Source organism: Wyeomyia smithii, chromosome 1 (genome assembly GCF_029784165.1).
Source record: "Wyeomyia smithii strain HCP4-BCI-WySm-NY-G18 chromosome 1, ASM2978416v1, whole genome shotgun sequence".
NCBI classification, from domain to species: Eukaryota; Metazoa; Arthropoda; class Insecta; order Diptera; family Culicidae; genus Wyeomyia; species Wyeomyia smithii.
Genome location: NC_073694.1, coordinates 120,450,721 through 120,522,809, shown reverse-complemented (window position 1 = coordinate 120,522,809; position 72,089 = coordinate 120,450,721).

Genomic DNA, 72,089 nt, shown 5'->3' with positions numbered 1-72,089 from the left:
TTTTAACGTTCTCCTCTTGCATAGTATATCCCCTTTTAACATGAACAAGGATTGCTCAGTTTTGAATCAAATGGAAAAAAATTGATTGCTCGAAACATACGGCGCTATCAGCGTCGCGGGAAGCGTATTGAAAGTTCTTGTGAATACATGTTCGACATCGAATTGGGTAAAATCTAATCAAAATTCAAATAGGACCAGAATCTTCGAAGCTCAATTTTATTTCGAACCGGACCGGAACGGAGCTGCCCGGGTTGTACTACTCGATTTTTGATATGATTCTAATCACGAGCAGCACATTATATTTACAAGTGACATATTTTAAAGAAAATCTCTATCAGATATTTTTACAAACTGCGGAAACTAGGTCAATATCTACTGAAATTTCGTTAATAATATAAATAATCAGAGCTCTGTTATTTAAAACATTCTCCACATTAAGTGTTTCGCTGGAAATAAATAGTTTTTTTTTAATCTATGTTCGACCTTTTGACTACTGGATTTTGTTGACGAAAGACGCCACCTTGAAGAGCTATTTATGAAAGATTTCCCAGATTTTCTCTATATCAAAAATAAACAATAACTACAAAAAAAGAAGGAAAACTATTCTGGAGCTTTTAAATCAAAATGTTTTGAAAGATATCATAAAAATAAATTTTTCAAATCCGCAACCGTGGCATTCTACCCTAAAAATTTTAAAACGTAACGATTTTCATTCATATTTATAAATAAATCAATCGAGTGATATGCATTTTAACGCGAAATGAATGATGAAACATGTGCATTTTTGACTTGAATGGAACTTCGCATTTGCTTGCGACAAGGGTTGCAAATTTTCACTGTCAGTGATGGATTCTCAGTTGACTTTGAGAGCTACGAATATCAGTATCAACATGAACGAGCTGAAAGTGATAATTTCGGCTCCAATCAGTTGACAGTGGTAATGCTGACTGATAACATTTCTGTGATTTCGCACAAGCTATGTTACTCTAGCGATGTTTATGTGGTGTAGGATGAAGGTGCCTATTTGCTTCATTGAATTCAAGCAATGGATTGGCTCAGATCAAATAATTTTGATATTAATAAAGATATATCATTTATATCACTGACATGATTTTTGACTGATAATTGAAACGGGTGACACTCAATATCAGTTTGAAGAGAGTGAGTGAGTGCTATTGTATCATTTACATTTTTCTGTGTCGAAATTTCGCAACACTGCTTGTGCGACTAGAAGACACATGACTTTCTCGTAGATATTCGGATCATTTTGACATAAGCAATATAATTAAAATAAAACCTAAATTAATCCACCTAGCGGTCAGACCCAGCCTTTCTCATTCAATTATTTGTAAAAACAGATTTATCCAATCCAATAAATGTATATTCACTCTTAAAAAATATTGATGTTGTAATCTATACATATAAAAATGCAATCCGGTCTGTTTGTCTGTCTGATTCATATAGGATCGCAAATTACCGAACCGATCGGCGTGAAAATTTGTATGTAGGGGTTTTTGGTGCCGATTAAGGTTTTTATGATAAGAGCGGGGGCCTAGTGTGGTTGGTAACGTCTCCACCAACTACGCTCGACGCCTGGGTTCGAATCCCACCGCCGACATAGGTGTCGATGGTTGTGAGGTGGCGTGATCCACTCACAACCAACCCAACTGGTCTAGATTCAATCCTAGCCGACACCGGGAGATTTTCTGAGGCGAAAAAATCTCTGGGATCACGCCTTCCATCGCATGAGGAAGTAAAGCCGTTGGCGCCCGGTCCGTTAATAGACGGGTCGTGAGTTAGGGTCCTGGGTGTGGAGTCGCCTCCCTGGGCGTCGGTGATTGGCCACAACAGTGGCGGAACTAGACCGACGGAAAATAAGCGAGAATAAAAAAAAAGGTTTTTATGATAGTTTGAGACCCCTCCCTGTTCTGGAAGGGAGGGGTCCCATACAAATGAAACATAAATTTCTGCACAACTCAGGAACAAACCAAGCAAATGAAACCGAATTTGGCATGTAGATGTTTTAAGGGGAAAAAATATGTCCATAATGTTTCGACACCCCTCCTTCTTTTGGAAGGGAGGGATGCCATACAAATGAAACACAAATTTCTGCACATCTCGAGAGCTAACCAACTAAATGGAACCAAATTTGGCAGGTGAACGTTTTAGTGGTAAAAAATACGTCCATAATCGACCTCAGGCAACATTTTGGATTGTAAGATGGCAACTTCCGGTTTCTGGAAATCAGCCTGAAATGGACGATTCCCATTAAATATGAGTATCTCCAGAACCAGAAAGATGCACAGAAGCTAAAAATTGGTCACAGACACAATCTTGAATTTTAAGATGGTGACTCCCGGTGTCTGGCAAACAGCCGGAAATGACCAAATACCATTCAATATGATTGTTTTTGGAACCAGAATTACGCCCAGATGACAGAAATTGATTTCACAGGCAATTATAAAGTTAAAATGACGACTTTCGGTTTCTGAAAAATAGCCCAAAGTGACCAGATATCACCCAATATGAGTATCTCCGGAGCCAGAATGTTGCAAGAACACCACTATAATTGTAGGATGGCAACTTCTGGTTTCTGGAAAACAGCCAAAAATGGCCGATTTCCGTCTGACATGAGTATCTCCGGATCTAGAATGATACACAGTAGCTGAAATCGACCACACATCCCATTTTGGATTCTAGGTTGGCGACTTCCAGTTCCTGGGAAACAGCCGAAAATGATCGAATTACACCCAATATGGGTGTTTCTTCCACCAGAATGACGCTCAGAGGCTAGAAATTATCTTAAATACCATTTTGAAATCCAAGATGGCGACTTCCGGTTTGTGAAAAACAGCCTAAAATAACCAAATACCATCCAATATGAGTATCTCTGGAACTAGAATGATGCAATGAGCTAACAATTGATCTCAGGCACCATTTTGAATTGCTAAATGGCAACTTTTAGGAAACAGTCGAAAATGACCGAAAAATACTCAATATGAATATTTCCGTAATCGAAATGATGCATAGAAACCGAACATGGACTCTGGACACCATTTTGAATTTAAAAACGACCACTTTTAGTTTCTGAAAAACAACCAAAATAACTAAATACCACCCAATATGGGTATTTCCGGTGTCAGCTTGATGCCAGAAAATCTGCTGAAAATGACTGAATACCACCCAATATAAATATATTCAGAATTAAGGCGATGTACAGAAGCCAAAAGTCGAGGATATTGTCATTTCGATAAACCCAATCATTCCAAACGATTTGTTATTTGAATTTGATCATATCCTACGGCCGATTCGTCGTGCATTTGCAGACTTTTAACACATCGCAAGGAATCAATGAATTTGGAACGTTCAAATAGTACGATATCACATTAAAATTATGTTGAGGCCACATTTATCGATCAAAGCAGGTATAGTTTTAAATAGTCTTTGAATTTCTTTTCTTTCTATGACTTTTGAGCCACATATCAAATTGTTACGAGGTTGGTTATTTGTAAGTTCGAGAGATGACTCGTTCGTATGACACTAGCTATGTTCAAACAAGTCATGTAACCTTTGAGATAATAGACTTTAGTTGTTTTATTAACAATTTATTACATAACGGTTGCTTAAGTTCGATTATAATCAAATAAAATGGGAACGTATAGGGCAGCCAAACTTTGAAACCACGTGTTCAATCATAATTCATCAGTTAATCCTTAGCCTGCTCATCTGATAATAATATTGATAATATTGATCAAATCGGTTGTGTAGTTTTTGAGATAATGAAGTTTCGTGATTTTTACATTTTGATACATAACCTCTAAACTAATAATCCGTTTACAATAAAATTCAATAGGGTTTTATGGGACAACAAGACCTTTCATTTGCAATTAATTTCATGAAAATCGGTCCATCCATCTCTGAGAAAAGTGAGTGAGAATAAAAATCTGCACATACACATACACACACACACACACACACACACACACACACACACAGAAAATGCTCAGCTCACCGAGCTGAGTCGAGTGGTGATATATGCCATTCGGCCCTTTGGAGCACTTATATACTTTCGGTTTTGCAAGTGATTGCTATACCTTTCTAGGAGAAAGGCAAAAATATGTAAATTTATTTTTAAATTGATGGCATTTAAAAACTGGTAAGATCGAGCACAAATTATTTTTCAATATTTCTGGTAGAACAATTTGTTTTACATATTCTCAAATTTTCAAGACGATTTCGTAAGTATGTGTTGTACGCTGGTGTAAAAATTGAGCACTTATTTATCGAATTCCTGACAAACGGTTATGATTTGTTTTAAAATAAAGTTAAATTTGCTTTTTACGCAGTTTTTTGTGGTTTTTCACGCAAATTTCGGAATTTCCACAGTTTATTATGCGGATTCCTAGGAAAAGTCACGTTTTACTTTTATTGTTTTGAATAATATTTTTTCAAATTTTTTATTCAGAGTTGTAGCATGGTCACTGTTATACGAATTTAAATCATTCAATTTCACTTAGTTACACTGTTCAATACTGCATGATAGAATTGAAAATCAGACGCTTGTATACAAATACTCCACTATATTGAATTCAGCAGTTTCAAATTCCCTTTTCTTAGTATTATCCGTCTCACTAAATACCGAAGCGGGTGGGGAAGCAAATCTGCGATTGGAAGAACGGAAGAAAGAAGGAGATAAAATCATTCACGCTTAAGCCTTAAATGATCGTGTTGAAGTGGTTCATTACTTCCGATCGCGGAAACCGAATACCGCGCAACTTATCTGAGGGTTTTCGGAACTACTACTCGTCCATTTCAATTCTGATCGTGAACGAGGCAGCAGTGTGATTAGTTTATTTCGCGTGCGTTTTATAGTAAGTCTTTTGTTAAATGTGAGTGTCCTTTTTAGTTAAGTTTTTCCGTTTCGTTAGGGTTTAGCTAGTGCGGTTAAGTTAGAAGTGCGGTCTATGGACGCTTTTTCGTGCGTTATTGTTACAAAAAGAAGGTACGAGGTTTTAAATGTGTGTACGACAGAAAATGCTGAAAACCCAAATCAGCCGTTGTCGGCTTCTTTTTTGGGCTTTCTTTTCGCCCTTTACTAGCCGCTGCACCAGCGCGACGCTGCCACCCTCACGCTGCTGACCCACGACGAAATTGGAAGTTGCTGCTCTGGTTAAACGTCGGCCTTGAGATCAGCCGGCAAACGACGCCGTCGATACCGTCCGATCGACGCCATCCCGTCCCATTGATCGACGCCATCGCTTATCATCGAGTGACGCCATCGCAGCTCATCGATCGACGCCAACGACGCCAAGCAGAACAGCAGTGGACGCAACAAGTCATTGACGGTAGGGCTATTAATAGCACCGACGGGACTTCTTTATCTACCGTGAGTAAAAATAGCTCTATGAGCCGGGCCCGATAAAGACACACAAAAAACCCTTCTTGATAGAAAGCTTTCGCCGTCCAGCCGTCTGTTGGACGAGTTCTTTTGACCGCACTGTAGGAGTAACGTAGGGAAGCACACAGAAGCGAGGAAATAAAAATGTGATATTTGACTGTACACGCCACTAACCCGTTAGACTTAAGTAAATCCCGCTTCATGCAATAAATGTAAATCGTTGTAAATACTATATACTATGCTCGATTTTATGCTTCCCAAACAGGTAAATCTTGTCTAGGAGAATTCTCACATTCGCGTACGTGTAATTTTTTGTCGTTGTTCGTTCTTATTTTACTCCGGGTGGCTCTCGGGAAACAGCCCCCACTATTGCCGCTGAATCGAACAGAAAGATTTGGCTTTGGTGTTCCGCCTGTGATGATAACGCTTATTTTTCGGACACTCGTGTTTTCCGTGTTTCGATAAGACGGTTGTTTTTGGCTAAGCGGAGTAGTGGTTTCATCGTACGCGCGGCGGAGTAATTCTTCATTCAACAATTGCTACCGTTTCTTTATGTCATTTCGGGACAATTCTTCCACAACCTGCCCTGAGGTTTAGGTTTCGTGCTGGGCAAAATTCAACACGACGAGTAGCCCTCTCTGGAGGTGGCGCTTAAGCTACTCGTTTATACGTCCTGGAAAGTATTTAGTAGACGGAACACATCGCGGCCTGTGGGCTAGCTACAGAGTGTCAGTTGAATTTATTTTACGGACTATGAGAAAATTTCTCATACATTCCATTGGCCATAGCTCGAAAATTTCGTTTTTCGAAAAAAAATGTTTTGTGATAACAGATCTCAGCGTTTCACGTTTTTTGCATAATAAAATAATTTCGACAATTTTATATGCATTTTTTCATTTCATCAATTTTTGAGGCTCTTCTTTCCAAAGTTTGCTTGAGATCAAATTTTGCATGAGGACTTATTTCGAGAAGACAAACCTTCTACGCCTCAAGTCTTATCCCATACTTTTCATTTGCACCCTGATACAAAGTGCATTGCGAGATCAATAGTAGGTTGACAGAGAAAAAAAGCAGAAGGAAACAGGAAAGCGCGAGAAGGCGAAGATTGACAACGATTTGGAGATAAAAAAAGGCGGAAATCGTGCAGCAGATCAGGGGCCATCTACATACACGTTGACAGTTTTTTAACGATTTTACCCCCACCCCCCACTCCCCCCGTGGACAACTGCCCATATAAATTCTAAAAATTTTGTATAGACCGTGGGCATCACACAGACCCCCTCCCATAGCTGACCACGTGGTATGTGGATGACCCCTCACTATGAAGGTACTTGCTAATGTCGACGAACAGCTAGAAACGTAGTAGAAATGTTTTTCATATTTTTGTAACACTATTTTTGCAAGGCACGAATAAACATGTAAATAAAAAAATGATTTTTTCTCATTTGTTTTAATAACAGAACACCGGGAAATTTTATTAAATATCATCGGGAAAACCGGGAAAAAACTGGGAAATCGAAAATTTATTTTGAGTAGCCACCCTGCATGGAGCATTTCTGCGAAACCGCTTAATTTTTTCTTGGCGCTGTTTGTACGCGGGACATGCAGACAGCTCATGCGGACTCTGCTCACAATAAAGGCACTTTTCAGCACCCTTATCACAAGCGTCATCCGCATGTTGCTCTCCGCATTTGCCACAACGTGCTTTATTGCCACAGTGTGAGGCCGTGTGACCCAACTGTTTGCACTTTAGGCAATTCATTACCCGCGGCACAAACAAGTCCACGGGTTGACGCACCTTGTCCACGAGCACATAGCTCGGCAGAGCAGACCCGGCGAAAGTCAGGCGAAAAGAGTCTGGTTGGGTGTAAGTTTTTACACCCTTGTCGAGCGACGCTGAATGTAATCTCTTACAATCAAGAATCTTAACTGGTTTAAAACTGAAGTCCTTGAAAAGGCCTTTTCCAGCCTTCAACAGGTCCTCGACGGTCAGACTCGATTTACTGACTACGCCGTCAATCTCGACTGCACGAACTGGAGTGTACACGTGGTACTACAGCGTAAAGAGCTCACAAACAGAAATCTCGTTCACTTGTTTGGGGTCTCTGTCACGGCCGAAAACCGTACCAGATCCTTACAGATTTGCATCGTGTTCAATGATATTAATTTGGGCCTGAAATGTATCATGTCTTGCTGGGCTCCTTTTCCGACCCGCGGCACTCTGTAACCGCCCGGATCGCTTTACGTTTCAATAAATACAGGTCATCTGCATCATCAAAATCGAAAATGTTTTTTCTTATATGTACCGTTAGTAATGTTCAGATACTTTTTTTAGGATATTTTTCCTGATTGAGCTTTGCCAGTTATATCGGTGAAATGTTGATTCCAGCTAGGCCTTCGTTGAATAACTCAATTTTCTGCGTTCTGGAGTATTCTTATTGAATGCTTTCTTGAGAATATGATGATACGATTGATGGTATCTCCGCCAATTCGTATACAGATGCAGTTGGTTGCAACTCCGTCGGTAGAATGTTTCTTCCACATCCTGATGTTGATGGTTCCAGGAATGAATTGTGTGGATGCTCTTCAAGATCAAATTCATCTTTCACTTTGATACAATATAATCTACACGAATCACAAATTGATAAAGACGTATTAAAATGAGCTTGACAGTTCAATATTTTTAATTTTGCAATAACGATTTCGTTTAATTTGCGTAAGCTTGATGAGCACCGATGATCAGGAAAGGGTTAACAGCACTTGGGTTTGGTGTATTCCCTTTTCACTTTATTCATCTTCACATAATGCAAACTGTTACTAACACTTCTAGAGAAGTGCAATCGTATTTATATACGAAAACAGATATTATAGGATATTGGTAGCGTACTTTACAAACAGTTATCATTAGTAAACAAGTAGGTAGCGTTGCACGACAAATATATTTTTTTAGAACATTCGGCAAGGGGAAACGTGTAGGTAGGCTAAGGTACAGCAGGGCCAATGTTTCATGGGGGTAGTATGGGTAGTAGTACCCACTCGGAAAATTTCCATGTGGGTACTTACCCACATAGAATTATCGGACAAAACCAAAAAAAAAGTTATACGTCCTATGCTCGAAACTTTAAAATATCGCGCAGAGATTTTTTGATACATATCGTTGAGTGAGAGGCAATAAAACTACAGATTTATGTACTGTTGTAAAGTTTCTCAGGAAAATTTTCTTCAAATCGCTCCCGAGTTCGTTTGTTTTCTTCGATAAGTCATGATGACAATACAAGTTGGTTTTACGCGAGGTATACGTAACTAGTGAAAATATTTGTATGAAAAAAAACGCGCTTATTCTAAAGTCCACGTGAATATATTGAATGGCGACTATTTTCAATTATACCTGCTAAATACTTTTGAAAACAGACTCCCTTTTCGATCTCAAATTCTTATTCTTCATTTCTGTCTTTCTAAATGATGAAATATTTTCGAATGTTGGCTTCTAGATAAACAATAACATAGTTACCGCTTGTTAGCAATTTTCTGATCTTAAGCAGGCATTAGACGAAGCAAATATTTGCTATTTTTAGTGCGGATGTTATTTTGTTCAAATAAAATCATTAGACGAAGCAAATATTTGCTATTTTTAGTGCGGATTTCATTTTGTTCAAATAAAATTCGTACCAAAATTAGCAAATATTTGCTTCGTCTAATGCTTGCTTTAGATTTAATATATTTTGTATATTCTACCGACCTGAATAAACTTTACATTTTTTGATTGTTGATTAGGGTTCCAATGAAAAAACGATTTTCGAATTTCATATACGATAAGCGTTGTCAATCGGACTTCGAGGAGTAGAGCATCAAAGCGGGTAAAGTTTCATTTTTTTGCCGATACAACAACCGCAGGAAACTTTTTTTGATCCCAAATATCTTAAAAATTCATCAAACGTCGAGATGTGTCAATACTCAGGTTTTTTTCATACTTAGATTTTTTGCAATTAAAGAAAATTTTGAGCTGGGGAACTCTCTCATGTGTTCTGGTGTAGATCGAGTCTCTGAGCGCAAAGGTTTCCTTGTCTCCGAAGGCTTATTTTTTATGAGAAAACATCAGATTTTGACGTATCTTGCATTTCTAGGAGATTTGCTATCAAACAAAATTTCGATTTCGAAAACTTCAAGAACTACTCTTGAGCATTCTTTCGTTGGTCGAAACAGTGAGACTTCCACGAATGTAAGTAAAGTTTTACCAGAAGTCCGATTAAGCTTAACTTTTGGATAGAGACTTTTGTTGAGAAGGCAGCTACTCCGTTCAAAAGTGTGCATGTTCAAAGCAGGGTTGCCACATTTATTTCTGTATTTTTGCCTTTCTCCCAGAAAGGTATAGCAATCACTTGCAAAACCGAAAGTATAAAATGGCTCCAAAGGGCCGAATGGCATATATCACTCAACTCAACTCGGCGAGCTGAGCATTTTCTGTATGTACGTGTGTGTGTGTATGTGTGTGTGTGTATGTGTGTGTGTATGTGTGTGTGTATGTGTGTGTATGTGTGTGTGTATGTGTGTGTGTATGTGCAGATTTTTACTCTCACTCACTTTTCTCAGAGATGGCTAGACCGATTTTCATGAAATTAATTGCAAATGAAAGGTCTTGATGTCCCATAAGACCCAATTAAATTTCATTGTGATCGGATTTTTAGTTTAGAGGTTATGTATCAAAATGTAGAAATCATGAAACATCATTCTCTCGAAAACTACAATACCGATTTGAACAAAATTGATTTCAAATGAACGGGCTACTTGAAACACCCTTAACCTTTGAATTCCATAAAGATTGAACTTGTGGTTCAAAAGTTATTTAAAGAAACGTGTTTAAAAGACTGTTTAATCTCACTCATGTTTCTCAGAGATGGCTGGACCGATTTTCATAAAATCAGAGTCAAATGGAAGGTCTAGTTGCCCCATAAGGCTCTATTGATTTGTTTTGCAATCGGACTGTTACTTTTCCTGTTATGTTAAAAAGTTTGAAATCCAGCTATGAAAAGGAACATATTCCAAAGACTACTTGGACTCACTCACTTTTCTCAGAAATGGTTGAACCGATTTCCACAAAATTAGTGTCAAATAATAAGTCTAGCTGCCGCATAGCACCCTATTGAATTTTACTGTAATCGAACTGTAACTTCGTCTGTAATGTACCGAGATGTGAAAACCACGAAACTTCATTATCTCAGAAACTAGATCAGAACAGATGAGCGGGCTAGTTAAGGGTTAACTGATGAATTATGATTGAACACGTGGTTTCAAATTCTGGCTGCCCTATACGTTCCCATTTCATTTGATTATAATCGAACTTAAGCTACCGTTATGAATTAAACTGTCAATAAAACAACGAAAGTCTATTATTTCAAAGATTACGTGACTAATTTAAACATAACTAGTGACATACGAACGAGTCATCTCTCAAACTTACAAATAACAAACTTCATAACAATTTGATATGTGGCTCAAAAGTAATGGAAAGAAAAGAAATTTAAAGACTGTTGAAAGCTATACCTGCTTTGATCAGTATATGTGGCCTCAACATAATTTAAATGTGGTATCGTATAATTTGAACATACCAAATTCATTGATTCCTTGCGATGTGCTTAAAATCTGCAAATGCACGACGAATCGGTCATAGGATATAATCAAAGTCGAATAACAAATCGTTTAAAATGATTGGTTTTATCAAAATGACAACATCCTCGACTTTTGGCTTCTGTACATCGCCCTAATTCTGAATATATTCTTATTGGGTGGTATTCGGTCATTTTCAGTAGATTTTCTGGCATCAATCTAACACCGGAAATACCCATATTGGGAGGTATTTAGTTATTTTGGTTGCTTTCCAGAAACTAAAAGTGGTCGTTTTTAAATTCAAAATGGTATCCAGGGTCAATGTTTGGTTTCTATGCATCATCTCGATTACGGAAATATTCATATTGAGTATTTTTCGGACATTTGCGACTGTTTCCTAGAAGTTGCCATTTAGCAATTCAAAATGGTGCCTGAGGTCAATTGTTAGCTCATTGCATCATTCTAGTTCCAGAGATACTCATATAGGATAGTATTTGTTTATTTTAGGCTGTTTTTCACAAACCGGTAGTCGCCATCTTGGATTTCGAAATGGTATTTAAGATGATTTCTGGCCTCTGAGCGTCATTCTGGTTGACGAAACACCCATATTGGGTGTTATTCGATCATTTCCGCCTGTTTCCCAGGAACCGGAAGTCGTTAACCTAGAATCCGAAATGGTGTCTTTGGTCGATTTCAGCTGCTGTGTATCATTCTATATGCGGAGATACTCATGTTAGACGGGAATCGGCCATCTTTGGCTGTTTTCCAGAAACCAGAAGTTGCCATCCTACAACTGGTAATGGTGTCTGAGGTTAATTTCTAGCTTCTTGCAACATTCTAGCTCCGGAGATTCTCATATTGGGTGGTATTTGGTCACTTTGGGCTGTTTTTTAGAAACCGAAAGTCGTCATTTTGCCTGTGAAATCAATTTCTGTCATCTGGGCGAAATTTTGGTTTCCAAAACATTCATATTAAATGATATTTGGTCATTTCCGGCTATTTGCCAGACACCGGAGGTCACCATCTTAAAATTCAAGATTGTGTCTGTGATCAATTTTTAGCTTCTGTCCATCTTTCTGATTCCGGAGATACTTATATTTAATGGGAATCGTCCATTTCAGGCCGTTTCCCAGAAACCGGAAGTTGCCATCTTACAATTCAAAATGTTGTCTGAAGTCGATTTGCGACTTTTCGGAAATACCCATATTGGGTGGTATTTGGTCGTTTGCCGCTGTTTTTCCGAAACCGGAAGCCGCCATTTTGAATTTCATAATGGCATTTGAAGACAATTGGGTGGAAATCGGCCATTTTTGGCTGTTTTCCAGAAACCGGAAGTTGCCATCTTACAATCCAAAATGTTGCCTGAGGTCGATTATGGAACAAATTTGTTACCCCTGAACACATTCACATGCCAAATTTGGTTCCATTTACTCCGTTAGTTCTCGAGATGTGCAGAAATTTGTGTTTCATTTGTATGACACCCCTTCCTTTCAAAAGAAGAAGGGGTGTCAAAATATCATGGACATATTTTTTACTACTAAAAACATTTACCTTCTTAATTTGGTTCCATTTAGTTGATTAGATCTTGAGATGTGCAGAAATTTGTGTTTCATTTGTATGGAACACCTCCCTTATAGATAAGAGAGGGGCATCCAACTATTATGGACATTTTTATTACCCCTTAAAACATCCACATGCCAAATTCGGTTTCATTTGCTTGGTTTGTTTTTTGATTGTGCAGAAATTTATGTTTCATTTGTATGGGACCCCTCCCTTCCAGAAGAGGGAGGGGTCTCAAACTATCATAGTAACCTTTATCGGCATCAAAAATCCCTACATACAAATTTTCACGTCGATCGGTTCGGTAGTTTTCGAGCCTATATGGATCAGACAAACAGACAGACCGGACTGCATATTTATATGTATAAGATTACAAAATCAATATTTTAGAACCTAAAGAGTGAATATACATTTATTAGATTGAAGCGTTCATGTGAATCTATTTAAACAAATAAAAGTTTGAATGAGAAAGGCTGGGTCTGACCGCTAGGTGGATTAATTTAGGTTTTATCGAAAATATCTGTATATCTGCATCACGGGCCAAAAAATATGTATTTATAACTGCATCAAGAAACTAACAATCATTATATTTTGCTTCAGCTTTATTTTTCATGGTTTCAAACTTATGATTAGGCGATAATCAAATGTGTTAACTGAGCATGGTATTATTCATTTCTACGGGATGCTTATGCATGTTTTTGCTAAATTTATTTTTAAAGCTTTCTTGAATTACTAGCTCCACTTTGGTCTGCAGAGTTGCTTTTGGCATTCAAAATTTAGCTAATTAGCTTAGAGGCCATGCGATTCCTGGCGTTAGATTTGTTGCGATTATATGTTGAGAATATGCGTCTACATAAGCCGATGAATGTGGAATTTTCAAAAAAAACTCACTAACGACCTTAGTAACGGAAACATAAATTAATCATTCGGTCTTGTGGTGTCCAACTACTCGAAACAAGTGAAGTTGTCTGTTTGAATGAATTTTCTGGTCAAAAAGTTTATTTGTAATCGAATTCAAAATTTGAAATTTATTTTGGTTCGGAATAACAAAAAAATCTGTAAAATCTGTATTTTTGGCAATAATCTGTAATCCTGTAATACAGATTCTGTATTGCTTTTTTTGTTCAAAAATCTGTATATGTGGCATCCCTGGTTCAAAGAACGGTACCGCCTGCATCGAAAACGGACATCGTGGAGCACTTTGTGGACACTGAATACGTCCGTTACGGCGTCTAAAGCATCTTGGTACTATTGGACAACAATCAGAGCATCGAAAGAAAGCCCGATTCCGGACGGCCGACGGCCCTGAGCGACAAGAAGCTCTAAAAGATGTTGAAGGGGAAGACCTTGATAAAAGTAGCTACATTGCCGCTTGCACTTGGCCGGAAGGACGGTGCAGCCGGCCAAACAGTGGAAAAGAACTTGGCGAACATTGGCATACATGTCAGGAAACGGCAGTCCCGTTCACTGGTCTCGAGGCTGACGCAGTGACAGCCAGTGATGGAAACGAAACGAATATGATGCAATCGTCGTTTATTCATCACATGTACACTTCACGAAGTGTACAGGCCGTGACTAAACTTGAATCCTCTCAACCCATAATGAAATGATGATATGGTGCATAGGTTTCTGGGAGAAAACAAACACATGACTAGCCTACATCAGCTCTGAGAAGCGATTCGATCGTTGAGTTTGTCTCTCCATAGGCCGGTAGTTAGGAGAAGAAAGGATAGCAACAGGAGAATATCATGTCGCCTGAACAGCAGCAGAGGTGGGTGCGGTGAGAGGTTATGTGAGGGGAAAGGGACTACTTCGGCAGCGGTTGAGTTTAAGCGAGAGTAGGAGGGCATACACTGTAATTTTCTTTCTTTTTCTGACAAAACATCATATTCATGAGTCAAATGAATAAGGATATAACAAGTTCTGATCCCTCTGTGTAACAGAGACGAATAACTTCATATACCGAGTTGTGCACATTGAGAACCACGTCTTGTGGTGTACACTAATGAATAGAAATATATCGTAAAGAGGAAAGTAAAGAGTGTGCATCAGCACCGATACTTTGTTTTTCGCATACTGACGACGATTTCAACGCATCTTAGGCTTGTTTTATGTGTATTCATTGATCGCTAGAGGTGATTTTTTTCCTTCGCTGGTGACAGCAGCTGCATAAGATAATCGAGTTGATTTGAGTTGAGTCGAGTTGTGACTTTTATATCACATAACAAGTTTCTCAAAAGGGTAACTACTATGGCTGACAAACAGCGAGAAGGGGGTGTCGAAGCCGCTCTTCTCTTGTTCCGGACTGGTCGTGAAATATATAGTCAGGAGTGCCTGCCGGAAGGAGAAGTTGAACAACTAAAACCATATTCCGAACCTTTCCGGAAGCTTTCGAAGGTTCTTAAGAAACTTTCAAAGCCCATTCCAGCCCTCAAAGATGGTGACCATCTATTTCTTACGAATGAACAAAAAGCTCAAAAACTTGCTCAGCAGTTCGAGAGTGTTCATAATTTCAATTTGAACGTAATAAGTCTTATTGTAAATGAAGTATCACAAAAGTATGATCAGATCACCACTCAAGAAACTCTTCCTGAAGAGGTACTGGAAACAAACTTGAATGGAATACGAACTACTGTCAAGAACTTCAAAAATAGGATTTTTTATATCCTCCTCAAAAGACTTCCCGAAAGCTCTATAAATTTCTTGGTGAGAATTTTTAACAGATGCTTTGAATTAGCATATTTTCCCTCAAAATGGAAAAATGCCAAAGTCACTCCAATTTTAAAACCTGACAAAAATCCGGCTGAAGCACCAAGTTATCGTCCAATTAGTTTACTCTCTTCTATAAGCAAACTTTTTGAAAGAATGATTCTTAATAGAATGATGACACATATCAATGAAAATTCAATTTTTGCAAATGAACAATTTGGATTTCGTCATGAACATTCGACTACTAGTCAGTTACTTAGAGTAAGTAATATGATGAATCTAAAGGTTATTTTACTGGAGCTGCTCCTCTGGATATAGAAAAAGCATTCGACAGCGTTTGGCATAAAGCTTTGATAGCTAAAATGTCCAATTTTCGTTATCCTCTTTACATCACAAAAATAATACAAAGTTACTTGACAGACCGCACTCTTCAGGTTAACTATTTGAATAGTAAATCTGCTAGATTGCCTGTTAGAGTTGGTGTACCTCAAGGAAGTATCTTGGGCCCAGTCTTATATAATATTTTTACTTCTGATCTCCCTGATTTACCACCAGGATGTGAGAAATCTCTGTTTTGTGACGATACAAGCATTTCCGTAAAAGGAAAAAGCCTTCGTGTCATATGCAGTAGACTGCAAAAAAGTCTAGATATATTTTCTTCATATTTGCAAAAATGGAAGATTTCTCCTAATGCATCAAAAACACAATTAATTATTTTTCCTCATAAACTAAGAATTTCTTTTCTCAAACCCACCAATAATCATGTTGTTTAGATGAACGGTGCAATCTTAAATTGGTCTGATCAAGTTAAATAGTTAAGGCTAATTTATAATAAAAACCTCACCTTCAAGGAGCACATTGAGAATATCAAAGCAAAGTGTAATAAATTTATAAAATGTTTGTATTCTCTTATCAACAGAAATTCTAGACTTTGTCTCAAGAATAAACCGTTAATTCACAAACAAATATTTCGACCAGCAACGTTATATGCAGTCCCCATCTGGACAAGTTGTTGTACAACCAGAAAGAAGAAGCTTCAAAGGATTCAGAATAAACTTCTAAAAATGATATTCAAGCGTCCTCGCTGGTTTAGCACGAATGAACTACACAAGCTTACTAATGTGGAAACATTAGAAAATATGTCAAACCAAATTATCAATAAGTTCCGATAAAAATCGTTGCAATCCTCAAATACAACGATTAGCTCACTTTATAGCCAGTAGGATTTTTTTTCTGTGTTGTTTATTTTCGTCACTGCGACCAATTTTTTGATTTTTTGTGACATATTCCCCCTTTTCAATCTTGCTAAGTCAGGATAACGTATCACTTTTGGAAGTGGTTGTTACAGTCTGGCCAATAGCATTAGTCCAGTTCGGTATTATACTTCGTATGAAGCGCACAACCGTACTGGGACTTGTTCTACAGATTTCAGCTGGTTCCAGAAGACCTCTCTCGAAGAACTTATTTCTTTTGATAAAATTTGCCAGTAGGATAGGTGTAAGATTAGATTAAGGTTTAATTTTAAATTTATTTGTTTTTTTCTTGACAAATAGGTTTACAATTTTCCTACAATTATATTCACTTAACTGCGGAAGCAATTACAATCTTTTAATCAAATAAAAATTGAAATATATGTAATAGTGTTGATATGTCACCGTTTGTGACAGAACACACAATATAAATTCTAAATAAATATAAGTAAATAATTAATTCATCACAAAATATCTCCTCCTATTAAATTTTTTTTTCATTGCTCGCCTCGCCTCCTAGCAGTCAGTAACACACAAGTGCCTGCCGGAAGCTCCGTAGTTCATCAAATAATGCCATAATGGCAAAGATGCCGTGTTCTGGCTGGATCTGGCGTCGATCCACTACTCGAAGCGAGCATTGGAGGAGGTGGAGCAGCTGAATATCGATGTGGTACGCAACTAGGCAAACCCGCCTAATGTTCCTCAGCTGCGTCCATCGAGAGTTTCTGGGAAAACCTGAAGCGTTAGATGTACTTCAACAATTTTGTCGCAAAAACTGAGGATGAATTGATAAATGAGACAAAGAAAGAACTCGAAAACATTGCTATACGCATGTTTTTGTCCACCATGTCTAATGTTCCGGTTAACTGCCGAAAAACCGCCTGCAATGGCGTAGATTTTTTTGCAAGTATGCTACTATAATTACCTTCCATGGGAAATTCATGGAAAACTGAATTACCTGTCTTAGTTTTTTCAATTGCCATCTGAAAAAGTTCATTTTTAAATGCAAACGTTACTGCTGAATGAAATTTGAAAATCAATTTTTCTTATACATTCCATTGGCATTTTCCTAAATTTTAATAATTTTTCGAGCTTGAATTCAAAATAACTCGAAAACCGATGCCTTTAGAATGTTAACTACCAAGAGCTTCTTGATTCAAAATGACTCTCTGCATCTTTTGAAATCATCAGAATACAAATATTTTGAAAAATGTTTAAATCAGAATTTTTATAAAAAAATTAATCTACCATGAAAAAAATATTTTTCATTTCTCCATTCTGGACTTTTTTATAGAAGTTGTGTATTAACGTCAAGTTTATTTAAAAAAAATTAAGTCTTTTTTTTATAAATTAAAATTTAATATTTATTTTTAGTTTTTTTTGTCAACATATTTTTTTTGTACAGTATATAATTTTTTTATGATGCATTTTTAATTCCCTACAACTCATTCTCAGACAGTTTTTCTATACAACCGACGGTTTCTGGACTACAATGCTTCGAATAAAACCTATGCCAAAAAGCATACGCCCTTTTAGAATATAACTCATGGTTGTAAAAAATCAAATCAAAAATGGTCGATATTTGACCATCGGTTATTTGGTGCGATTTGTCTCTAATTTTTTTTTTCAAGAACAACGTGCAAGTAAGTTGCTGATTCGTACTTGAGAGTTGGATTGCGTTACTCCTACATTCAAATTTTCGTAAAACAGACCGGAGCGTCAACGCGAATGAGAAACTCAAGGAAGAGCAAATATTCTAACGGCTAACTCGTACGCAAGGTGTAATTGCGCCTGGTTAGCCAATCATGCATGATCCATACAGTAGATCGGCTATAAATTTGAAAATCGACGAAAAGATCATACACACTTCGAATTCACCGACATGATTGCTACATTGATGCATTTTGATGGACATTGATGAATCTCACGACAAACAATAGCTTTAAGGTAGAACACTGTTTAACATATCGTAATCTTGATACCTTACTGGAATCAGGCGCTCTTACCGCTTTTTCAATGATTTCCTGAACTCCCAGAAGAAGTATGCGGCAGTAAAAAATGTGTAAATGTTGAAACGTTAGTATTAAGTTAGTTAGTGTATCTAATGGCCTGTTTTATTGGACAGTGTATTTGTTTACGTTTACTTTCAAGTGCTGCAACAGAACATCGAAAGTGAATCGAAAGTTCGCCCAAAGGACGCTGAAAGAGAGTGCTGAGGCCGTTGGATGTCATTTGGTTACAGTTTATCGCATCAAAAAGTCTCTTAGGAAAAGCCGGGAAGTGCACGTCCTCGGTTCAAATCAAATCGGTTCAATACGCTTCCGTGGACTTCCGTGGCCAACTTTTCTGAAGATCAATACGTCGTGTTACAACAGAATGAACCATCATGTCGTACGTCTAAGCAGACCCAACACCAGATGATGGAAAATTTGAAGTTTAGGCTAAAAGAAAGCAGCTCTCGTGTTTCAGTATTATGGAGGATCAGTATCCTGGAGCTGTCGAAATCACCCTCTTTAACAGCAGTAGCCAAGTGGTGTTGTCAGCGGCGTCACAAGAGGCGCTATGGTGGCGTATGTTTCATGCAGAGTTAACCGGGAATAAACGGACATTGCAATTTGTTGAGATAATCGCAGTACCATATGTTTGGCCGAAAGGGAAAATGGCTACTCACCGAGGAAGCATGCATATAGACTTGCCACTTTGTGTGCCACTTGGTGAGAGAGCAATAAAAGAACGAACGATAAGTTTGCAACACGTGCGTTCGGATCAGCAGAAAGCGGACTATCTAAAAAAGACAGTACCAGTTTCTAGATTCATCGAGGCACAGCATTCCTTAGGAATACATCAAATTCTTAGGTTAAGGAGAGTGTTAACATTAATAAACCATAAATTTATCTTAGAAGAGGATTGAATTCAATACTCTGATTATTTAGAGTGTATACAATTTGAATTATCAAATATACCCGATCAGAAGAGCATAACTAAAAAATTACAAAATTCGTTCAACGCGAGACACAAATAACATATTTTGATACAATTTTGCATTTTCCCATATAATTTTGATAACAAAATTGATTCTGAATGAGTTATAACAACAAAACCTGAAATGAAGTAGTTTCGAAACAAGTCTAACTAATTTTTCGTTTTTATCAAAACCTGTTGTTTCTAACAATGTTTGTTATTATATTGTTCTATATACTATCTTATTTTGTTAGAAAGCTGATACATTAGCAACAGATTTTGATATCTGTTTGATACTAGTAGAATCATTTCTGTTATAATTTCTGTTATTTTAACACCTAACGGAATCAAATTGAATACACAGCCTGTAAACTTTTTCCCGTAACAAACTAACAGCTTCTGTTACATTTTGGTTTTTCTTTCTGATCGAGTATCTATCACACTTAATATGATTATCGATGTTACTAGACGCGTTTCACATCTACTGCGATCACATCACTAAAAAGGCTCAATATCCTCGAACATAGGCGAATAAAATGATGAATACCGGAAGTTCTTTTTTTTCTCCTCTAAAAGTTTCTCGAATAGTAGCCAAAATATAATGAAACTTAAGATATGTTAGTTTCTGTCGTGTTTGGCAGACATCTTCGCACACGTCCGTTCATCAACGCGATAGTCCAAAAACTGACTCACATTTTGATCTCTCCTATAAAATGTAACTCTCCCTTTCTCTTTTTTTTTGCATCTTCATAAACAGTCAATATGGTACATTTACTCGTTTCCAATTCTTTCCTCTCTCGAATGACTATGGATTTTTCTGAGTTTCTCGTAACTTGTGCGCTTGCCGGCTTGACTTGACTTGCCGGCTATCACGGACACACGTTTTTCGACACAGATTCGTTTGGCGAAACACACACACGTTTGCTCAAAAACCGTCTCGAAGCTGCAAAAGGGAATATTCTTTCAAGATGCTATGGAAATGCAAACTGCCCTGAAGTAATTGTTATTATTTGTTTCATCTATTTCTCTTGTTCTCTACATTCGCCCCCTTTCCTACTCTACTCATAAATACAGTATAAGAACATATTCTTAAGTCTTTCTGGTTTCATATCAACTGGTTCATCTCGAAGAGAAGCAGGTACTTCACTTTTGTCTTCTGAGGAATCCTCTGCACCTTCCGTTAGCATAACATCTGCTAAGGCTGTCTGGTCGAAAGCTCGTTTAACATCAGCTACATTTCGAGCATACTGCACTCCTTGCTCATTTTGTAAAACTACTTTCGCTCCCTGGCGAGATAATACTGTGAACTGCTCGGTTGAAAAATTTGCATCCGTCTTGTTTCTCTTAGGAATCGAAAGAACCACCTTTTCACCAACAGCTATATCAGAGTCCTTCGCTCCTCGACGATGATCGGCGTATTTCTTACTAATTAACTTTGCAACTGCGTCCTGATCTCGTACGTCGGATCTATCCAAACTCTTAATAAGCTTAGACTCCCATAAACTTGGAAAGAACCCTCGATATCGCCAACCCACTAATAGCTCGAAAGGGGTTATGCCAAGGCGTGCGTGAGGCTTAATAGTATTATGCGCATGTACATAAGATTGCAGGGACTCCTTCCAGTTGCAACCATCTTGCTTTGCACCGGCTAAGGCTTTAATTATGCCTTGGTTTTGACGCTCAACGGCTCCGTTGGACTGCGGGTTCAGGGGAATCGACTTATTGACTTTAACACCCTTTTCTTCCCAGTGCTCGACGAACTCACTGCTTTGAAACGGGGGTCCATTGTCGCTCTGAAGAGTCAATGGCAATCCCCAAGTGAAAAATATTCGATTGAGTGCCAAGTTAGTACTTTTTGCATCAGTGCTCCTCATTTCAACCACGGCGATATACCTTGAATAAACATCAACCACGACTAAAAACTCACCAGACCCACAACCTGGGATCGAAAGAAAATCAATTTGAAGCACTTGCCAAGGTCCATCTGGCAAGGTGCGGTTAACAAGAGGCACTGGAGGGTTCTTTCTGGAGATTACAAGGCAGGTGGTACAACTTTTTACAAACACCTCTACGTCCTTACTCATATTAGGCCACCAAAAACATTCCCGCATGATACGCTTCATTGCTGAGCATCCGATGTGTCCTTGATGAGCCGTCGACATTATCTTTGTTCGGAGCTTCGTTGGTGGTATGATTTTATCATCTTTGAAGATCATTGTTCCTAACGAACGCAGGGATTTAGATTCGGCTTCATATCGGCGAAGGTTGTCTGGCCAGTACTTAGATCCAATCGACATTTTCACAGCTAAAAGCTCGGGGTCGTCTTCAGTGGCCTGTTCTATATCTTTCCAAGTTACGTTCATTAGTCCACTATCTAGAGTATAAAGAAGGTGCCTATCATCGTCGTCATCGAACGGCTCATCTTGACGGGACTGAGCGATCAAACGTGACAATGCGTCTGCTACATTCTGATGGCCTGGAACACGCTGTATGACAAAATCAAAAGTTTGAAGCCTTAAGGCCCAGGATTCAGCTCGAGTAATTGCTCTTTTACTTGTTTTATGTCCACCACCAAATATATATTCGTTGGCTTCAGAGTCAGTCCGTATAGAAAAAGATTTTCCAGTCAAGTAAAACGCAAACCGTTCGACTCCCCACACGATTGCTAGCGCTTCTCTTTGAGTCTGCGGATACTTTTTTTCTGTCTGCGTCAAAGACTTCGATGCGCACGAAATTATTCGGGGTTTTCCGTTGTGATTGAACTGAACCAGGACAGCACCCAGTCCAACAGGAGATGCGTCTACATAAAGCTCAGTTTCGTCCTCGTAATTAAAGTAACCCAGTTGAGCAATCGATTTTAGAGCTTCATGCTTCAGGAACATAAACTCATTCTCCTCTGCTTCGCTCCAGTAAAACGAGTCGGACTTTGCTAACTCCCTCAAGCATTTTGTTTTATCAGCTCGCATGTAAATGAACCGCTCTGAGAAGTTCATGAATCCCAAAAAGCTCTTGACTTCGTGTAATGTTTCTGGTCGACGGAAGTTCTGAATTGCTTTTAATTTTTCATCCTCCACACGCAAGCCTTTATCAGACATCGAAAAACCAATAAACTTTACTCACTGCTGACCAATTACACATTTGTCTTTATTAATTCGCACATTATACTCGTGCAGTTGGCGGAGTACCGCGTTCAAATTCGCGTCATGTTCCTCTTTTGTAGCACCGTGTACTATTATGTCATCTAAATAGCACTTTTGACCTAGACATCCCGACAATACTTTCGTTTGCAGTATCTCCTGAAAGATGTCAGGTGCATTGCAGAGTCCAAATGGTAGCCGTTTGAAGCGATATGTCGCATCGCCCGCAAAAAAATTAGTCAAATGACGTGACTGTTCAGCAATCTCCACATGAAAGAAGGCGCTCGTTAGATCTATGGTGGAGAACCATTTTGCACCATGGAGATCAGAAGCAATTTCTTCAAGCGTGGGCATTCTGAAAGGGGTTCGTATGATACATTTATTGGGCCCCCTGAGATCCACCACCAACCGAATATCATCTTTGCCTTTGGGCACGACTAATAATGATGAAAAGAAGGATCTGTCCATAGAATCCGTGACATATTCGATTATTCCAGATGCTAAGAGGTCCCGTAATCTTCGCTGTGCTTCCGCTCGAAACGGAATAGGGATGTTTGTGAAAATATTTCGAGATGGCGGTTTGCTTGTATCGTACCTTAAAACCACTGGAGGAACATTAAATCTAGGAAACTCATCGTTCGTCCGTATAGTGAATATTTCTCCCGGAAAACCTTTATAACCGTTGGTCTCAGTCACTGCGTTCCAAATAGGTACGCTAAGTCCAAGCTGCAGAACGCTCTATCGAAGTGCCGTTTCCCTGCTAAGCAGTGATTTCGCGTTCTTAATTACGTAAAACTTTTCAAAGAAATAAGGTCGATCCTCAGATACAAACAGCTCAGCGATAAAAGTGCGTACAACCACGATCTCCTCATGACTAGCGTATCCACGCAGAGGTTTATCAGTACCGCTTGAAACGCAAAACAGTTGCTCTCTGGTATGCTCGTTATTCATTAGTTTTTTGAAAACATCCTCGCATACAGTATTGACTTCTGCTTCAGAGTCAATTAGAAATACCACGGGTACATTTGCAATATAACCGACGATGCTTCCTTTCTTAATTTTCAACTCGTCACACTTGTGAACAGATACCGAACCTTGTGTCACAATCTGCAAAAAAATCATCATTGTGTTAATCACTGACAACGTCTCTGTTAGCATCGATTGATCAAGGAATAGTTTACTGAGTAAATATGAGAAAGTATTCGAATCTATATTCAAAACAAGGCAATGGAAACATCCTGTTATGAATTCAAATTTATTTGCATCAACCATGGAAAATCAATACAGCGAGAAAATTAACGTTTAAAATTGACTGACTTTTGCCTGACACAAGTTTAAGATATATAGTCACTTACAGCGCTTACGGCGTTCGATTCCTCCTTCTCTTCGTTTTCTTTTTCTACAACAGCAATTTTCTTGGATTTCATAGAACGCTCTCCTTCTTCACTTAATCGGCGTTTGGGTGCTGTTTGAGCCGGCATATTACGACAGGCACGTTCGATGTGTCCAACGACCTTACAGTTGCGGCATACTTTCTCCAGTGCGTGGCAGTTAATTGGTGAGTGGAAACGGCTGGAGCATCTCCAACATGGGATATTTTCGACAACGGTTCTACCGTTCGGGCGTCTGTTACAACTGTTACCTCTGTAGTTCTGCCAAATTTCTGCTCTACCTGAGTAGCCGAAGTTTCTTCCTCGTAATCCTTTCGATGACCCCCCTTGATACTGTACACGCTGTTGTTAGTTTGAGCCGGTCTGCTTATGCGAAACAACGGCTACCATGGCTTCTTCAATGGGGGAATGCGTTTTTTTTTAAATTTCCTCGTTCATTTTATCCATTTCATAACCGCGGACCTTATAAATTAGCTCTGTTAATGATCCTCCTTTACGAAGCAGCTTTCTGCTAGCTTCTCGTACCCTGATGTTAAGTGCGTGCAGTTGTAAAATCTCAGCTACGGTTTCCGCCAGTTTATCATCATCGAAATCACATAATTTAGCCGCAGCAATTACGCGCTTGACGTATTTTGTATCCGATTCGTTTTCAATTTGGGTCATTGTTCTGAATTTTTGTCGTTGAACAAAACTATATTCACGAGATCCGAAAAACTCTTTCAATCGCTTCATCGCGTTCGAATAAGGTGCAATCAATATGTTCGGTGTGGGTTGCGGGGGAGTTCCATCTAGGATATCCAGAAGTTTGAGTCCGGCCTTAACCTTAAACACGTTCATTTTTGTGACTTCATTAGTTACGCCAATCAAATCCATTGATGCTTCTAATGAATCCTTCCAAGTTTCAAAAGATTTTCGGTCGATATCGTCTCCATTCTCTATCGGTTTGCATTCTGATAAATTCAACGAAGCCACCGAGAGCGTATTCATCGATGTCATCAATAAAGAGTTACTTTGATTTTGACAACACTATCGTCGCCCAATTGCGATTGAAATTCACGAAGTTGTTTGTTGTCGGCACGTACTTTTTTTAATTTCTTCGACAGATAAGAGCTTTTCTTCAACTCACTTTCCAAAGCTTTCTGCAGTTCTTTTTTTGTTGGTTGCTTGTGTTTCCTAAAAATAATTATGCATACGAAAAAAAAATCATCAAATATATTTACTTGTGATATATTCATTCGAGTGTTTCATAAAATTTTTGTCCCACGCAACGAATGTTGTTTTCTCATCTACTCTGTGGCCATATGACACACACAAAGCTTTTTTTTTTTTACTTGGTTATACTCGCCCTCTCGGAGGCGCTCTAGTGACGCACACAAGCGTACTATTTAATATTTTTTTTGTGGCCCTCCCTGAGGCGCACTCGTATGACGCTCGCAAGCGACCTTTTTTTCTATTTTCTCTAGCCCTCCCGGGGGCGCTTATATTACGCACGCAAGCGTATTTTCAGCTCTTGTCACACAACATAACAAGAGCATAATTACAAGAAAATGCTGGCCCTCTCAAAGGCGTTCGCAAATAATCAAAACTATACTTACGTTTTGGGAGCGACTGCGCCATTGTCGTGTTTGGCATCTTCGCACACGTCCGTTCATCAACGCGATAGTCCAAAAACTGACTCACATTTTGATCTCTCCTATAAAATGTAACTCTCCCTTTCTCTTTTTTTTGCATCTTCATAAACAGTCAATATGGTACATTTACTCGTTTCCAATTCTTTCCTCTCTCGAATGACTATGGATTTTTCTGAGTTTCTCGTAAACTTGTGCGCTACTCTCATGACTTGCCGGCTATCACGGACACACGTTTTTCGACACAGATTCGTTTGGCGAAACACACACTCGTTTGCTCAAAAACCGTCTCGAAGCTGCAAAAGAGAATATTCTTTCAAGATGCTATGGAAATGCAAACTGCACTGAAGTAATTGTTATTATTTGTTTCATCTATTTCTCTTGTTCTCTACAGTTTCCACTAACTGTTATGAAAAATCCCATGATATATTAAAGACACAATTGCAAATGCGAGTGTTTTATTTTCAACGACACCACATTTTCAAATGTTTGATTACTCTGTTCCGTGTTATTCCATGCTTTATTTTGCTTTATGATTGTTTGCATCAACTATTGAAACAATTTCGTACAAACATAATTGATCTATATCCCGTTATTAAAAAAATTAAATGCTAGATAAGCGCAATAATAATAAAACCGATTGCAGTGAATCGATTTCTGAATGACGAAATAAATGCCGCTTATCTTACCTTTTCCGAGAGATAGTCATATTCTACAACAACAAGAAGAACAATATCGCAAGCCAGCCTGTGGGGCTAATAGTGGTCTCGATCAACTATATTAGTTGAGAAAATTCGTTGTCGATATTGTTTTTGGCACATTCTGCCTGTTGTAGGATAAGTACAACGGGCCCCAGTGCTAAGTCGAGAAAATTTCCAGCTCGAAAAGATTCTCGACTTGATCGGGAATAGAACCAGATATCACAACCGTGGGGAAGAGCTAGCCGATCGACATCACTAACCACAGAATAACGGGGACCACACAATTTATTTCACATTGTTGTCATTATTCATCATTTCAAAGAATGAATTGTTCATAAATTTCTAAAAATCCATGCTTGATACAGGAGAAACACGAATAACTTACGAGAAAAGCGTGAGGCATCATACAGCATAAAGGTGGTGGGTGTTAAGTTTACGTTACTTATTGTTACATATTGGGGTAAGGGGGATTGCTGAGACAGTTACGTAGCTGTGATATTTTATAAAATCGAAAATTTTGGAGTGGAGCAAGTTGTTAAGTGCTACGTAATTTTAAGAGTGACTCATATTATTCGTTGCTTATGGTTAGATATAAGGAGAAGGAACCTGAAATCTAAATTTTCAGAGTTTCGCAATATGTGTACGATGCACAATTTCATGAAAAAACTTAAATTTTCTGAAACTTATTTTGAAATACCTCAAGAATGATTTTTTATGTTTTCTAAACACTAATTTTAAATAACTTGGAAACGGATACATTCATACAGGCAATCCTTACAAGCATTTTTTCCAATTTTAAAACCTGAAAAAAATCCAGCTGAAGCACCAAGTTATCGTCCAATTAGTTTACTCTCTTCTATAAGCAAACTTTTTGAAAGAATGATTCTTAATAGAATGATGACACATATCAATGAAAATTCAATTTTTGCAAATGAACAATTTGGATTTCGTCATGAACATTCGACTACTAGTCAGTTACTTAGAGTAAGTAATATGATGTATCTAAAGGTTATTTTACTGGAGCTGCTCCTCTAGATATAGAAAAAGCATTCGACAGCGTTTGGCATAAAGCTTTGATAGCTAAAATGTCCAATTTTCGTTATCCTCTTTACATCACAAAAATAATACAAAGTTACTTGACAGACCGCACTCTTCAGGTTAACTATTTGAATAGTAAATCTGCTAGATTGCCTGTTAGAGTTGGTGTACCTCAAGGAAGTATCTTGGGCCCAGTCTTATATAATATTTTTACTTCTGATCTCCCTGATTTACCACCAGGATGTGAGAAATCTCTGTTTTGTGACGATACAAGCATTTCCATAAAAGGAAAAACCTTCGTGTCATATGTAGTAGACTGCAAAAAAGTCTAGATATATTTTCTTCATATTTGAAAAAATGGAAGATTTCTCCTAATGCATCAAAAACACAATTAATTATTTTTCCTCATAAACTAAGAATTTCTTTTCTCAAACCCACCAATAATCATGTTGTTTAGATGAACGGTGCAATCTTAAATTGGTCTGATCAAGTTAAATAGTTAAGGCTAATTTATAATAAAAACCTCAGTTTCATGGAGCACATTGAGAATATCAAAGCAAAGTGTAATAAATTTATAAAATGTTTGTATTCTCTTATCAACAGAAATTCTAGACTTTGTCTCAAGAATAAACCGTTAATTCACAAACAAATATTTCGACCAGCAACGTTATATGCAGTCCCCATCTGGACAAGTTGTTGTACAACCAGAAAGAAGAAGCTTCAAAGGATTCAGAATAAACTTCTAAAAATAATATTCAAGCGTCCTCGCTGGTTTAGCACGAATGAACTACACAAGCTTACTAATGTGGAAACATTAGAAAATATGTCAAACCAAATTATCAATAAGTTCCGATAAAAATCGTTGCAATCCTCAAATACAGCGATTAGCTCACTTTATAGCCAGTAGGATTTTTTTCCGTGTTGTTCATTTTCGTCACTGCGACCAATTTTTTGATATTTTGTGACATATTCCCCCTTTTCAATCTTGCTAAGTCAGGATAACGTATCACTATTGGAAGTGGTTGTTACAGTCTGGCCAATAGCATTAGTCCAGTTCGGTATTATACTTCGTATGAAGCGCACAACCGTACTGGGACTTGTTCTACAGATTTCAGCTGGTTCCAGAAGACCTGATTGATAAAATTTGCCAGTAGGATAGGTGTAAGATTAGATTAAGGTTTAATTTTAAATTTATTTGTTTTTTCTTGACAAATAGGTTTACAATTTTCCTACAATTATATTCACTCAACTGCGGAAGCAATTACAATCTTTTAATCAAATAAAAATTGAAATATATGTAATAGTGTTGATATATCACCGTTTGTGACAGAACACACAATATAAATTCTAAATAAATATAAGTAAATAATTAATTCATCACAAAATATCTCCTCCTATTAAATTTTTTTTTCATTGCTCGCCTCGCCTCCTAGCAGTCAGTAACACACAAGTGCCTGCCGGAAGCTCCGTAGTTCATCAAATAATGCCATAATGGCAAAGATGCCGTGTTCTGGCTGGATCTGGCGTCGATCCACTACTCGAAGCGAGCATTGGAGGAGGTGGAGCAGCTGAATATCGATGTGGTACGCAACTAGGCAAACCCGCCTAATGTTCCTCAGCTGCGTCCATCGAGAGTTTCTGGGAAAACCTGAAGCGTTAGATGTACTTCAACAATTTTGTCGCGAAAACTGAGGATGAATTGATAAATGAGACAAAGAAAGAACTCGAAAACATTGCTATACGCATGTTTTTGTCCACCATGTCTAATGTTCCGGTTAGCTGCCGAAAAGCCGCTTGCAATGGCGTAGATTTTTTTTGCAAGTATGCTACTATAATTACCTTCCATGGGAAATTCATGGAAAACTCAATTATCTGTCTTAGTTTTTTCAATTGCCATCTGAAAAAGTTCATTTTTAAATGCAAACGTTACTGCTGAATGAAATTTGAAAATCAATTTTTCTTATACATTCCATTGGCACCCTATTGTTGATGCTCAACAATAGGTCACAAATGACCAAAGCCTCCCCCCCCACCCTTCGATTTTGTCACTCATGGAACTTCACTATTTTTACTAACCACTCTAGAAAATAGTGTGACGCCGGCCCTGAGGTACAGCGCTTGAGTTATTTATCCAATCGTTTTGTTGTCAAATAATGAATTGTATATTTTTGATCAAGCATTCCAATGAAGGTATGGTTTTGCTGGAGAACCACGGATAAATTAAGAAAAACGAGTATTTTCCTAAATTTTAATAATTTTTCGAGCTTGAATTCAAAATAACTCGAAAACCGATGCCTTTAGAATGTTAACTTCCAAGAGCTTCTTGATTCAAAATGACTCTCTGCATCTTTTGAAATCATCAGAATACAAATATTTTGAAAAATGTTTAAATCAGAATTTTTATAAAAAAATTAATCTACCATGAAAAAAATATTTTTCATTTCTCCATTCTGGACTTTTTTATAGAAGTTGCGTATTAACGTCAAGTTTATTTAAAAAAAAATTAAGTCTTTTTTTTATAAATTAAAATTTTATATTTAGTTTTAGTTTTTTTTTGTCAAAATATTTTTTTTGTACAGTATATAATTTTTTTATGATGCATTTTTAATTCCCTACAACTCATTCTCAGACAGTTTTTCTATACAACCGACGGTTTCTGGACTACAATGCTTCGAATAAAACCTATGCCAAAAAGCATACGCCCTTTTAGAATATAACTCATGGTTGTAAAAAATCTCTCCATCTGTGGAGAATACTCAGTTTGCTAAGCCAAATACGTGTGCAAAGTTTCATTCAAATCAAAAATGGTCGATATTTGACCATCGGTTATTTGGTGCGATTTGTCTCTAATTTTTTTTTTCAAGAACAACGTGCAAGTAAGTTGCTGATTCGTACTTGAGAGTTTGATTGCGTTACTCCTACATTCAAATTTTCGTAAAACAGACCGGAGCGTCAACGCGAATGAGAAACTCAAGGAAGAGCAAATATTCTAACGGCTAACTCGTACGCAAGGTGTAATTGCGCCTGGTTAGCCAATCATGCATGATCCATACAGTAGATCGGCTATAAATTTGAAAATCGACGAAAAGATCATACACACTTCGAATTCACCGACATGATTGCTACATTGATGCATTTTGATGGACATTGATGAATCTCACGACAAACAATAGCTTTAAGGTAGAACACTGTTTAACATATCGTAATCTTGATACCTTACTGGAATCAGGCGCTCTTACCGCTTTTTCAATGATTTCCTGAACTCCCAGAAGAAGTATGCGGCAGTAAAAAATGCGTAAATGTTGAAACGTTAGTATTAAGTTAGTTAGTGTATCTATTGGCCTGTTTTATTGGACAGTGTATTTGTTTACGTTTACTTTCAAGTGCTGCAACAGAACATCGAAAGTGAATCGAAAGTTCGCCCAAAGGACGCTGAAAGAGAGTGCTGAGGCCGTTGGATGTCATTTGGTCACAGTTTATCGCATCAAAAAGTCTCTTAGGAAAAGCCGGGAAGTGCACGTCCTCGGTTCAAATCAAATCGGTTCAATACGCTTCCGTGGACTTCCGTGGCCAACTTTTCTGAAGATCAATACGTCGTGTTACAACAGAATGAACCATCATGTCGTACGTCTAAGCAGACCCAACACCAGATGATGGAAAATTTGAAGTTTAGGCTAAAAGAAAGCAGCTCTCGTGTTTCAGTATTATGGAGGATCAGTATCCTGGAGCTGTCGAAATCACCCTCGTTCACAGCAGTAGCCAAGTGGTGTTGTCAGCGGCGTCACAAGAGGCGCTATGGTGGCGTATGTTTCATGCAGAGTTAACCGAGAATAAACGGACATTGCTATTTGTTGAGATAATCGCAGTACCATATGTTTGGCCGAAAGGGAAAATGACTACTCACCGAGGAAGCATGCATATAGACTTGCCACTTTGTGTGCCACTTGGTGAGAGAGCAATAAAAGAACGAACGATAAGTTTGCAACACGTGCGTTCGGATCAGCAGAAAGCGGACTATCTAAAAAAGACAGTACCAGTTTCTAGATTCATCGAGGCACAGCATTCCTTAGGAATACATAAAATTCTTAGGTTAACGAGAGTGTTAACATTAATAAACCATAAATTTATCTTAGAAGAGGATTGTATTCAATACTCTGATTATTTAGAGTGTATACAATTTGAATTATCAAATATACCCGATCAGAAGAGCATAACTAAAAAGTTACAAAATTCTTTCAACGCGAGACACAAATAACATATTTTGATACAATTTTGCATTTTCCCATATAATTTTGATAACAAAATTGATTCTGAATGAGTTATAACAACAAAACCTGAAATAAAGTAGTTTCGAAACAAGTCTAACTAATTTTTCGTTTTTATCAAAACCTGTTGTTTCTAACAATGTTTGTTATTATATTGTTCTATATACTATCTTATTTTGTTAGAAAGCTGATACATTAGCAACAGATTTTGATATGTGTTTGATACTAGTAGAATCATTTCTGTTATAATTTCTGTTATTTTAACACCTAACGGAATCAAATTGAATACACAGCCTGTCAACTTTTTCCCGTAACAAATTAACAGCTTCTGTTACATTTTGGTTTTTCTTTCTGATCGAGTATCTATCACACTTAATATGATTATCGATGTTACTAGACGCGTTTCACATCTACTGCGATCACGATATCACTAAAAAGGCTCAATATCCTCGAACATAGGCGAATAAAATGATGAATACCGGAAGTTCTTTTTTTTCTCCTCTAAAAGTTTCTCGAATAGTAGCCAAAACATAATGAAACTCAAAATATGTTAGTTTCCACTAACTGTTATGAAAAATCCCATGATATATTAAAGACACAATTGCAAATGCGAGTGTTTTATTTTCAACGACACCACATTTTCAAATGTTTGATTACTCTGTTCCGTGTTATTCCATGCTTTATTTTGCTTTATGATTGTTTGCATCAACTATTGAAACAATTTCGTGCAAACATAATTGATCTATATCCCGTTATTAAAAAAATTAAATGCTAGATAAGCGCAATAATAATAAAACCGATTGCAGTGAATCGATTTCTGAATGACGAAATAAATGCCGCTTATCTTATCTTTTCCGAGAGATAGTCATATTTTACAACAACAAGAAGAACAATATCGCAAGCCAGCCTGTGGGGCTAATAGTGGTCTCGATCAACTATATTAGTTGAGAAAATTCGTTGTCGATATTGTTTTTGGCACATTCTGCCTGTTGTAGGATAAGTACAATGGGCCCCAGTGCTAAGTCGAGAAAATTTCCAGCTCGAAAAGATTCTCGACTTGATCGGGAATAGAACCAGATATCACAACCGTGGGGAAGAGCTAGCCGATCGACATCACTAACCACAGAATAACGGGGACCACACAATTTATTTCACATTGTTGTCATTATTCATCATTTCAAAGAATGAATTGTTCATAAATTTCTAAAAATCCATGCTTGATACAGGAGAAACACGAATAACTTACGAGAAAAGCGTGAGGCATCATACAGCATAAAGGTGGTGGGTGTTAAGTTTACGTTACTTATTGTTACATATTGGGGTAAGGGGGATTGCTGAGACAGTTACGTAGCTGTGATATTTTATAAAATCGAAAATTTTGGAGTGGAGCAAGTATTTTAGTGTTACGTAATTTTAAGAGTGACTCATATTATTCGTTTCTTATGGTTAGATATAAGGAGAAGGAACCTAAAATCTAAATTTTCAGAGTTTCGCAATATGTGTACGATGCACAATTTCATGAAAAAACTAAAATTTTCTGAAACTTATTTTGAAATACCTCAAGAATGATTTTTGCCTTTCTCCTAGAAAGGTATAGCAATCACTTGCAAAACCGGAAGTATAAAAGTGCTCCAAAGGGCCGAATGGCATATATCACTCGACTCAGCTCGACGAGCTGAGCATTTTCTGTATGTGTGTGTGTGTGTGTGTGTATGTGCAGATTTTTATTCTCACTCACTTTTCTCAGAGATGGCTAGACCGATTTTCATGAAATTAATTGCAAATGAAAGGTCTTGCTGCCCCATAAAACCCTATTGAATTTCATTGTAATCGGATTTTTAGTTTAGAGGTTATGTTTAAAAATGTGAAAATCATGAAACATCAATATCTCAGACACTGCACAACCGATTTGAACAAAATTAGTCTCAAAAGAACGGGCTATGTAGAAAACCCTTAAGTTTCGAATTTCATAAAGATTGAAATTGTGGTTAAAAAGTTATGAAAAGAAACGTGTTCTGAAGACTGTTTAATCTCACTCATGTTTCTCAGAGATGGCTGTACCGATTTCCATAAAATCAAAGTCAAATCGATGGTCTAGTTGCCCCATAAGACCCTATTGATTTGTTTTGCAGTCGGACTATTATTTTGCCTGTTATGTTTAAAAATGAGAATTCCAGCTATGCATAGGAACATATTCCGAAGACTACTTGGACTCACTCACTTTTCTCAGAGATGGCCGACCCGATTTCCACTAAATTAGTGTCAAATGAATGGTCTAGCTGCCTTAGAATACCCTGTTAAATTTTACTGTAATCGAACTGTAACTTCATTTGTAATGTGCCGACTTGTGAAAATCACGAAACTTCATTATCTCAAAAACTACACAACCGATTTGATCAATATTATCAGATGAGCGGGCTAGTTAAGGGTTAACTGATGAATTATGATTGAACACGTGGTTTCGAAGTTTGGCTGCCCTACACGTCCCCATTTCATTTGATTATAATCGAACTTAAGCAACCGTTATGTATTAAGTTGTTAATAAAATAACGAAAGTCTATTATCTCAAAGATTACATGACTTATTTGAACATAACTAGTGTCATACGAACGAGTCATCTCTCAAACTTACAAATAACAAACTTCATAACAATTTGATATGTAGCTCAAAAGTTATGGAAAGAAGAGAAATTCAAAGACTATTTAAAACTATACCTGCCTTGATCGATATATGTGGCCTCAACATAATTTAAATGTGGTGTCGTACTATTTGAACGTTCCAAGTTCAATGATTCCTTGCGGTTTGTTTGAAGTCTGCAAATGCACGACGAATCGGCCATAGGATATGATCAAAGTCAAATAACAAATCGTTTGAAATGATTGGTTTTATCGAAATGACAACATCCTCGTCTTTTGGCTTCTGTACATCGCTTCAATTCTGAATTTATTCATATTGGATGGTATTCTGTCATTATCAGCAGACTTTCTGGCATCAATCTGACACCGGAAATACCCATATTGGGAGGTATTTCTGGTTGTTTTCCAGAAACTAAAAGTGGTCGTCTTCAAATTCAAAATAGTGTCCAGGGCAGTGCTGATAAAAGTCATTTTCCCCAGCAAAATTCTTCGAAAATTACAGCCAATCATTTTCAATTTTCACTTTCAATGATCGCAGCACTCTTTTAGATACATTAGATTTTCGTACTAGTAACGTGTTGTTATACTCAGATGAAATAGATCGCGCGCATCGTTCGTTGACGACAAATCCTACCAAATGATCTTCACTTCAAAGCGAAAACGAAAAACAAACAGTCCACTCAACCAAAATGAACCTCACCGAAACACTTTTTCACTGACACTGACCGATGCCTTGACAATTTTCGTTAACTGATAAACTGATTTTGTTGTCTTGCTTCCATCGCATGAAATATAATGAGGTGTTTTGACAGTTCACTTCCATGCAAAAAGCGGGAAGGGAGAACTCTAAAAGGATTGTAAAAAAATAACGTTTATGGATGCTTTTTTTCACTTTCACTCAAGAGTGTCAACAAATATCAAGCCTGGTCCAGGGTCAATGTTTGGTTTCTATGCATCATCACGTTTACGGAAATATCTATATTGAGTATTATTCGGTCATTTTCGACTGTTTCCTAGAAGTTGCCATTTAGAAATTCAAAATTGTGCCTGAGGTCAATTGTTAGCTCCTTGCATCATTCTGGTTCTAGAGATACTCATATTGGATAGTATTTGTTTATTTTAGGCTGTTTTTCACAAACCGGTAGTCGCTATCTTGGATTTCAAAATGGTATTTAGGATACTGGTTAAAGAAAAACTCATATTAGGTGATATTTGGTCACTTTTGACTGTTTTTCAGAAGCCGAAAGTCGTCATTTTGGACTTTAAAATTGCCTGTGAAATCAATTTCTGTCATCTGAGCATAATTCAGGTTCCGAAAACATTCATATTGAATGGTATTTGGTCATTTCCGGCTGTTTGCCAGACACCGGAAGTCACCATCTTAAAATTCAAGATTGTGTCTGTGATCAATTTTTAGCTTCTGTGCATCTTTCTGGTTCCAGAAATACTAATATTTAATGGGAATCGTCCATTTCAGGCTGTTTTCCAGACACCGGAAGTTGCCATCTTACAATTCAAAATGTTGTCTGAAGTCGATTTGTGGCTCCAGTGCATCATTACGGTTCCGGAAATACCCATATTGGGTGGTATTTGGTCATTTGCCGCTGTTTTTCCGACACCGGAAATCGCCATTTTGGATTTCATAATGGCATTTGGAGACAATTTCTGGATTTTGAACGGCATACTGGTTAAAGAAAAACTCATATTGGGTGGTATTTGGTCATTTTCAGCTGTTTTCAGAAACCGGAAGTCGCCATCTTAGAATTTAAAATGCTATCTGTGGTCGATTTTAGCTCCTGTGTATTATTCTAGATCCGGATATTATTATATTGGGTGGAAATCGGCCATTTTCGGCTGTTTTCCAGAAACCGGAAGTTGCCATCTTACAATCCAAAATGTTGTCTGAGGTCGATTATGGAGCATATTTGTTACCACTAAAAGCATTCACCTGCCAATATGGTTTCATTTAGCTGATTAGTTCGCGAGATGTGCAACAATTTGTGAAGAAACATGTACTTCCAGAAGAGGGAGGGGCGTCAAACCATTATGGACATATTTGTTACCTCTAAAAACATTCACATACCAAATTTGGTTGTATTTTCTTGATTGGTTCATGAACTGTGCGAAATTTGTGTTTCATTTTCATGGAATCCCTCCCTTATAGAAGAGGGAGTCGGGTTTCAAACCATTATGTACATATTTTTTTACCACTATTTACCACAAAAAACATTTACCTGCCAAATTTTGTTCAATTTGGTTGATAAGTTCTCGAGATGTGCACAAATTTGTGTTTCATCCAACTATTTTGGACATATTAGTTACCCCTTAAAACATCCACATGCCAAATTCGGTTTCATTTGCTTGGTTTGTTCTTGAGTTGTGCAGAAATTTAAGTTTCATTTGTATGGGACCCCTCCCTTCCAGAAGAGGGAGGGGTCTCAAACTATCATAGGAACCTTTATCGGCACCAAAAACCCCTACATAAAAATTTTCACGTCGATCGGTTCGGTAGTTTTCGGGCCTATATGGATCAGACAGACAGACAGACAGACAGACTTGACTGCATTTTTATATGTAAAGATTACAACATCAATATTTTAGAACCTAAAGAGTGAATATACATTTATTGGATTGAAGCGTTCATGTAAATCTATTTTTACGAATAAAAAATTGAATGAGAAAGGCTGGGTCTGACCGCTAGGTGGATTAATTTAGGTTTTTATGTTTTCTAAACACTAATTTTAAATAACTTTGAAACGGATACATTCATACAGGCAATCCTTACAAGCATTTTGATTGTAAATCACTTTTTAATTCTTTTTACATCATTGGAACACAATTATTCTCAAAAAAATAGAATTAAAAAATCCACATGTTTTCGACTTAATGAACTAATTTTTTTTCCTTGTGTGGAAATATATTCTAAACCATGGACGGTGTTTTGTGATTATGTTAGTTTACTTGCAAAAACTCTTCGCCCTTGCGGGCGGCCTTCGGGCAGTTAACCGGAACATTCGCCATGACGGACTAACACTTGCGTGTAAGCATGTTTTGAGATATTTCTTCGTTTTATTCTTCAATTCCTCCTCAGGTTTCGCGACAAAATTGTTGGAGTGAATCTTACGCTTCAGGGTTGCCAAGAAATCCTCGATGGGGCGCAACTTGTAGACGTTGGGCGGGATCGTCAACTTGAGTACCACGTCGATATTCAGCCGCTCCATCTCCTCCAACGATCGCTTCGAGTAATGAGCCGACGTCAGATCCGGGCAAAATATCGCGTCTTCGGCCCCATGGTTTTTCTTGATAAACGACGCAACTTTCAGCAGGCACTTCGTACTATAAATCTCTTCGTTCACGGCCAGCCCGGAGCGAATGAAGAGCGGCTTTGGCATCCCCTTCTCGCTGGCTGTCAGCCACAACAGCACCTTTTTGGTGAACTTGGTGTGTGAAATGAACTTCACCTCGGTGCTCACTTCCTTCGACGGGGAAGTAAAATATGAAGGGCCCTGTCAGTCGTTTCCATCCAGGGTGAGAGAGGTCTCGTCGTCCATCACCACCGCCACGTCGCGATTTGCCGGGAAAATCGACATGACCAGCAGCTCTCTTCTACAAAGATTTTTATTATCTACTATTCCAATATAGTTAGGGCTTCATTTTGGATGTTTCAATTAGTTCGGAATTCAGCCGCGGAGGCGGCGTTTCGATGCCAACTTCTTCCCATTACACGCTAGAGCTTTGCGGTTTTCGACAAAGTTGTAGATCTTTGAAGTCTATGAAATTTCACAGAACACACCAAATTTCTAACTCTTAAAATTTCAGAGATCTACGAGTTTTTATAAAATTTGTCTGAAATTCGCGTTTTGCCTTTCTCGTAGCAAGGTATAGCAATCGCTTGCAAAACCGAAGATATAGAAGTGCTCCAAAGGGCCGAATGGCATATATCACTCGACTCAGTCCGACGAGCTGAGCATTTTCTGTATGTGTGTGTATGCTTGTCTTTTCTCCTCAGAAAATCGTTAGAGTGCAGGAGAACACCTTGCACTGCGGAAACAACTTCCGTCACACTAAAGAGCAAATCAATACGCTCATGCTAGAAGAGAGCGACAAACGATTTTTATCTGTTGAGCTACCTGAACTCACTGCGGTGAAATCTGAAATCTCTCTCTTGCGAGACAATGAACTATGGTGTACTTTCTCACACGTGTGGACATTACGCACAATAATTACACTGCAGAGCTATCTGCGGTGCGTTTCACAGTTGGTTTCTTGAGATGGCAGAAGAGGAAAAGAGATTGGGAGAAAAAATATAGACTGCGTTGCTCGTGCCGCTCGTGCCGGTCGAATTTACTCTGGAGGAATTCGTTCGTAGCTACACGAGGACTACATTTTTGCCCGGTAGGTGGACACTGTTGTGCACTTCTGCGTTTTCTCTGTAGAGTGATACACCCCTCTTGTTTCTATCAGATGTGGGGTGAGCTGGAAGTGTGTTTGTCTCTCTGTAAGCTGGTTGAGACACTTTGGAGTGAGAAAGAAGCAGTGTGGTGAAAGCATTTGCTACACGCAGGCACATACTGGAAGGGAAATGCGCGGTGAATTTTTTTTTTCTCTCCTTTCACATACTGAGGAGAATGACAAGCATGTGTGTGTGTATGTGTGAATGTGCAGATTTTTACTATCACTTACTTTTCTCAGAGATGGCTGGACCGAGTTTCATGAAATCAATTGCAAATGAAAGGTCTTGTTGTCCCATAAGACCCTATTCAATTTCGTTCGTAGCTACTACGACCCCTACTTATAGAAAAGAGGGGGGGAGGGCCAAATCATTATGCACTTATTTGTTACCTCTAAAAACATTCACCTGCCAAATTTGGTTCCATTTAGTTGGTTAGCTCTAGTGATGTGCAGAAATTTGTGTTTCACTTGTATAGCACCCCTCCCTCTCAAAAGAAGGAGAGGCACCTTTTATATGTTTAGATTACAACACTAATATTTTATAACCTAAAGAGTGAATATACATTTATTGGATTGAAGCGATCATGTAAATCTATTTTTACAAATATAAGTTTGAATGAGAATGGCTGGGTCTGACCGCTATGTGGATTAATTAAGGTTTTATTGGGATAATTTCATGAGTTCACTCGGATTAATTTTTTACAAATTTTTTCTCGATACAAATTTAACAATTACGTCGTTTCCTTCCGAGTACAGAAGTTTTTGAAGTTTGTAACCTGTGCGGTTACAATTTTAGCATCGAGTGGAAAATTTACTTAATTATGTGTAACGCTGCAAGAGCGTGTACGTGTAAAAATAACCCTAATTTTGGGTACTGCTGCGAGAGAGTGTATAAGTGAAAATTACCCGCATTGGGACACTCCCGCAGCAGCGTGTACTTGTTATGACAGTTCTCACCACTTGCGCTGAATATCGTTCACGTAAATTTGTTTAAATTCGTTCGTTTTTTCGTTTGTGAACGACATTGTCGCGTTTGGTAAGGCCGATTATTTTTTATTTATATTTGTGAATAAATGTTTAGGGTTAGATAGGCCGAAATTTCCCTCTAGCTGTGGAAAAGTGGTGTGCTGAGTGCTGACTTCGACGTCACGGCGGGTTTGTTGTGGTCGGCAACAGAAGCATTCATCGCGTGAAGAGTTCAGTTTAGCCTCGATCTCGGTACAGGACACACGTCGCGTTTTGTGTTTATTTTTGTGCGCGTTTTAACTGCTGTTTTTTTTGCAGTCTGTGTCCTGTGTGTCTCGAGAAGGTTGTTCCGCGGATACGTGTAAGACCAGCGAAGGTTGTTCCGCTGGCCCGTGAGTGCGAGTGCCAAGTGCCAAGGAACAGGAAAACACCGCCCCGCCGAGGACCATTGCAGCAGAAGCGATCGAAGAATACTTCGAGCTGCGGGAGCAGCAGAAAGCAGCCCCGGACGGCCACCATCGGCGACCCTCACCGCAACTGACAGCTAGAGGAACCGGAATGAACGGATGAGTTTTTGTTTATTTTGATTGTTTTTCTTTAGTGTTCTAGCAAAAGTCCGAAATCCGATAGAGGTACACGCCGCCCTGTAACATAGGGTCTGCCGGGCAAAATCGAGCAACCCGAAAAGTAGCCAACTGCCTTCTGCAGTTGTTGATATTAGTGTGTAGGGTAACCCCCACTAATAATTGGCGCACAGCGCAAATACCACACTGGAAAAAATATTTTTCTTTAAAAAAATATTTTTGTCTTTTTGAGTGTGGGGTACCTCTATCAAAATTGGATTTTTGATAGAATTTTTGTTACGCAAGTGGTGAGATTTCTTCCGCAATATTGTTCGCGGTCGTATTGTTTATTTATTTCCCACTGTTATTTATATTATTTATTTAATATATATTGTATATTTTTATTTATTTTTGTTTTTCTGAATCGGTGATTTTGCGTTGGTTTTGGTTGAACTGCCGAGTTGTAGATAGCTTGAGTCTTTCCCAGTTAAGGTGGTTGCCAACCCTAAAATTTTAATCCGATTCGAAACATTTTTAAATTCAGCTCAAATTCCTGAATAAAAGGGAATCGTTAGTGGGCGAAATAATAATACAAAGTTTCTTACCGTGTCGATACTGAATGCTTTGTGCTTTCGAGTTCTTTTCCGGAAAAGTCGAGAGAATGGCGATGATTGTGGAAGAGCTCAATAGAGCTTATTGGTTGATGCGGATCGACCATTTGCATTTCGACGAGCTAGATTTTGAGTTAAGCTCGCGGAATGTTGTCATCTCGGCTGATTCGGATCCATCTGGGGTCGTTTACGGGGATTGTTGGCCGAAGAACGGTCGTCTCCGGTGGAACGCTTGCGCGTGTTTCATGCGGATGCTGCTGAAGAAATGGAGATCTGCCTTGGGAAGTTGAGTTCCATTAAGGAAGATCTCCGTTATAGATGCCCAAACAAGGAGGTTTACCGAACAAGGTTACTGGGGTCTAGACTCCAGATAATCCACAAATACACAGCAGGGGAGGTCAACCAGGAAATATTGGGTATGTTGGCGGAAGTTGCTGCTACATATCAAGAACATTTTGATTTGTCGGCAGTGCTTCCTCCAATTGAAAATACTGGGGAAGGTGGAGCAGGTTTGGGTGATTTGCTGGACACAAACGTGCCACCAACACAAACGGCACCCATTTCCCCGCAAAGTGTAGGATCTGGTCCGCTCGTAGGAGAAGATGTTGGGTCAGTCTTGAGCGAGGTAAGGGACGAGATTCGACTTTTACATCAGCAATCCCAAAAGGATACAGCTCTAGCGGCTGAGAGGTCTGATAGTCTTTTGGAAGCTACTCAGACGCGAATGGGCGGGATTGCTTTACTGAACACGATTGCTTCAGTTTTAAGAAAGACGGTCAAAGAAGTTGTCTCACTTCGTGAATCCGTCAGTTAACTTCGGGCGCTTGTACATTCTCAACCAGCTGGCGTTCCCGAGAATGATCTGCAGACCGATCTGGACGAAAGACGTGAGACGGACGGAATCGAAGAGCCAGAAGAACCGGAAGTACCTGATCCACCACTGGTGCCCACATCAAACCAAACCGTGGTGGAAAAATTACTCCTGGACTTCCTGAAAGAGCGATGTCCGTCATTTCGGATTGAGAACACGAAACCAGCTTTACCAGTCATTCAATCCCGGGCCCCAAAACACCATGGGAATGGAAGCTCAAGCCCGACAGGTGGATGTTTTCCTTTGCCCAATCATACGGGTAATGAAATACCATCCTGCTCGGGCTATCATTACAATCGTCGATCACAGCGTGTTTCCGATTGGAAAATCGAGAAATACGCTGGGACAGATGATGGGCTAGGACTGAATGAATTTCTGGACTCCGTTGAAAATTATGCTCAGTGCGAGCAAATTTCAGAGGAGCAGCTGTTCAATTCTGCAATGCACCTACTCACTGACAATGCTCTTACTTGGTATCGGGCTGTGAGATTGCTGAACAGGCTTTACAACTGGAACCATTTGGTTTGTGAGCTTAAGGCAAATTTCGTTCATCCGGAACTTGACGCCGCTCTCAAATCAAAGGTTTCCCAGCGCCTGCAGATGCGAAACGAGTGTTTCCTGGATTATTTCCAGGAAATGGAAAAAATATTTCGTGCTATGACGGTTCCCATGACACCGAGCGAAAAATTCGCCGTGCTCAAGCGAAACCTCAGGCCGGACTATAAGCAAGTACTAATTTCGAAGCCAGTGAGTACGCTTGCAGAATTGATGACTTTAGGTAAATCGATTGATGCGTACAAAACACCGATTTACCGAAAAGTGTTCGGTTCTCAAAAGGAAGTCGCTGCCTATTCGGTAAAACCACCAATTAACACCTCGAAAAAGGACCAACCAAACAGAAAGGGAGGTGGTTCGAATAGTAGCCACGTTGAAACCAAAACATTTTGGGGCAAAAATTCCCAAAAGGATAATTTTGCTTCCAAAACGCCGTCTGAAAACAAGAAGAAAAAGCCAGGTGTTCAGATGGAGAAGAATCTTGTCGAGAGAAATTCGAAACCGGAATCCAAACAAAAACCGGTGATTTGTCGACTATCTGGTGGAACAGCATCGACCTTTTAGTCTCGGAGTCTGTTACAACTGCGGTGGTACTGGACACGAGCATGAGGCGTGCAGAAATCCAAGACGAGTCTTCTGTATTTTGTGTGGATTCAAGGGTTTCGATGTCTCTCGCTCTCCCTACTGCTTAAAAACGGGATTCGTACCAACTAAAGTCGCAGTTGTGTAAGGATGTGCGCCCCATGGAAAGCCTAAAACTAGACCCCCAAATTTACAACAGTTTTCGACCAGCTCATGATGAGGATTATCGTGATCCGTTGTTTGTTGAAACCATCATCCTCGATGATCCGTCCGATAATCGTCCTTTCGCTTTGGTCGCAGTATATGGCCATTCCTTCAAGGCTTTGCTCGACAGTGATAGTAATGCCACCATTATCACCAAAAAGTTGTACAAAAAGTTTTCCAAAAGTCCATTGAAAGGTTTGGAAAGGCCAGTTGAGCTTCGTTCAGGACAGACCTTACCGATCCTTGGACAAATATATCTTCCGTACACTTTCCAAAACAAGACAAAGGTTATTTGCACCCTTGTAGTGGAGCAATTGAAAGTTTCTTCAATACTCGGTATGGACTTTTGGCGCGCCTTTGGAATAACACCCGAGTTACAAACTTGTGCCCTGTTGAACTCAGGTTCGAAACGGGACAAAGAAGTAGAGAAAGATGCTCCGAGTGAGTCTATACTTACTCCGGAGCAGATCGCCTGTATCGAACAGGTTACGTTACGTGTTTCCAGGCGGCAGAGCCCGGACAATTGAATACGACCTCGCTAACAGAGCACAGGATCGTAATTAAGGAAGAATTCCAAAGTGCCGCGCCTGTTTGCCGATATCCTTATAAAATGAGCCCAAGAAAACTGTCTAAAGTCTGGGAAGAAGTCGACCGTTGGCGTTCTATGGGTATTATTGAAGAGCCAGATTCCGATTGGTCTTTGAATATTGTCGCTGTGACCAAACCAGACGACTATATTCGGCTTCGTCTAGATGCCCGGCCTCTTAATGAGCGTACACTACGTGATGCATACCCTCTGCCCCATCCCGGGCGCATTTTAGGAAGCCTGCCTAAAGCCAAGCACCTGTCTACAATAGACTGAAAGAAGGCTTTTCTCCAGGTTCCGTTGGCTAAGAGCAGTCGTAAGTTTACTGCTTTCAGTGTGCCCGGCAGGGGTATGTTCCAATTTACTCGTCTACCCTTCGGTCTCGTTAACAGCCCTGCCACTTTGGCACGTCTGATGAAAGAGGTGTTGGAACGAGGAAAACTGGAACCGTACGTCTTCATTTACTTCTATGATATTATCGTGGTAAGCGAAACGTTCGAGCATCACCTACAATTGCTCAAAGAGGTGGCCAAATGTCTAGCCAAAGCCAATCTGACGATAAAACTGGCTAAATCCCGTTTTGGGGCTCCAGAGTTAAAATTTCTTGGCTATTTGTTGAATCAGGAAGGTCTAAAGGTCAATCCTGACAAAATTCAGCCGATACTCGATTACGAGCGGCCGGTGACGTGTTACTAAATGGAATTACTACGCTACCGAAAAGGAAGGTCTGGCGGTGTTGATGGCGGTTGAACACTTTCGAGGTTATCATTTTCGACTTGTCACTGATTCATCAGCCATTACCTGGATACTGAAGACCAAATGGAAAACCAGTTCGCGCCTGAGTCGGTGGAGTTTGGAACTACAACTCTACGACATGTCCATTGAGCACCGGAAAGATAAGGACAATGTCGTTCCGGATGCCTTATCCCGTGCTGTAGCAGCCATTTCGGCATTGTCCACTTCAGACTGGTATTGTTCCATGAAGTCTAAAATTTCAGCTAATCCTGATGATTATCCTGACTTTAAAGTCGAAGATGGTAGACTTTTCAAATACGTGGCCTCGAAAAGTGTACCATTCGACTCTCGGTTTAGTTGGAAATTGGTCCCAACTCCCGAGTGTCGAGAAGAAATCGTGCAACGTACCCACGATGAATTGCTTCATGTGGGTTACGATAAAACGATTCACGAGGTTCAAAAATGCTATTTTTGGCCTCGAATGGGGCCAGAAGTTCACGAATATATACGCCAATGTGGGGCCTGCAAAGAGATAAAAGCACCATTTACCTCAGTCCAACCTGAAATGGGTCAGTCATGCACAACCGGTGCACCGTGGCAGATGATTTCGGTGGACTACATAGGCCCACTTCCTCAAAGCAAACGGGGCAATCAACACTTGCTAGTCGTCCTCGACGTCTTCAGCAAGTACGTAATGTTGACCCCCGTTCGCAAAATTTGCAGCGCCTCACTTTGTGCGACCATTCGCGAACAATGGTTCAACCGTCATGGAAGTCCGGGAATCCTGTTGAGCGATAATGGTTCGACGTTCATCTCCAAAGAATTCAGCCGGTTCCTAAAAGAAACAAATGTTACACATTGGCTGAATTCGAGATATCATTCGCAGGCTAACCCGGTAGAACGAACGAATCCTTCTATAAATACGGCAATACGCGCGTACGCCCGCACGGACCAGCGCAACTGGGATGCCCGCATTTCTGATGTGGAACGCATCCTAAATACCACGGTTCATTCTTCTACCGGGTTTAGTCCTCGTTTCGTCGTCCATGGTTGCGAAATGGCATCAAGGGATGACTACTCCAGGATTTCCGGGAAAGGTGATCTAAAATCAAGACAGGACCAATTAGAGACAATTCGGGGTATTGTGGTTAAAAATCTTAGTAAGGCCTCAGAGGGTGCTCGACAGCAATACAACGGGCGACATCGCAAATTTGCGAACCCATTCGCAGTCGGTCAAATTGTTTACCGACGAAACATGAAGTTGTCGAACACTCTCGAGCCTTATAACGCTAAAATTGGACCACAATACTTACCGGCGAAAGTTCTTGCCAAAAAGGGGTCTTCGTCTTACGAGCTGGTTGATCCTACCGGGAAAAATCTTGGTGTCTGGCCAGCAAATCTTCTCAAACCAGCATAAACTGGTACAATTTCGTACCGGCGGCCTGCTTTTCAACGGATTGTTTATTTGGAAACATTTCAAAGGCGACCGCCGGATTACATTTGGACTGTAGGTCCATTTATGCGTTGCTCTACCTTCTTCTAGTGAATAGTAAAAAGGGAGACTTACATTGCTGTTAGGCGTTTCTTCTTCGCACGAAACACTTTTACTCTTTTCTATGGGGATAAACACGCACGCGCAACGTATTTTCGCCGCGAGAAACCGTCGCGAAAACCTAAAAAATCGCGAAAACCGGAATGTGAACGGCGAGTTTCCATTCCGGTTTGTTTACATAAAATATTCATTGATCATTCCGCATAGGAATGACGTCATCGCCGGTTGACGTCTCCAAACGACGCCGTGCTGCCAGAAACGATAAGATGGATTCGGATTAGAAACTGATCGTTTTTGGTGAGGCAATGTAATGTATGTACGGTGTGGCCGAATGGGGATTTGTATGAATGCGCGTCATCGGAACCGAATGTTGTGTATTCGGAGTCTTGCATAATACTGGGGTTTCAGATTTGTACTACCAGGGTGATAAAATTTTATTCCTTATAAAATTTAATATTTTTATTATTTACCGCATTATGCGAGAGACATTCTTTGGTCCTTCTCAAACGTCTCAGTATGGGAGATGCTTTTGAGATGAACAGGGACAAGAAAACATTTGGTCCAGAATGTTGACGATGACATGGGGTGGGTGCCAGAAGGAGTGCGTGAATGTGATTGGACATGCATGAGTGAACGAGTAAAAGTTGGTGTGGTTGGATGAGAGGCAAGGTTCTAGAGTTAATTCAACATGTGAGTCGAATTGCAAATGGCGATTGGAATGAAAGGGTATGTATGAAAGAGAGAATAGAATGAGTGGTTCGGAAATTAACTCTAGTTCAGGTATCAAGTGTTGGCACCGTAAGAACACGAAAGTTGGACAGTCGATAAAAAAAAACCGACAACCGCTCCCCTGCAAGTCGGAACCGTACAAAGTAGTACTGGGACTTGCAGCATTTTGGGAAGATGAGTTGTCTTGAAGAATGGATTAGAATTGGTTTTCAAGTTCAGGCCTTGATTGGGTCAGATGATAGCTGACTGCTTCTCGCTTTGCGAATGCTTTCAGAATCAGCACTTCAGACCAAGACCAAACAATTTCAACGATTCGGAACTCCGGTCGATTAGTTTTGGAATTGTTTATTCATAAATTACGGAAGGAATGATAGGGTTAGCAGATTTTGTACATATTTATTTATTAATTTGTTTAATTATTTATTTATTTGTTCATTAACTTATTCATTCCCGTTTATTATTGTTATCGGTGTTAGGTGTTAGGTTGGTAAAAAAAATTGCTGTCAATTTTTTTTCCACTCGGTGTGGGCGAGATTGTAACCTGTGCGGTTACAGTTTTAGCATCGAGTGGAAAATTTACTTAATTATGTGTAACGCTCCAAGAGCGTGTACGCGTAAAACTAACCCTAATTTTGGGTACTGCTGCGAGAGAGTGTATAAGTGAAAATTACCCGCATTGGGACACTCCCGCAGCAGCGTGTACTTGTTATGACAGTTCTCACCACTTGCGCTAAATATCGTTCACGTAAATTTGTTTAAATTCGTTCGTTTTTTCGTTTGTGAACGTTTAGCAGGGCTGATGTCGCGTTTGTGTCGCGTTTAGTAGGGCCGATAATTTTTTATTTATATTTGTGAATTAATGTTTAGGGTTAGATAGGCCGAAATTTCCCTCTAGCTGTGGAAAAGTGGTGTGCTGAGTGCTGACTTCGACGTCACGGCGGGTTTGTTGTGGTCGGCAACAGAAGCATCCATCGCGGGAAGAGTTCAGTTTAGCCTCGATCTCGGTACAGGACACACGTCGCGTTTTGTGTTTATTTTTGTGCGCGTTTTAACTGCTGTTTTTTTGCAGTCTGTGTCCTGTGTGTCTTGCGAAGGTTGTTCCGCGGATACGTGTAAGACCAGCGAAGGTTGTTCCGCTGGCCCGTGAGTGCGAGTGCTACTGCAGGTGTTTGCTCGCCGGATAGAGCTACCCCCGGCTAATACCAAGGAACAGGAAAACACCGCCCCGCCGAGGACCATTGCAGCAGAAGCGATCGAAGGATACTTCGAGCTGCAGGAGCAGCAGAAAGCAGCCCCGGACGGCCACCATCGGCGACCCTCACCGCAACTGACAGCTAGAGGAACCGGAATAAACGGATGAGTTTTTGTTTATTTTGATTGTTTTTCTTTAGTATTCTAGCAAAAGTCCGAAATCCGATAGAGGTACACGCCGCCCTGTAACATAGGGTCTGCCGGGCAAAATCAAGCAACCCGAAAAGTAGCCAACTGCCATCTGCAGTTGGTGATATTAGTGTGTAGGGTAACCCCCACTAATAAGTTTTCGGTTTAAGTATGCGTCGAGTTTTCATTAGTAAGGCTAGGCTTTTTGTGAGTGTACCCGTTGCTATTGGATCAAATGTTATCTTGTTCGTTTCGTAGTCAAATCCAATAGGTACAGCGTGAGTTATCCAATCGGTTTGCTGTCAAAGAATGAATTGTATATTTTTGATCAAGCATTCCAATGAACGTATGGTTTTTGCTGGAGAACTACGACAAATTAAGAAAAAGTGTTTTTGCCTAGACATTATCATTTTTTCGAGCTTGAATTCAAAACAACTCGAAAACCGATGCCTTTAAAAAGTCAACTACCTTCTTGATTCAAAATAGCTCTCTGCATCTCTTGAAATCATCAGAATACAAATATTTTGAAAAATGTTTGAATTCGAATTTTTATAAATAAAAAATTAATCTACCATAAAAACCTGGATTTTTTTTATAGAAGTTGCGTATTAACATCAAGTTTTTTTTTTAAAAAAATGAAAAAAATCAACTCTTTTTTTTTAAATTGAAATTTATTGTTTATTTTAATTGTTTTTAGCAGATTTAGTGTTACAGTGTATTTTTTTTTATAATGCATTTTCAATTCCCTACAACTCATTCTCAGACAGTTTTTCTATACAACCAACGGTTTCTGGGTTACAGGCGTGTTCGTTATAAATGTTATCGCGAAGTGCGTTTATTTTTTTAAATTTGCAAGTGTTTTTTGGAAGAGTTTGCGGCTTGTTGTGTTATGTTTGTTGCGAATCATCCACCAATTGAGTGTAGTAATGCCGTAAACATCGATTGACAAAATGGCTGCAATAGCATATAGAGTGGTACTACGCCACCGTCGCTTGCAGCTGGTTTTAGTTTGCTTCTCATCACTGTGTGTTGTGTGTGTAGAAAGAGTTGAACAATTTGGAAAATTGAACGTCGAGAGGTGATGAAAAATTCATATAGCTAGTTTTCGGGAGAAAAATTGGACGAAACGGGAATCGAGTGTAGTGAAAACGATTTAGTGCGTTTTATCGATGAAATTATGATTGTTCTAGCGGAATTGGTTAAATTGTTCAGAAAACTTTAGATTGTGTTATTGTCTCGCGGCTCTTTGTTTCGCAGTTTCGTGGTGGTAGTGGGCATATCTGGATAGTGTGTATCAAATTACCGGGACTGCTGCTCGCACTGGCCCAACGATTCACAGATGTGAAGGGAATTGGAAGATAAGTATCGGTGTTTGTGTTCTTTTACATGCAATCTGAAGTAGAAGTGGGCAAAACAGTTCTTTACCGAAAGCGGCTCTGAACCGGTCACTCACCGTCTCAATAAACGCCTCATAGACTATGACCTCATATGAGTCATAGTTAACAATTATTCGCGAGATTGATTGATCGTGCTGTTTCGGTAAACTTCGGTCTCGGGCGAACCATCCGTTTTAGCGCGCAAAGAACCGTGGTTCATTTTCTTGAGCCGTTCGATCAATCGCTCGAGCTCGGCTTACCGAAATGTACTATTTTCCGTAATGAGCGCGTGCTAAAAATCTTTGAACGTGATAAGCAGAACGTTAGTAAATATGAATGAGCCAGAATCAGTCAGTTAAATATTCCGCTCCACTTATATATCGATTGTCTAACCATATAGTCAAATATTTATTTACCGCGCGCGAGATTAGGAAATATATGATCGTTACCGTTTTGCAATTTATGATTTTTCTAGCTTTTGCGCAAATATTGTTACAAATAAACTTTTCTCTCAGTTCACCATTTTGTAATCTTATAGGTGGAAATGAAACTAGCTCATGTATACTCGGATTGTAATTGATTTGGCCCTTTGTAAATAAACACTGTTTGTATTATGTATGGTTGTATATTTGCATTTTTCAAATTATAAGGCTTTGAATGCATGCAACTCTGCCAGTTTTCATACTTAATAGGTGTCACAGGTTACTCATCGTATCAACGGACTCGTTCAAGCGCTATATAGAAATTGTATATTTTATGATACAAACCACGCACACGTGTACGTGGTCCCAACAACATACTTATTGCTTGTTGGTTTAATTCGATTCCATGAACGAAATTATAAAATTTTGTATTTCTTCCAAGTAAACCACACACATTTTTCCATGGTCTTTCGTGTTTTAATCGGTCTCAAATCACGAAATAGTTTTTTTTAAATAGACGAACAGTATACGAGAAATTTATTAGGCATAAAGCCAGATGTGCTGGTGACCAAATATCTGGATACTCCGCGTCGATACCATCCATGAGATCGTAATTTCTACAGATTGATCATCAACGCGTAATAGTTGTTGGTAGCCAAAAGGGTCACTTCAACACAACATAGGAGTGGAGGGGCATTAACGTGGATACAACTTTCGTGATTCGTAGCTTTAGTAACATTATATAGTTGACTAATATAAATCAATGAAAGATACGTTTCGGTTTCACGGTTACATACGGTTACAGTTACATTATGACCTCGTAAGGAGATGTCCGAACATTTGAGTTGTCTCAATTCAATTGTAGGTCCGGGATCAACTCAATTATAGGTCCAGTGTGCGTTCAATTATAGGTCGCGTGCGTTTCGTTTTTTCAGTGTTACATCATCAAACAGAATGAGTTCGGAACCCGTTTTAATTTTCGCGGTGAATATAATTATTTCATAGGCGCGATATTAGTTGTTATGAACCTGGTGCTCGAAATCAGCGCATCGTTTACCAAAACGAACCCAGCTGCAAACCCTTCCCTCACCTCCAACATCCCAGTAATTTCTCGTGGAAGTGCAGAGGTGTTCTCGGCTTCCAACAAAGCGAGTATCACGTCAACATGTTCCTATACATACTCCTTCTTTGACCTGCATTCGGATGCGGCCGGCGCTGGTATTGCCTAATATAAAGATTAAGGTCACCAGTTTTAACACATTGAGGATGAATGTTAATCCCAAACATCATCCGTTGGTTCTCTGTGTTATTACAGCTGATCTGGCAATAACGGAGTAGCAACCGCGGGCGGTCAATCATGCTCATGCTCATGCTCATGCTCATGCACAACCAACGGTTTCTGGGTTACAATGTTTCGAACAAAACCTATGCCAAAAAGCATACGCCTTTTTAGAAAATAACTCATGGGTGTAAAAAATCTCTCCATCTCACAGTGGTCTAAGCTCGAAAAATCGTGATCGTTTTAGATTTGACTGTGAAATATTGATTTTATGTACCCAGTGTTTTCAGCAAGTTTATTCCATACAACAAGGCCTTTCTTTTGGCGTTTTCGGTTTTTTGATCAATCCCCCTAGTAGTTAGATAAAAAAAATATTTTTTCTAATTTTCAAAATACCCGATTGCTTTCTTCAGCAAAGTTGTAGGAAAATCTATAAGAAAAAGAATTGCTGAACACTGTAATCTTCTATCTGTACGTCTGATATGACGAAATAGAGTTTTACGAGGAACAGTCCTCAAAATTAGTTTTTTGTCTTTAATTTTTCCTGTAATCGTCGAAATAGTTCATGATGTTCTAAGATTTCGTTCATTTTGCGAAACCTCGCATTTTTGTAGAATATATTGGTTTGATATTTTCATTTGTTCTAAAGATATTTCTAGTTTTTTCGCTGAAAATAGCCATATTTTGAGTCCATATTTCTCCGAAGGTTGCAGATAGTAGCAAACCAGACTGTATGCATTTGAAAGTTTGTTAAAAGAACTGCATTACTTATAAGAGTTCAACTGTTTCCAGTTGTATCCAACCGAGTACTGAATGAAAGGAAAACACCCCTCAAAATGAGTTTTTTGTCCATAACTTTTTCTGTAATCGTCGAAACAATTCAAGATGTTCTAAGATTTTGTTCATTCTGCTAAACCTCGCATTTTTGAAGTATATTGGTTTGATATTTTCATTTGGTGTAAAGATATATCTAGTTTTTTGCTGAAAATAGCCATATTTTGAGACCATATTTCTCAGAAGGTTGCAGATAGTAGCAAACCAGACTATATGCATTTGAAAGTTTGTCGAAAGAATTGCATTACTCAAACGAGTTCCACTGTTTCTAGTTGTATCCAACCGAGAACAGAATGAAAGGAAAACACCCCTCGTAGCAGTCAGATTCAACAGTTATGACATATAAAGTTGAAGTACTTAGTAAAAAAACTATTTTATACTTTATGTTTTCAGTTTTTAATGATTTACTCTACGTCAGATGCTTCCGATGATTCCAAATCTTTTTCCGTTTAAGTTAAAACTAACAAATATAAAGCATCAGTTGATAAACTTAGCTCAGTTTTACAAATGATGCTACGTTTGCTAGAAATAAGTGGATCCGGTCCAGCAAGCGGTGAAGAATATCGGTGTTTGTAGCCACCCGCGAAATTTTACGGGAATGATGTTCACGTGTTTCCCGTATAATTTTGTTCAATGCTTCCTGTGCTTCTTCCGAGAGCTGTCCTATCGGAACCAGAAAGTGGCCAGAAATCTGTGCACCGTGAATCAGTATTTTGTGTACTGACGCAGGTAGATAGTACCATGGATATAACTCCACTAATTTTCGCGCCGTGTCGATGCAATATTTATTGAATATTTCAGTGTTCAACTTTCTACCAGAAGCGAAAGCTTGAAGGATGGCTCCACAACCCTTCAGTAAATTTATATCAAGTCCTGTGGAAAAAATACAGGATTATAAATGCAAGCAAATAATTTGCAATCTTCGAAGAAATATGGACTCGAAATATGGCTATTTCTAGCAAAAAACTAGAAATATCTTTACAACAAATGAAAATATCAAACCAATATATTCTACAAAAATGCGAGGTTTAGCAGAATGAACGAAATCTTAGAACATCTTGAATTGTTTCGACGATTACAGAAAAAGTTATGGACAAAAAACTCATTTTGAGGACTGTTCCTCGTAAAACTCTATTTCGGCATATCATCCGTACAGATAGAAGATTACAGTGTTCAGCAATTCTTTTTCTTATAGATTTCCCAACAACTTTGCTGAAAAAAGCAATCGGGTATTGTGAAAATTAGAGAACATAATTTTTTTATCTAACTACTAGGGGGATTGATAAAAAACCGAAAACGCCAAAAGAAACGCCTTGTTATATGGAATAAACTTGCTGAAGACACTGGGTATATAAAATCAATATTTAAAGTCAAATCTAAAACGATCACGATTTTTCGAGTTTAGACCACTGTGCATCTGTGAAAAATGCTCAGTTTGCTAACCAAATACGTGTGCAAAGTTTCATTCAAATCAAAAATGGTCGATTAATTTTTCGCGTTTTTGCCTTTCTCCTAGAAAGGTATAGCAATCACTTGCAAAACCGAAAGTATGAAAGTGCTCCAAAGGGCCGAATGGCATATATCACTCGACTCAGCTCGACGAGCTGAGCATTTTCTGTATGTGTGTGTATGTACACACACACATACTAAAAAAAACTACACAACCGATTTGAACAAAAATGGTCTCAAAAGAACGGGCTACCTGGAAAACCCTTAAGTTTTGAATTCTATAAAGATTGAACATGTTGTTCAAAAGTTATGAAAAGAAACGTGTTCTGAAGACTGTTTAATCTCACTCATGTTTCTCAGAGATGGCTGAACCGATTTTCATAAAATCAGTGTCGAATGGAAGGTCTAGTTGCCCCATAAGACCCTATTGATTTGTTTTGCAATCGGACTATTAGTTTGCCTGTTATGTTTAAAAATGTGAAATCCAGCTATGCAAAGGAACGTATTCCGAAGACTACTTGGACACACTCACTTTTCTCAGAGATGGCTGCCTTAGAAGACCCTATTGAATTTTACTGTAATCGAACTGTAACTTCATCTGTAATGTACCGACTTGTGAAAATCATGAAACTTCATTATCTCAGAAACTACACAACCGATTTGATCAATATTGATATCAGATGAGCGGGCTAGTTAAGGGTTAACTGATGAATTATGATTGAACACGTGGTTTCGAAGTTTGGCTGCCCTATACGTTCCCATTTCATTTGATTATAATCGGACTTAAGCAACTGTTATTTATTAAATTGTTAACAATACAACGAAAGTCTATTATCTCAAAGAGTACATGACTTATTTGAACATTACTAGTGTCATACGAACGAGTCATCTCTCAAACTCACAAATAACAAACTTCATAACAATTTGATATGTGGCTCAAAAGTGTGGCCTTAACATAATTTAAGTGTGGTATCGTACTATTTGAACGTTTCAAATTCATTGATTCCTTGCGATGTGTTTAAAGTCTGCAAATGCTTAACCAATCGGCCATGGGATATGATCAAAGTCAAATAACAACTCGTTTGAAATGATTGGTTTTATCGAAATGACAACATCCTCGACTGTTGGCTTGTGTACATCGCTTTAACTCTAAATATATTTATATTGAGTGGTATTCGGTTATTTTCAGCAGATTTTCTGGCATCAATCTGACACCGGAAATACCCATATTGGGAGGTATTTAGTTATTTAGGTTGTTTTCCAAAAATTAAAGTGGTCGTCTTTAAATTCAAAATGGTGTCCGGGGTCAATGTTTGGTTTCTATGCATCATCACGTTTACGGAAATATCCATATTGAGTATTATTCGGTCATTTCCCACTGTTGCCTAGAAGTTGCCATTTAGCAATTCAAAATGGTGCCTGAGGACAATTGTTAGCTCCTTGCATCATTCTGGTTCCAGAGATACTCATATTGGGTGATATTTGGTCACTTTGGACTGTTTTTCAGAAGCCGAAAGTCGTCATTTTGGACTTTAAAATTGCCTGTGAAATCAATTTCTGTCATCTGGGCGTAGTTTTGGTTCCGGAAACATTCATATTGAATGGTATTTGGTCATTTCCGGCTGTTTGCCAGACACCGGAAGTCACCATCTTGAAATTCAAGACTGTGTCTGTGATCAATTTTTAGCTTCTGTGCATCTTTCTGGTTCCAGAAATACTCATATTAATGGGAATCGTCCATTTCAGGCTGTTTTCCAGAAACCGGAAGTTGCCATCTTACAATTCAAAATGTTGTCTGAAGTCGATTTGTGGCTCCAGTGCATCATTACGGTTCCGGAAATACCCATATTGGGTGGTATTTGGTCGTTTGCGCTGTTTTTCCGACACCGGAAGTCGCCATTTTGGATTTCATAATGGCATTTTGAGACAATTTCTGGATTTTGAACGGCATACTAGTTAAAGAAAAACTCATATTGGGTGGTATTTGGTCATTTTCAGCTGTTTTCAGAAACCGGAAGACGCCATTTTAGAATTTAAAATGATATCTGTGGTCGATTTTAGCTCCTGTGTATTATTCTAGATCCGGATATTATTATATTGGGTGGAAGTCGGCCATTTTTGGCTGATTTCCAGAAACCGGAAGTTGCCATCTTACAATCCAAAATGTTGTCTGAGGTCGATTATGGAACATATATGTTACCACTAAAAACATTCACCTGCCAATATGGTTCCATTTAGTTGATTAGCTCGCGAGATGTGCAGGAATTTGTGAAGAAACATGTACTTCCAGAAGAGGGAGGGGCGTTGAACCATTATGGACAAATTTGTTACCTCTAAAAACATTCACATACCAAATTTGGTTGTATTTTCTTGATTGGTTCTTGAACTGTGCGAAATTTGTGTTTCATTTTTATGGGACCCCTCCCTTATAGAAGAGGGGTTCGGGTCTCAAACCATTATGTACATATTTGTTACCACTAAAAACATTTACCTGCCAAATTTTGTTCCATTTGGTTGATTAGTTCTCGAGATGTGCACAAATTTGTGTTTCATCTAACTATTATGGACATATTAGTTACCCCTTAAAACATCCACATGCCAAATTCGGTTTCATTTGCTTGGTTTGTTCTTGAGTTGTGCAGAAATTTATGTTTCATTTGTATTGGACCCCTCCCTTCCAGAAGGAGGAGGGGTCTCAAACTATCATAGGAACCTTTATCGGCACCAAAAACCCCTGCATACCAATTTTCACGTCGATCGGTTCGGTAGTTTACGAGCCTATATGGATCAGACAGACAGACAGACCGGACTGCATTTTTATATGTATAGATTACAACATCAATATTTTAGAACCTAAAGAGTGAATATACATTTATTGGATTGAAGCGTTCATGTAAATCTGTTTTTACAAATAAAAAATTGAATGAGAAAGGCGGGGTCTGACCGCTAGGTGGATTAATTTAAGTTTTTTTTCAGGTCATTTGACGCGATTTTGCTCAGCACAATCTTCCTTTACGCAATGTTTTGCCTGTATAAATATTGCAGGGTATCGTGCAAATAATGCTTTTATTTGCTTCACGGATAAGTAGAAACTCGATGGGAATTATTTATTTTCGCAACCGTCGTATCGATAACATTTTTTATCGATGTTTGGTATACCATAAAAAATCAAAATAATGGTCGCAGTGGTCCAAATCTTACCAAAAACAATCGATGTTTGATGCTTCTCTTGAAACTTAGTGAAAAAGCCGAAAAAAATTGTAGTCCTCTTGAGTCAGTTTCCAAATGATGCATCTTGATTTTATATCAAATAAAAGCTCTTCAGTTGTTTCATAAAATGCTAACTTCGGGTTCTGGACTGTTTTCTGTAGAGAAAATAGCACCCCGAAAATCGCAAATTATTTTCCAAGAAAAAATGTTTTTTTCGTCATGTAAATTTATTTGTCACTTGTGTCATCGTGCCCTTAAGTATGTATTTCACTAGAGTGATAATCTAATTTTTTTATAAATCTATCATGTCTGACCCGAGTTCTTGCAGTTTTGGTGATTTTGACGGCATTTTTCGAAAAAAGTTCTTCAAGGAACGTTTTACTCCAAATGGCGTATCTTCTGGTAAAGTAGGTAGTTCTGGTAAGGTATAGTGATTATCCAAATTTTCAGCAAAATCTATTAACCCGTAAAGACCCGGGACGGAACTTGTTTTTTGAAAATGCTCGTTCTCAGCACTGGAACGGCCGATTTGGGAAAACTTGGAATTTTATTCAAGGGAAATAGTTGCTCTAAGTTTTGGTAAAGGTACCAACCCTCTGGATCACTCCCCATTTTGTGAGACGAAATATGTTTGTGTTTTTTTTCTTATTTTTCAAACAGATTGAGCAAACACTGGGAATTTTCATACGTATCAATTGCTCCATGTATCAAATCATGTCAAGTGGATGAAATATGGTATGTAAGTGTGAATTTTGGAGTTTCCAAATTGTTTCAGTACAAAAGCACAAAACTACGTATTTTTATAAAAATTCAAACAACATAACCGTTCTTCAAATTTTAAGCTCTACATTTTTGCGGTAAGGTCTCCTGAATCAATACGCGATGAAATATTTATTTTATCCTGCAAATATTTTGAGAAAAACGAGTTAAAATTTACTAAAGTACGTATTTTCATGGAAACCTGATTTTCTCAGTATCCCACAGTAGGTTTTAACTTGGCTCTTTAATTTTCAAGCTCTTTATTTTTAGAGTAACGTCTTCTGAATCCAAAGATGATGAAAGACTTTTTCTAGCAGGCACATATTTGGAGAAAATCAAGTTTTCATAAGAACTCGTACTTCCGTGAATTGGGTCCTAAAGCTATACCGGTTTTTATATATCATTTAAAAAAGCCGCGTTTTCTGAGCAAAACGTGATTTTTAAAAAACGTTTATCGTTTTCCTTCGATTTTTAAATGAAGAATAAAAAAACTGCTCGAAAGGTCTAAGATGACGTTTCGCCCATGTACGGTATATGAGAGAACTGTCATTTAAGGCATTTCGAGCAGATTTTCATTCTTCATTTAAAAATCAAAGGAAAATGATAAACATTTTTTAAAAATCACGTTTTTCTCAGAAAATTGCACTCTTCCAGCTGATATATAAAACTCTGGAAACCGTTAAAAACTTTAGGACCCCATTCAAACTCGTTTTTATCTAAATCTTTGCATGTTAGAATAAATCTTTCAGCATCTTTGGAAGACGTTACTCTAGAAATATAGAGCTTGAAAATTGAAGAGCCAAGTTGAAACCTAACAATACTGTATCTTGGGGAGTTGAAAAGTCGTTTCTTGTCATAAATGTGACCTTTTCCTCTCTCTTGCAGTCTAGTTTGCTTCACAGTAACTGCAGTGAGATCACAATGCGACTTTCTTTTTATTGCTTTTTTCATGAAGATGTTACAAGTGCTGCTTGGGTTGTGCACCTCTACGTCTTGTACCGACACAATCTTCGCGGGATTGTTGTCCGGCATCCTTACAACATGTCCCGCCCATTGTATCCAGCTTTCGCGATTTTCTGGATACTAGGTTTACCGCAGCGTTGCAAATCGAGCGAGAAGCAAAACCTTTCTTCTCCTTTCTGCTTGAGAACGAGACATATGCTACGCTTCTCAAGTCTTTTGCACACACGCTTTGGAGATACTCTTTCTTCTTCATGCATTTCCCTGAGTGGCAGCAAGCACGCACCGACACGAACAAACTTTTTCATATTGCTTCTCAGCTACCGTAAAACAGTACGCGAGTTCCTACTAGTGAGTAGGAGTACTCGACTAAAATTGCTTGACTAGGAGGAGTGCTTGAAAAACTGTGCTCGAAAACGAAAAAGCTTTCTTCCCGACATGCACCGACAGCCGACAGTGGGGCAACGTGTCGGGTATCGGACTACATCGGTTAGTTTTTACAGCAGTCTAATGCAAAACCAACCGAAGCGAACCGCTACCGAAGAAGTCCGATACCCTATCATTTTTTTCCCTCTGCAACCATCGCAAAGCATCTCGAATCAATTGTCTTCGGCTGGTCGTTCTCGCGAGTTGGGGAGTAGATATACACGAGTACACACGATAAGCGTAGACGGGAGTGTGTGCATATGATCTCGGGAGTAAGAAAGAAACCAGGGAAAAACGAGAAACAGCTTGAATGGAGAATTCTCTACTGTGTGAAAGCGGTGATACCGAGAACCTCACATGAGGTGTTATTGCAGCTTACGAGCGAGACTAACAACACTGGTTTACCGTAGAGTTGCGCCAGCTCCTCGTGGTTCATCGTTCGCTCCATACGCCATCCTCACATACTTAGCCGCAGATAGTCCTAACCACACGTCGTTCGAAAACGGCCAGTGCCTGCAAGTCCTCCTCGAGCATTGTCCATGTCTCGTGCTCATAGACGACTACCGGTCTTGCAAGCATCTTGTACATTGTGCACTTGGTACGGGGATGAAGTTTACCAGACCTCCAAGTCTTGTGGAATCCGTAGTAGGCACGACTTCCAGCTGCAATACGTCTGCGGATTTCTCTGCTGCAGTTGTTGTCTGACGTTACCAAAGATCCGAGGTATACAAATTCGTCAACCACCTCGAACTCGTCTCCGTCAATTATTACGCTACTGCCCATGCGAGCCCTATCGCGCTCGGTTCCTCCTGCTAGCAGATACTTGGGCTTTCACGTATTCACTTTTAAATCCAACCTTTTCTACTTCACGTTTCAGTTTGGTGTACTGTTCAGCAACCGTCTGAAACGTCTTTCCGACAAAGTCCACGTCGTCAGCGAAGCAAATGAACTGGCTGGATTTACTGAAGATCTGCCCCGCATGTTAAATGCCGCACGTTTCATCACACCTTCAAGCGCAATGTTGAACAGGAGGCTGTAGCCGTCGCGGACCGATCTTGCTTAAGTGAGTAGTTAAGGCGCCACTCCTTACGGAGACTACCGCCAAGATAAATGTTGCCCGGATGAGACTGCTTTTTTATGCAAGTCCAAGTTGAATCCCTTTAAAGAATGAATTCGGATCGTTCCAGCTCGCTAGCTAGTTTCCGCCAAAACAGGTGCGAACGAGCTAAGGTGAATAGGGAAACATTTCATAAGCTCAAAGCCCTGCATAATCTTTATGGTTAGGTTTATTGGAAACAATTTCAATCGGTTTAACTACTTCAGTTTTTCGATCTCTCTACTCTATCGATATCGTGTGCGATTCTAACTCTCTACATTCACTCTACTCTCTCTCTCCCTGTGTGTGCAGGCTGGGTTGATATTTGTTGACACTCTTGAGTGAAAGTGAAAAAAAGCATCCATAAACGTTATTTTTTTACAATCCTTTCAGAGTTCTCCCTTCCCGCTTTTTGCATGGAAGTGAACTGTCAAAACACCTCATTATATTTCATGCGATGGAAGCAAGACAACAAAATCAGTTTATCAGTTAACGAAGATTGTCAAGGCATCTGTCAGTGTCAGTGAAAAATTGTTTCGGTGAGTTTTATTTTGGTTGAGTGGACTGTTTGTTTTTCGTTTTCGCTTTGAAGTGAAGATCATTTGGTTGGATTTGTCGTAAAATTTTATTCCGTATCCATGAACGATGCGCGCGATCTATTTCATCTGAGTATAACAGCACGTTAGTAGGACGAAAATCTAGTGTATCTGAAAGAGTGCTGCGATCACTGGAAGTGAAAATTGAAAATGATTGGCTGTAATTTTCGAAGAATTTTGCTGGGGAAAAAGACTTTTATCAGCACTGGCTACAGGCATAACGACCATCTCACTACATGACGTTTTTATTCCCGAGAGCCAAGGGTGGATGAACTTGATATCCCGGGAGCGATCGCAATTGAGTTACGGTGCGTCCGTAATCGCGATTACATGTGACCAATCGGGTCACTCGTGCTCGAAATTTCTACAAAATGGCCGTCAATCGGCTCTACATACGCCACTTGGCGGCTTCTAGGGTCGGCACTTCAAATAAGAAAATGGAACGGATTCAACGAATCTCCCATGAGATCAGTTGCTGTTGCTGCTGTTGAACCGGGATGCTGGCTGTACTCTCTAGTTACAGATGGCGGGTGCGATCTCTTATCACAAGGTGGATTGCGGCATTTGCCGCCAACTAAACTACAGGTGCCGGCCGAAAAATGTTGATTCGGGCCAGCAGAATCGTTTACCGGGCCAATCTGGAGAATTCTGGATGCGCTCGGCAAGGTAGCGGTGATGACGGGTGGCGCGCAAGCGTTATGAGAGCGTGCTCTCGTGTGGTTTCTCCGATTCCTAGGGTGAGAGAGTCTGATGACATATGCCACCGAGCGGTCGTTAGCCTTTGCTACGGGTCGTTAGCCTTTGCTACGGGTCGTTAGCCTTTGCACGTGCTTACCTTTCTGTCTCCTAGCATGCACACGAATCGGGTTTCACACATTTAACTATTCGCACGTTCTATCTAACTTCTAGAAATACAAAACATTAGCTCATGAACTACTTCCCTAGTACTCCCTGCTTTTACCTTGAAGCAGTAACCTAACGCGAAACTATTCACTTCCACTGTGTTTGGCGGTTTGAAACGAAGTGATCGTACAGTTTTAGCTCTCAGATAAACTAGGAGACCTGGCTACTTGCCGGAAGTACGCCAATAAATAATCGAAAATCTTTCACTCGGAATTCGCTAAATAATTCTTTCGGTTCGTTTTGGCCTACGCAAGTAGTTTTGCCTTCTCTTTTCTTCAACTTTTCTAGAAAGATTCGTTTTGAACCTGCATGTAAACTTTACTTCGACTACCTAAGTGATCGCATCAACGGCGTGCAATTCACATTTGGTCGGCGTGCGACCAGACCGAACCAAGCGCCAAAAACATTATTTCGAGTAATCGGCGTTGAAAGTTTCACCACCCCGTATGTTTTCGGCAAGCTACTGCAGGAAATTTTTGTCGTAATGTTACTATGAACTGTTCAAATGATTTCATTTGTTCCTAAAAGATAGATTATTAATTTTCACATCCAGTGGTGTTAAAAACTCAATTTTCAAAAAAATGGCGCTTGGTTCGGTCTGGTCGCACGCCGACTATTTGGCGATCGTAGTTTAGACACAATCCAAATGAGCACTAATCAAGGTGAATATCTATAGGACCTAAATGTTATATTCTAAATTTTATGGTAAGAATAGCTTATCTCTTCTAACTCAACCATACTGCATTATGCTGTAACCTGCAACGGTTACAAGGCAGGAAAGACCGTCGCCTTGTCGAAGTCTCTTGCGTGTTTCAAACGGGCTTGATAACGCACCCGAAATCTTCACACAGCACTGTACATCATCCATCGTAGCCTTGTTCAGTCTTGTTAGTTTCGCAGGGAAACCATTTTCGTCCATGATTTTCTATATCTCCACACGGTCGATAGTACCGTAGGCGGCCTTGAAATCGATGAATAGGTGGTGCGTAGGGACTTGGTATTCGCGACACTTTTGAAGGATCTGCCGCAGCCTAAAGTTTTGGTCCGTTGTCGATCGCCCACCCACAAAACCGGCTTGATAACTTTCAACAAACCTCCCTGCTAGCGGCGAGAGACGGCGAAAGACGATCTGGGAGAGCACTTTCTAAGCTGCGTTGAGAATCGTGTTCGCTCGATAGTTCTCACATTCCAACTTGTCGCCCTATTTGAATATTGGGCATATTACTCCCACCTTGCACTCCTCCGGTAGTTGTTCTGTATCTCAGATCCTGACTATCAGCTGGTGCAGACAGGAAGCCAACCTCTCCGAGCCCAGTTTGATAAGCTCCGCTGCGATGCCATCTTCTCCAGCTGTTTTGTTGTTCTTGAGCTGCTTGATGGCATCCTTAACTTCACCTATCTTAGGGGTCGGAATGTCTCCCTCCTCCGCTGTGCTGACGAAAATGTTCCTCTTGCCGTCTTGGTCCTCTGCCTTTGCGCCATTCAGGTGTTTATTGTAGTGCTGCTTTCACCTGTCGATCACCTCACCTACAACCATCAAGATTTTCCCTTCCTTATCCCTACACTTTTCGGCTCGCGGCATAAAGCCGGCGCGGGATGCGTTCTGTTTCTTGTAGAATTTACGTGTTTCTTGAGAACGATACAACTGCTCCATTGCCTCATACTCCATCTCTTCCAGGCGGCACTTTTTGTTCCGGAACAGATGGATCTGCTGTCTTCGCTTCAGTTTATATCGCATCACGTGTTGACGGGTCCCTTGCTGCAGCATCAATGCTCGCGCTGCATTCTTCTCGTCTAGAATCGTCTGACAGTCCTCGTCGAACCAGCCGTTACGTAAATTCCTCTCGACATACCCTATGACAGCTTCCGTTGCGCTGTTAATGGCTACTTTTACATTACTCCAGCAGTCCTCTAGAGGGGCCCCGATGAGTTCACTCTCTTCCGGCAGTGCTGCTGTTGGGACACTTGATGGAGTTCTTCCAGCACTATATAAAACTCTATAGTTTTGAGTTTTTTGCAGTTTTGAACTATAAAATGATTTATTACAATGAATGGTTACCCGATCAGAAGAGCATAACTAAAAAATTACAAAATTCTATCAACGTGAGATACAAATAACAGATTTTGATACAATTTTGTATTTTTCCATATAATTTTGATAACAAAATTGAATCTGAATGAGTTATAATAACAAAACGTGAAATAAAGTAGTTCTGAAACAAGTCTAACTAATTTTTCGTTTTTATCAAAACCTGTTGTTTCTAACAATGTTTGTTATAATATTGTTCTGTATACTATCTTATTTTGTTAGAAAGCTGATATATTAGTAACAAATTTTGATATGTGTTTGATACTAGTAGAATCATTTCTGTTATTTTAACACCTAACGGGACCAAATTAAAAATACAGGCTGTAAGGTTTTTCCTGTAACAAACTAACAACTTCTGTTACATTTTTGGTTTTTTCTTTCTGATCGGGTATAGCAAGAATGTTTAATCCTACTCACAATTCAGTCTCCTATTCAGTATTTTTTCCCTGATCCACAACAGGATTCACTTCAATTCAATGAAAATGCCTATAAATAGATCAGCCTAACTTATTTTGTAACAAAAAATATAATTTAACAATAATTTGTCATATTCTCTTTAAAATTCGATGTTAATTTCTTCTCTTTATCTCTTCTGTAGTATTCTATTTGTAATTCTTGCCAGTCATGAAGTTTGACATATGACTTCTCCCAGTTCAGTGGATGAGTATAGCATGTCGCGTTAGCAACCGTTAGTGGAACTATACGGGGGGCTGTTGCGGCGAACATCCTCCGCCCCGTGTCGCCTTAGCAGGCTTGGCGTCACCAGAACTTGTCACGTCCAGCACAGCTAATTTAGTAGCAGGTCTTTCAAGAATTCCAACGGGGTCCTCACCTCTGCTTGACGCACTACTCCATCTTTTCCTGAAACTGTTTGAATGACTCGTCCACGTATCCACGGGTTTCTTATATTTCCATCCACCATAAGCACGAGATCTCCTACTTCAATCGGTTTTACGTTTTACGGTTTTACGTTTGCAAACCACACTGGTGGGAGAAGAATGTTGTTTTGTCATATCTGACGATGGCTGAATAACAGTTCGCCGAAACGTCATGTAAAACAAACATAGTATGTATATTTCACCGAGAAAGATCAACCATCCAAAGAGAATAAAACTATACGGTGACAAAAACCTCAAATATCACTTCGTTCCTTTTTTAATATTTGGTAAATATTCCACCACCCAACGTCGCTAAAAACTGTCTAATCTGTGTTTTACCATATTCCAGCTGTTTTTCAACGCTTTACAGGTATCCACCGGAAGTTTCTCTGGCTCTCGTACACCATTTGAACTGAACAGCAGAAAATGATTCAGTATTAGTGATTCATTATCCCAGATGGTCTCGAGGTATGATGCTGGCCTAACAAACCAGTTGTCGTAGGTTCGAGTCTCGGTTCGGGAGAGACTGTTAGTGTTAGTAGGATCGTAGCGCTGGCCCCACAATTGTCCTGTACACTTAACAGTTGGCTGCGAAGTCTGTGTATAATAAACAGAAGGTCGAGTTCCGAATCGGAATGTAGCACCAAGGCTTTGCTTTGCTTTGCTTATTAGTGATTCACAGTTCGCCGTCTCTAGCAGTATGAACGTCTAGAATTGACCATGCTTTCCGCTTCTGCCAGTACCGTAGCAAACAATTCGTCATTTAACTTCCGCACTATTTGAATGCTTTCTAGTGCTGACTTTACAGCCCGGACCATCTTTTCCCAACAGCCACCCATGTGAGGTTCGGCATTCGTGGAGGTGCTGCCTAATTCTGTCTGAATTTTCTTTATTTCATCACGTAGCTCATGACTCGATCTGATGAAATTTGTGCCGTTATCGGAGTATATTACCTGAGGAGAACCCCTGCTTTTACCCATGCTGAGTAACCTTAAGCTGGACAGCTAAAGCCCTTGGTCTCCCTGGGACCGCCGTTAGGCATTACTTCAGGGAGAGGGCCAGTCGTGCTTTTTGCACTTACCTCTCTGGGTAGCAGAGCAACATATTCAGGCCAGTCAGTTAGCTAGTTAGCTATTGAGCTATTGACTGGGGCATGTCGATGGTTTCCCGTCGATTGGTGCCTTGCAAAACATTTATGATCTGTGATGCAGCCTTGATGACCGCACTCCAGATTTCCCTATTCTCGCACATCCTTCGCACAATATTCTCTGGCGTGGTGTCCGTCCCACTTATTGCCAGCATTTCGTGCCTTATCCGCTACAGCCATGGAAGCTTTCTTGCAGGTATAATCGACGTGGTTCCCGAACGTGACCTTGTCATCGATCATAACCCCCAGAAGCTCCAAGGAATGTTTTGAGGCGATAGTGCATACACCAGCACTGATCGATGCCTCCTGCTCCGACTTCCTATTATTCACAACGATGACCTCTGTCTTATGGTGCGCTAGCTCCAGTTTTCTGGAGTGCATCTAATCTTCCACTACGCGTATGGACAGCGCGGCCTCCACCACTCTAATTGACTCGCCATAGACCTCAAGAGTTATATCATAGGCGAAGCCCACAATCACCACTTCTGGAGAGACTGTTAGTTTTAACACGTCATCATACATGGCATTTCAAAATACAGCATCCAGGATGGAACTACTAGGACGGTAACTAGGACGCTTTCTGACCTTCTTGTACAACGGTGCCGGTACTCTGAGGCTCTGTAGCGCTAAGGCTATGGAGTCCCAGCTGACACTGTTAAACGCGTTCTTCACGTCGAGCGTGTCGATCGCGCAATAACGAATGCCCCTCTTTTTACGTTGGATTGCAACCTCAGTCGTTCTGGTGACGGAGAGAATTGCATCCACCGTAGACCTACCTTTTCGAAAACCGAACTGATTGCTTGATAGACCGTTCTCACTTTCTGTGTATTTCACCAGTCTATTGAGGATTACCCTCTTAAGCACCTTGCCCGCCGTGTCCAGCAGACAAATTGGTCTGTATGCCGATGGATCACCTGGTGGTTTCCTGACCTTCGGCAACAGCACCAGCCTCTGGCGCTTCCACACGTCCGGGAAGAGACAGTCGTAAAGGCATTTCTGCGTGACCGCCTTGAACAACCCGGGGGCTTCCTTAATGGCCGTCTTGATGGCCAAGTTCGGGACTAAATCTGGTCCCGGTGCCTTGCCTATCTTTAGGGAGTTTGCGATCTCGATCAATTCATCTTCTGTAACCCTCACCGCATTATCTGCCTCTGCACGACTGCCGTCACTCACGGTTGGTGGTTGCTCGTCAGCCGGAGGCCAGCGACTTGGTTCGTGGCTTGGGAAGAGGCCCTGAATTATCGTTTCTAGCATCGCTGGTGATTGTTCAGTCGGGATTAGCGCACTTCTAGTCTTGGTTATAGCGATCCTGTAGGCATCACCCCACGGGTTCGAATTGGCACTGGCGCATAGTCTTTCAAAACAGGCTCGTTTACTAACTCTGATTGCGCTCTCAAGCGTTGCCTTAGCGGATCTGAATGCGATACCGCGTTCCTCTCTTTGCTCATCGGGACGCGCGCCGGCTATCGTTTTGCTCCACCAGTTGTCGGTGGTCTACCCTCCCTAGGCGGACGAGAACTAGGCATCGTGGCGTCGCACACCCATGACAACATCGAATTTAGATGATCCGCACCCGGGTGTAGTTCATCCCCTTCGTGCTTCCATCTAATGGCCTGACCAAAAACATCTGTATCGAAATACAATGTATTCCAGTCGCAGAAGGATGGAATATTGGCCCTACTCGCTGCTTGCTTCCCCCCGCCTACCTCGTAGCGGACCGATTGGTGATCGCTTTTCGTGTAGCAGTCGTCTACCCTCCAGTCCGTGATCAGTCCAGGGCTGCAGAACGTCACATCGATAATCGGTTCCGCACCGTTCCTGCTGGAGGTGCATTTCGTGCCAACGTTAGCCAAGTCTAAGTTGAGCTTTGCCAAAGCTGCCAACAAAATCTGGCCCCTCTGGTTTGAACAGCGACTTGCCCACTCGACATCCCAAGCGTTGAAATCACCCGCAACCACCAATGGCCGTAGGCCCGTCAGTTCCACGGTTGCTTGGTCGACCATCTGTGCGAACGTTTCAGTAGATCAACTTGGCGGAGCATAGCAACAGCAGTAGAATACTCCATCCACTTTGGCTATCACGTACCCCTCGCTGGAGGTTGACACAATCTCCTGAACCAAGGATCTGCATGTCATGCATATGGCCGTCTTTCTAGACTTGTCCGATGCCCAATTACCGTTTACGGTTGGGATGCGGTAGGGGTCCGAGACGATGGCCACGTCCGACAGCGACTCAGAGGCTGCTTGGTGTAGCAACTACTGGGCCGCATAGCAGTGATTCAGGTCAGGCTTCGAAATGGTCACGGCTGCGTTAATCGTTTGACTATCGTTTTCTTTCTGTGAGCTAAGCGGCGATGGTTTGGTTATTTTACATCTACGAGCGAAAGCCGAATGTGACGCACGCTAAGAAAACGAGATCAAATGAAAATGATGACCGTTTACAAGCCTGATTCAGGTTTAATTGTATCACCCTCAAGCCCGCGGTTTAGTTGCTGGCGGTGCAGTTGGACACTTGGGGCCTCCCATGGCGTGCTTGGCGTCCCGTTTACCGGTGCATATCAAACACTTGGGAGGTGCGCCGCAGTCCCGTGCTTTATGGCCTGCACCACCGCAGCGGCGGCATAAATTGGACCTGTCGGGCTCTTTGCACGACCAGGAATTATGCCACCTCTAAAGCACCTGAAGCAAACGTCAGGCTGTTGGAAGATGCCCAGGTGGCAGACCGACCAACCAACCTTCAACGTGGCGTTCTTCAGGGCCTCGTTACCCTCCGCTAGTGGAAGCTTTATGGTAGCAACCTGGGTCCCTGCCGGGCCCCTACGGAGACGTACTACCTCCGCGATCACCACCACTCCACACTTCCGCACCAAGGCTTGTGCTATGTCGCACCCTTCGGTGATCTCATCCAGGTTTTTAAGCTGTAGAGTCACTTCTGGGGTGAGAGCTCGGATTTGAACATCCTCGCCTAACACTTTTTGGGCCACCTTTTTTTAGGCACAACCCTTGCCTTTCGCCTCCTTACGGAGTTCAAAGATCATCTCGCCGGTACGGGACCGAATAATTGACCTGACATCCGCACCGAGATCTTTGAGCTTGGCCTCGCTTCTCATGGCCTTCAAGACTTCAGCGTACTTAGACGCATCCGTCTTGAAAATGGGTGCGTCGCCCTTGCTCCTCCTGTTCGATCCCTGCGGCTTTTTATTGCGGTCGCCGCGCTTCGCGCGTCGTTCCCGCTTTTGCCACTTTTTGTCCAAAACGGTGGTCCATTCACCTGCGCCCGTGGCTTCACAGTTCGTCGGTTCCCTATTTGACAGAGCTGACAGACCACCTTGTGGGCTGTCTTCGAACAACCGCCCTTGTTTAACTTTCCTGGGGGCGCTTCCCCCGGAGAGCCTCTAGTACGTTTGCCGGTCGGTTCAGCTGAACAGACTTCATTGAACGATGATGCAGCTATTTGTGTGTGTTTAGAAACAGTTGCATTTTCTTCTTCATGCCGATTACGCCCTGTCTCCAGTGCGAGTGCCTTGTTTTTCGGGATTAAGGGGTTTTTCCCGCTTAAGGGCTTCCGCAATCTCGGATTTCGCACTGCAGATATTCATACGTAGCATCAAAAGACATTGCTTCAAATCTTTCGAAATTTTGCTACGTTCGTCCGTGAACTTGAGTATTTCATCAAGTTGAACAGACACAGCCTGTAAACTCGGGAGCTTATCCATGTGGCTTTCTACCGCTGAGATTAGCATAGCGCCGGAGATCTGTTCCCGTTCTTTGGCGGTCTTAGGTGTATCCACTTTGCCGCCAATCTTTGTCGTTCCGGTTGGTGTTGCTTTAGGCGTACCCACCTTAGCCCCAACTCGGAACACCCCTGTCGGTGTCGCAAAACGCGTACCAACATGCGCGCCGCCTTTACCGGCATCCACCAGTCTCGGTGGAGACCGTGCGATACTCCGCCTGCAAACGGGTTTAGTAACCCGTCCGCCCTTTCCACCACCTTCGTATCGTCATCCTTTCTAAACATTTTTTGTTTAATGGGTCCCCCTTCCAGCCGCTATCCTTGACCATGGTGGAGTGGTCGTCTATCAGCTCCCTTTGTGGCCTGTGCCGGAGCAGTGAGGTCATGGCTAGTGAAGGTCGTCATAGTCCCTCATGAGCAACTATGACGCCTCTCGACCGGCGTAAGTCAGGAAAGGGCATAAACACAGGGTCGTATACACAACACGTGCATGGCCTCGACGGTCACCAAGCGTCGACCCGTGGGAGCCTTCAGCTCAGCCAATGAGGAAAACCCCTACGAGAGATGAAACGCCTGATTGCTGTTTTGCATGCATCGGTGCCTCACCTGGCAACCACCTCCAGATGAACAGCTCTGAACGTGAGGCAGGTGAAGAGGCAAACCCAACGTTTTGTTGCACTACGTCCAACTTTCATCAAATACGGGCCAAACAAGGCTACACCCATGTAAGTGAACGGGTGCACGTACGGTTCCAGCCGTGATTTCCAGATAATATTATTGAAAACTTTACAGGGTAGTACCAGTGCATCGGTTACTCTACTACCAACTCGTAACATTCCGTACTGGTCAGTGAATAGTGTCTGCTTCAAAAGACTGCTAGAAGCTGCTATTTGCTTCTGACGTGCATCTCTTTGGTTCAAACCTTGTTTCAGAATCACCACTTCACTTCAATCCACCTTTGTTGAAACCCACCGCCATTCGTCAATGCTCGAAAGATCCAATATTTCATCGACTCTGAAGGCGACGAACTGTCGATATCGCCGTGTATCCGACTTTATCCATAAATAGACCGTAGTCGAATTACTCCAAAATAAAGTTTTTGCTATTTTCAATGAATGATTTTCCTTTATAGTCCTTTATAGGCCAGCCCCCAGTAGAGCTGCCATCAGTTCTAATCTGAGTATTGAAGGACCTTTTAGTGGAACTACCATTGTTTTCAACGAAACTAGCGCAACCCTGATCCGTTTTCGATCTACAATGCGAAAATATAGCACTGCTGCAAAGGCCTGGGCGCTGGCATCCACAAACACATGCAGCTCAAGACTTTTGAAGCTTTCAGGATTTTATCCTGGAAAATAACATCGAGGAATGCTTCGTGTGGCGATTTCCGACGGAATCTTGTTATCCCAATCCGTGTCAGTCCGCCACACTGCTTGAACAAGGATCTTTTAATGAATAACGAATGACGCCACCGACCCCAAGGGATCATAAACGCTCATTACCAGCCTGAGCATTTCTCTTTTCGTTGGAACCCTGGTGCCAACTATTAAGGCAAGGTGTAATACTGCAATGAGAATGCGAACACATCTTCCTGATTCCACGCCATTTCCAACACACGTTCAAATCATATCTCTTTCTATGGAAACATAGCTTTAGACGGTTTTCGATTAGCTTCACCTAGCTTCTCCAACACGTTCCCCTTTTCGTCAGCTGATACTGCCACTTAACGCTCTCAGTATGGAAACATTACGGATAGAAATTATGTCAGAAGATCCGGACCCTTTATTAGCATAGAATTTCGGGATATTCTATCAGCCTTCGCCGCTGCGTCCGATATTATTCGTTCCTCCCCTGGCTTCTTTTCATTGACAACGACTTCAATCGGTAAATGGCAAGTGCGTTGTAAATCGAATTCTTCTAATTCTTCTAGCGTCGCTTCATGTATGTAACCTTGAGCCTTGAAATTCGCTGTTTGGCTGCGAACGCTTTCGTAAAGCTCTGTATTTTTCGATAGTCGCTTCTCGAGACACCTAAAACGTCGTTCCGCCATCGGTCGGCTATCCGGAAACTCAACATAATCATGCCTTCAAAGCAGTCCTGGGTGATGTTGCGAAAAAGTGCCACTCTACTTCTAATTTAGGCCTTAATTTGAAATAACACAGGCTCGCAATTATTTTTTGTTTTTATAACGAGCAGCTGCTCCATCTGACATAAAAATAATTTTTGAGAAAATAATTTTCTGTTTCATGAAATCAATTAATTATGATATCAATAGCTGGGCAGCCACAGTATCATGCGTCAAAACTGCTGATATAACAATGAAACTTACATTTTCTAATTTACCATCCCTCTTATAATAAATTTCAAATGGATGAATTGTTGCTTGAGAATTATTCCAATGATAACCTTGAGCAGCATTTTGGATAACAAATGAGTAATTTTTCGTAAAGTCGCAAATCACAAGAATTTCGCCTTCAGCCAACAAATCTTTTCTGTCCTTAAGAAATGAAGACTGTTTTTTTGTAAATGAAGTCATGAGTTATAAGCTTATCAATTTTCTCAACGAAATACGAAATAAATTCTTCAACAGGGTTTATAATGGTTTCCAAGTTGCAACGATCAGTGGTCACCCACTGCTGAAAAATAATATCTTCGTCAATATTTTCCTCTAATTGTGAAAGGAGTTCTTCTTCGACAGTTTGTTTGGAGGAACATTGCTTGCAAAAACGCAAATAACAATATGATGTTCTAATAGAAATATTACACAGCATTTTTTCCATTATTTCTGCCTGTGATACTACTTTTAAAGTGTTAGACATTAATTTAACATTTTCGTGTATTGTGCATACACACACTTTATGAGTCCCGG